General features: G+C 41.3%; 1 protein-coding gene across 1 annotated transcript; it reads right to left on the reverse strand.

The window, feature by feature from the left end:
• Positions 1 to 1583: 1583 nt before the first annotated feature.
• Positions 1584 to 45824, reverse strand: sgpp1b (sphingosine-1-phosphate phosphatase 1b). The gene is made up of 3 exons (XM_028565565.1): positions 44646 to 45824; positions 25576 to 25665; positions 1584 to 2292 (listed from the first exon to the last, which is right to left on the reverse strand). The coding sequence occupies exons 1-3, from the start codon at positions 45522 to 45524 to the stop codon at positions 1741 to 1743; spliced, it is 1521 nt and encodes a 506-aa protein (XP_028421366.1). The 5' UTR covers positions 45525 to 45824; the 3' UTR covers positions 1584 to 1740.
• Positions 45825 to 67737: the final 21913 nt, after the last annotated feature.

A 67737-nucleotide genomic window follows, 5' to 3' on the forward strand; every position in this document is an offset into this window, starting at 1 on the left:
AAGTGGGCAGATTCCCGACATCCCATAAAAAAAAAAAATGTGACAAACTTCTCTGTACATTTCCCAAACAAAAGTGACGTTTGGATCAGTCAGTAGGTGCTCTTTTGCTTTTTCTCCAGCCAGGAAAAACAACCAATCAGAGCAGAGCAGAGTGGGGGGAGCCCTTTAGGAAAACTACTGTACACGTGCGATCAAACACCTCCAAAAAAGATTTCTGATTCCTGACACACGTCGGTCTGTTTCAGTCTGACAAAGTTCAAGAACTTTAAAGCACAGGTGTGTCCACTCTTGGGGAGAAACAGGCAGAAGAGAAACCTATCTCCCCCAGGATAAACTCGGGAATACCGAAGTATAAAATGGTATTGCTTTGAGAGGGGAGACAGACCAGAGGGAGATCAAATATTAATATTAAGAAGCCTCCTGACAAAGAACCACACAGTGTTTGAACACTGAACCAAGAGGGGTGATCTGCAACCATTTGGCCAATCAATGAATCTTTTCATTGAGTTGCTGCTTTTCTCATCATGGTAACTGAACATTTGTCATTATTTTCTGCCATTTTTTAAGGATGAATGGATGATGAAAAATAACCATTAGTTGCTGCCCTACACAACACACTGTGTCAAGCACTCGCCTATTAACCCTTAATACAGCACCTTAGTGCTTGTTTGTACAGCATTTTGGTCAGCTTAAACTTTGTTTAAATGTGCTCTAGAAATAAACTTTACTTACTTTACAAGAAACAGGGTTTAGAGAGCAATTCTCAACAAAGTAAAGAGAAGTACATAATCCTTGTTTTGTCCTTCGGGTCACTGGGACCCGAAGGACAAGGATTTTATAGAGAAACCTGCAAGGGTGGCTCTATAGAGAAACCTGTAGGGGGGGGGGCTCTATAGAGAAACTTGTAGGGAGAAACCTGTAGGGGGGGCTCTATAGAGAAACCTGTAGGGGGGGGGCTCTATAGAGAAACCTGTAGGGGGGCTCTATAGAGAAACCTGCCAGCAAAAAGTGAGAAAACGGAAAATAAATGGCCAAAACAGCATAGCGCCCCTTTAAACAAGTTACTCAACACTTTTCAGCCGGTAAAAGATTGACAGCGTTTTGGGAACTCACGTTGCCTTCAAGTGCACAATCTCCTCTGAACATGTTGCGTTTAAATGATGGAAAAAATGTCAGTCTTCCAAAGACTTACTTGTGTGGTTCTTTGTCTGAACTCCCAATAATAATAATAATAATAATAATAATAATAATAACAGCATTAATGAAAAGTAAAAAGTAAGACACAGGTCAATGATCAGTAGCGATCAGTGGTGTTTTATGTCTTTCAGAGGCCACTGTTTCCTTTGAATGAAGCTGAAGGAGGAGGAGTGGATGTGTGGCTCTGAGCCTGCCTGTCCTGGGACCAGGTGGAGCCATTGCATTTGATTTTAAATAACTCTATAAGAACAGAAGAGAGAGATATCACTGAACTGATAACAGTCGAGGCCAAATTGACCAGATCTCCCGGCCGCTCCCTCCTGGTTTATCCCTCCTAAACCCAACCTGAGCCAACGATGGAAGGGGGAGACTGAAAAACTGAGAACATGTCAGCATCCAGATCAGCTTTCAGGCTTTAATTCGCATTAGTCCCAAACGCAGAGGACTGACGAAAGGAGTTCTGGATGGAAAAATCTGACGGATAACAGCATCGGGTAGGTTCCCGTCGCCGTTTCCCAGCCAGCGCCTTGACTGAAGGTCCAGTCAGGAGAGCTTAATGTAGCTGAAGAGAAACGGGACCAGGAAGAGCACGTTGAAGCCCACCACCCCGTAGACAATGTAGCGGTAGGGCAGCTCCACCTCCATGTGCTGCCGGGCCTTCCTCACGTCGGTGCTGGGCACCCCGAACACCCGGCACACCAGCGGGATGGTGACGGCCTTCATCAGCGCCCGCGTGGCCATCAGCACCAGTACGCCCAGGACCAGCCGCAGCGTGCCCGCGCCCACCAGGCCAGCGCTGAGGCCGGGCAGGGCGAAGGGCAGTTGCTCCGGGGCGGGGTCGGGCATCAGACCCAGGTAGTGGTTGACGTGGGAGGCCAGGGCCACGCCGGCGCCCGTGCCCAGGATCTGAGCCGTGTCGCCTCGTGAGGTGCTCCAGGTGTCCAGGGTGAAGGAGAAGAGGCCCAGGCCCAGATGGAGGCAGACGATGATGAGCGGAGCGTAGCGGCAGGTCAGGTTGAAGCCGTCGATCAGGTCCAACAGCGGCAGGAAGACGAGCAGGATCAGGCTGCTGTACAGGACGCCGGCTATGACGTCCTGGAGGGAAAAACAAAACAGAAGGTTACGGTATATACTGCATCTGGCGCCATGGACCTTTTTCACAGCAGACATGTTGACTTGTCATAGTAGGAAAAGCACAGCTGAGATTGATCACCTTAACGATGGCTCAGTTCCATCAAGTGTCCCAGTAAGCTGTTTCAGTGAGTCAGCATGAACAATACCAGGGTCTCTCCTAAGTGGAATGCAGCCATCAGTAATGGTTTAATACCAGGGTCTCTCCTAAGTGGAATTAGGGCTGAACGATTAATTGCATTTGCAATAATATCGCGATATGTTAAAACGCGATTTCCTAATCGCAAAGGCTGCGATTTGGTCTTGATTTGATGACTCGCGAGAGCAAATCAGTCTGCACTCCGCAGAGAACGCATCAACTTAGCACGCTAACGCTACACTGTACCTTGAGCTGATCTCTGTCATTCAAACAATTCTGACTTGAAGTTTAAATCTTTTACAGCTATTTTAATAAAATGAAGGGTTTTGCTCGGGCTCGAGTCCATACATGCAGTTAATGGATACAGGCACGCAGAACTGAAGGCTCGGTTGGCAACGAGCTAGCTCTGATTAGCGGTTAGCTCCGGTTAGCAGTTAGCTCCGTTATAAAGATATGGGTGGAGGAGCTGCCACTGAGAGGGGTAACAACCAGACTGATAAATGACGTTCGGGGAGCTTTCACAGCAGCGTGGCCGCGGGGTTTCAACGGTGTTATTAGTACAGTTAATCCCACGGCAAGACCAGCAGTAACGATAGCCTCTCTGAGCTAGTGCTGTGTTGACGGTGTCATGCACACGGCACGCAACTTCACGAGGGGGAGGGGCTGGAGGCAGCTCCTCTCTGTGCACTGTAAAAAAAAAAAAAAAAAAAATATATATATATATATATATATATATATATATATATATATATATATATATATGTGTTTTTACTTATTTAACTGTCTAGTGTGTAATTGTGTGTTGTTCATACTATACAATGATTTGTTTATCTTTGTTGAATAATACAGAAGACAAAGAGCTTAAAAAAATAATTGAATATCGAATCGTAATCGCAATATTTGGGGAAAAAAAATCGCAATTAGATTATTTTCAAAAATCATTCAGCCCTAAGTGGAATGCAGCCATCAGTAATGGTTTAATACCAGGGTCTCTCCTAAGTGGAATGCAGCCATCAGTAATGGTTTAATACCAGGGTCTCTCCTAAGTGGAATGCAGCCATCAGTAATGGTTTAATACCAGGGTCTCTCCTAAGTGGAATGCAGCCATCAGTAATGGGTTTGGATACACCTCTCCTAATATGACATGTCAACATGTCTGCTGTGAAAAAGATCTAGTATCCAGACTGAACTAAGGGTGCAGAATACATGAGTGCAACGTAACTGTACGTACACACCACGGCTGACTTGAGCTTCAAAGAAGCTCTTGCCGTCTGTCGAGGATGCTTGTCAAAAAGTACGGGGAAGCTTTCTGACGCTTTGGCAGCATTCAATGTTCGATCATGTTCAACACATAAATGAAGAAAAAACACAAGCAGCCACTGCACGGCCAGTACACTGACACCAGAAACCTTTTATAAATGACATATATAATGACAGAATGTGTATTGTTTGTTGGTCACAGCGGTGTCTGTTAGCAGTTAGCTCGCTCGTTAGCCGCTGAACCACAGCAGAATGCAGCCGCCAGCTGTTGATCCGTGCAGGACTTCACCATGAGAGGACTGTTTAGAGACCATGAGACTGTTCACTGTGAGAGGACTGTTTAGAGACCATGAGACTGTTAGAGACCATGAGACTGTTCACTGTGAGAGGACTGTTTAGAGACCATGAGACTGTTTAGAGACCATGAGACTGTTTAGAGACCATGAGAGGACTGTTTAGAGACCATGAGACTGTTCACTGTGAGAGGACTGTTTAGAGACCATGAGACTGTTAGAGACCATGAGACTGTTCACTGTGAGAGGACTGTTTAGAGACCATGAGACTGTTTAGAGACCATGAGACTGTTCACTGTGAGAGGACTGTTTAGAGACCATGAGACTGTTAGAGACCATGAGACTGTTAGAGACCATGAGACTGTTTAGAGACCATGAGACTGTTTAGAGACCATGAGACTGTTCACTGTGAGAGGACTGTTTAGAGACCATGAGACTGTTAGAGACCATGAGACTGTTCACTGTGAGAGGACTGTTTAGAGACCATGAGACTGTTTAGAGACCATGAGACTGTTTAGAGACCATGAGACTGTTAGAGACCATGAGACTGTTTAGAGACCATGAGACTGTTAGAGACCATGAGACTGTTAGAGACCATGAGACTGTTTAGAGACCATGAGACTGTTTAGAGACCATGAGACTGTTTAGAGACCATGAGACTGTTTAGAGACCATGAGACTGTTAGAGACCATGAGACTGTTTAGAGACCATGAGACTGTTTAGAGACCATGAGACTGTTTAGAGACCATGAGACTGTTTAGAGACCATGAGACTGTTCACTGTGAGAGGACTGTTTAGAGACCATGAGACTGTTAGAGACCATGAGACTGTTTAGAGACCATGAGAGGACTGTTTAGAGACCATGAGAGGACTGTTTAGAGACCATGAGACTGTTCACTGTGAGAGGACTGTTTAGAAACGAGGTGACCGGTGGCAGGTAACGTTAACTGGTTCCTATACGCAAACAACCTCATATCATAAATGATAGGAAACCCAGCAACGGCCATTATGAGCTTTTCCTCCATTTTTTTGGAACTAATGTTTTGGTAGGAACCAAAGTTTACATCGTATGTTCCTTCAGAATTAGCCAGCGTGAAGGACGTCTATATTCCGATTGGTTGCTGGCCTTTGCCGCTGCTTGCCGCTGAACCGCGTCATAGCTCATTACCATAAAGTTGACATACTTTCAACTTTCTGATTGGCGCTCTGGACGCTCAAAACGCAACGCCGACAGATTTGCCGTTCCTTGCAGCTGAGAGAAGCCAGCTTCCGTTGAAAATGAATGACTTGCGGTAGCTTTAGAAGCTCAAGTCGATGGCGGTGTGTACGTACAGTAAGAGTCAACATACTACCAGAGCAGGGTTCAACAATAAGGGTTGCCCCCCCGATGGCCCCGTCGCAAGTAAAACGCAACGTTGGGCAAGTAAATAAATCAACACACTGGCCCGTTTGAGTATCATCGTATGAATGATTTGATTTTGAGTGTTCAATTATATTTATAGTGTTAAATCACAACAGGAGTTATCTCAGGACACTTCACAGATAGAGTAGAGATAGAGACCACGCTATCATTTACAAAGACCCAACAATTTCCCAAATGTGTGCAAATTACGCAGACAGGAAATCAGCGAGCTCGACGTGGCAGTGAACTCTGGACTGCCACACAAAGCTGATCCCAGTGGTTTATTATTGACCTGAGCAGAAAACTGACAGCTGGCTTCCTGCTCCAGCGTTACTTAAACTGGATGTGGGGATTTAACCTCTCGCACAGCTGACCAACAACTTCTGCTGAGCCACTCACAACTAGTTCTGAATCGAATGACTCAGAGAACAAAACTGTTGCGTGGTCAGCATCTTCATTTCTTTTTTTTTTTTTTTTTTTGAGACAATCTGAAATAAATTAAATGCTCTCAATTCCTGCAATCATCAGCTGTGAAAACTAAAATCTGAAAACAAACACTGGCAAGAACAGTTCATTTTCATCATCTATCCAGGGTATATACACAGAAATCCTGGAGGTAAATTCACTACCTTTTAATACCATTTTTAATATCTTCTCAATATTTTTTAAAACCAACACGCCTTTGAGTTACAGGTTTATACGGCAACACGTTTCTAAGTACAATAAATACAGTAGTGCAAAGTGCAAACTGATGCCCATGATGACGCGTGTGTGTGCACATGTGGTCTCAATGTGTCAGAGTCTGAGTCTGAGGTTGGACAGGGTACTACCAGATAGAATGTCCTTAGCCAGCAGTCTGATGGCTGCTGGGTAGAAACTGTTTTGAAAGAGCTTTCTATTCGCTCTTATGCTCTCTGGTCGATGGGGTCTCAGCACAAAACCAGAGCTTCTCCGACGTTATTGTTCATATTTTGGCACAATCAATGTTTCTGACCGTAGTAATAGTGACTGAAAGTGTGATGTGAGATGCTAAAAAGAATCTACACGCCGGTTTCAGGTAACGTTACTTTTTAACGTTCAACAGCCCCACCCCCGCTGCTGAAAACCATTCTAGAGGAAACACTGAGTTAGGAGTACATAGTAGAGTTTTTCAGAACATGTTCAAATAAATTATTTACGTAAAAGCAATGACACTTCCACACTGTTAAGAGAATGCACAAAACCACCATGAACACTGAGACCGCTAACACATGTCATTAATCAATCTGAATAACCTATTCACTTCTACTGTTCCTATACAATATTTTCTTACCATGCTGAGATGCCACCTGCCAACTGCTTGCCCTGGAGGAATGTTTGCACTATAGCCTACTCTTGATCTGTGTGATGCACCACTCAGGATCTCTGTTCATGTGTGTGGGATACAAACAACTTTTAAACAAAGCAGAGCTGCTGCTGGCTAACAGATGTCTTTGGAATCGGCTTGATGTGGGTCTGGCTTGTCAGGCTAAAATAGGCTATCACCCGATGCGGGATAGGATATAATATCACACAAACTTTACAAGATCAACTTAAATAGACATAAAACAAATGGATAACTCATAGTTTGCAAAAAAAATATTCAAAAAATGTATACCTCGTAAAATGACGATTAATACCTTTTAATACCTTTTAATGGCCTTCATTTTTACTAATTTGATTTACTACCTTTTAATACTTTTTAAAACCCCACCCTGTCTATCACTACGTTTACAATCATTTCAAGTCTTTTGTTTTTTTACAACATATTTTACTGATCGAACTAGGGGTGGGAATCACCAGAAGCCTCACAATACGATATCATCACGCTACTGATGTCACGATACAATATTATTGTGATTTTAAACATATTGCTATATTCTGCGATATATTGCAAGTAGAGATGCACCGATTACAACTTTCTAGGCCGATTCCGATTTTCTTTGAGTTAGGCCGGCCGATACCGATTTTAGCCGATTATGATTAAATTTTTTCTAACCACTTTACAGCACACGCAAAAATATATTTTCCATCTTTTCTTTAATAGAACATTTTGCACAGAACATAGAACATTTTTTGAACAGATAATGATCACTATAAAATAGAACTATAGAAATTACTCCTGGTGTGGGAAATTCACACACATCTAAAGTGCAATGTTAGAACCATTTCCTTCTTTTCACATCCAATATCTAACAAAAAGAAAATGTGATTTGGGTTTTTGGTGTGGTCCCTCCACGCCCTAGCCTAGAAATCTAGACCACCCTAGTGGCAGCAAATTTATTTTGCAGCCAGGGGGGGTCTAGGCACTCTCGTTAGCTTGCGAGCTGGCAAAAAAAAATTTTGGTCAGGCCAATCACATCGTGTATAGAGTGGGTGGGCGGGGCTTATGGCTGCTGCTGCTGGGAACAGCGGTCTTCTGGAAGATTTGGAGTTCAGCTTTTCTTTGAGAAAAGAACGGCACAGAAATCATTCTTAAAAAAGGAAGATGTGTTCGGAGTTTTACCAACCGGATACGGCAAAAGTTTAATCTATCAACTAGCTTTGCTACCTTCTTCGTTGCTCTGCCTGGTTGTAGCGCTATCCTATTGCGTGCAGAGGGAATTTGAAAGACTGTGCTGCAAAGACTTTGTAGGGACGTTCATTATGTGTGTACACAGTAAATAAACACTTAATAGGACCTCATCCAGCTGACTTTGGTGTGTTCAGTATTTACTTTGCTGACAGCAGGAATATAAACAGTGTCTACTTTCCCTGGATGAGAAATCAATGAGGGTTACTGTAAATTTACACCACTCTCCATCCAAGCCAACCCTTGGAGCATTTCAGCTGCTTGCATGGCAGGTTAGCCCACTTGGACGGACACACTGGAAGGTCCGGTTACAGTTTAAATATCTATTCAGCTGGGTGTGTGGTACACAGAAGCCCTGATCTCACAGTCGCCCATTAACCCGTGCTGAACTACCAGTGCTAGAGCCACAGAGCTGCCGTCACATGCAGCCTGACTGACAGTACAAGGACACATTTTACTGTCCAAAGCATTTAAAGGTGTCTCATCAGCCAGATAAACAGCAGGTTTAAAGGTGACTCAGCAGCCAGATAACCAGCAGGTTTAAAGGTGACTCAGCAACCAGATAACCAGCAGGTTTAAAGGTGTCTCAGCAGCCAGATAACCAGCAGGTTTAAAGGTGTCTCAGCAGCCAGATAACCAGCAGGTTTAAAGGTGTCTCAGCAGTAGGGTTGGGTACCGAAACTCGGTGCCAATAGGGAACCGGTGCCGACGTAAACGGTAGTAATGAGACCGAATAAGAACAAAAGTTTCGGTGCCTCATTTCGGTGCTCGACTTTACACTACACCTGACAGCATGTAACGTTAGCCTACCTTTAGCTAGCAGCTTGATTAATCACGGTTAAAATGCTGACAGCTAACGTTAAACAGTGTAAAGTGTGACTGTATTTCACTGTGGAGGACTTCAACAGCGGGATGGAACAGTCTGCTCTGCAGCGCAGCAGCTGCCGTTGTCGCAATTCATAGATATACAGTATGTTTATATGGTCGGAATTAAACAACACAGACGGTGCGTTCACTTGCAGCTGCCATTGTCGGAATTAAACAACACAGATTCACTTAAAACAGGTAGCCTCGTGGTGCATTCACAGTAATTGTAAAATACCCTTTTCCCATCTGGGGTTCAACAGCAATTTACTGGTGAAATAAGTTATTGTTATTGTTATAGTTATTACATTATTATTAAATCTTTAATTTTGACCATGGCCTTAGCAATAAACAAGTCACTGACTGTTGTTTACTACCCTTATTTTTTTTTTTTTTTTTTTTTTTAACTTTATTGAAAAGTACCGGTTCAGGCACCGTTTAGGCACCGTTTTAAAAGTATTGATTTAGAACCGTAATTGAAAAAAAAAAAAAAACGATACCCAACCCTACTCAGCAGCCAGATAACCAGCAGGAAACCGCTCCCAGGTTTTACTGTGATTTATCACCTTACTGCTGCAAACTTTAATCAGCTCTCTCTATTTTAATCAAGCACGCACGCACGCGTGAGTGGAGTGGATCTACTAATTAACCCTATATGTGACTCTTGCCTGCTGTTCAGTGACTGAATGGATTCTTCCATCAGCATCCAATAAATGATTGTACAAGTTCAATCCGTGCACCAGTTGTGGTCAGAAAGCGGCTGCAACTAATGATTATTTTCATTTACTGATTTATGTGTCCATTATTTTCTTATTTGATCTATATAATGTCAGAAAATAGGGAAAAAGTACAAACCCAAAATATTTTCCATTGCTTATAGAAAACAAGTACATGAAGGCTTGTGATTTCTTTGTCTACAAAAATGACTGAAATGATTCATCTATGGCCAATTATTTCAGTCAACAACTTTATGATTTATACAGCTCAAACAACAAATGTGCATCGGAGGGCTTTAGAATGTGTTTACCATACAAAACCTCCGTATTTTTACTGTCCTCTATCCTAATGCATATGAATTTTAAAAGGAGAAAGAGTTTAGGGAAATAACAGGAAACAAATGGATTTCTGGGGGGTTTAAAGATAAGAAAGAGGCTGAAGTGAACGTTGCTAGCTAGTTTACAGCTAACATCTGTAAGTCGGTACTCTGGATGTTTGGGTGAATAAACCAGTGGTCAAATTTGCACAAATGACACATAATGAAAGTCTGCTTTGCTTTCTATCTGAACACAGCTTTAGACCCTTGAGTTAAAAAAATAATAAAAATAAAACATTAAACGTGTGTCAGTGTCAAATCATGGTTTTACCCAGAAAAGTTGTTTAGCCCGGTAGCAAGGGTTGTTTTTTCAACAACGGTCCAGCTTTGGCCAATTTCAGACTGATGGCAGAATTAAAGGTCCTATGACATGCTGCTTTTTGGATGCTTTTAGGCCTTAGTGGTCCCCTAATACTGTATCTGAAGTCTCTTTTATATAGACCTTAGTGGTCCCCTAATACTGTATCTGAAGTCTCTTTTATATAGGCCTTAGTGGTCCCTAATACTGTATCTGAAGTCTCTTTTATATAGACCTTAGTGGTCCCCTAATACTGTATCTGAAGTCTCTTTTATATAGACCTTAGTGGTCCCCTAATACTGTATCTGAAGTCTCTTTTATATAGGCCTTAGTGGTCCCCTAATACTGTATCTGAAATTTCTTTCCCGAAATTCAGCCTTGGTGCAGAATTACAGCCACTAGAGCCAGTCCCACAATGAGCTTTCCTTAGGATGTGCCATTTCTGTGTCTGTAGCTATTGAGGAGGAGAGGGGGTGGGGGCAAGGTGGAGGGTGGGGGCGTGGCCTTGACCAACTTCCACTTTGCTCGTTTGAAAGCCATGATGTCTCTCTCTCTCTCATGGGCGGGCCAAATTCTCTGGGAGGGCAAAGCAGAGAAAGGGGAGGTAATCTTGCTCCTTATGACCTCATAAGGAGAAGATTCCTGATTGGCCCATCTGAGTTTTCATTTTCTCAAAGACGGAGCAGGATACCCAGGGCTCGGTTTACACCTATCACCATTTCTAGCCACTGGGGGACCATAGGCAGGCTGGGGGAACGTGTATGTTAAAAAAAACCCTCATAAAATGACATTTTCATGCCATGGGACCTTTAAAGCTTTAGTGCGTAACTTTTTGATATTAATAAACATCAGTTACATTCAATCCAGACCAAATGAGTTGCTACAAAGCTAATTAACCTTTGTGTTGACTTCGGGTCACATTGACCCGGGGGGGGAGGGGGGCTTGTATCCTGTGGATGCGCAGACCGGTTCGCTGTCATTATTTAGAATTCCTCATGGGGGAGACAGAAACTACGCACTATAGCTTTAATGTAGAGCCCAACAGTTTTTGTGAGAATAAAAAAATCATGGATTGGAATAAAAAAAAAAGCTAAAGGACAGATTCCTTAGGGCCCTACATTAAGTCACTGCTAAAAGCTAACTGGAAATTTAATAAATAGGACTACGTCTTAGTTCCCACCGAGCTGCCCCATTGTAACTGTATTTTAAAAAACGACTAAAGAAATACATAAAAAAAATTATTCCCAATGGCTTAGGCCTGGTGGGGGGCAACTTAAGCTCAGTGGGCCACCAGGCTTGCAATACACTGGGAGAAAGCCTGCATGTTGCTGCAGTCCTCACCCAACAAATCCTTAAATCAAGGATAAACACCAGAGACGTGAGTGAAAGTGCTCAGTGAGCAGTCTGGTAAAAGGTTTGCAGATGTCAGAACCGCTTTTTTTGCCTCCGAGCTCTTCCTGCAGAACAAAGAGGGAGGAAGTGTTTCCATTGGGCGTGATGATTTCCAGAAGACATGATGTGCCCGGCAGGCCTGGCAGAGCAGTGCACTAATGGCTCACCATGTGTCAGAGCTCCACTCCCTGAAACACAACAGTCCCTGACAGGGGCCCGACTGTACAGCCTCCAGAACAGACATCAGGCTTTTTTAATCAGCTGGAAATGAGCTCTGTGCATGTTGACCTACAGATTTGATCCATCCCATATTACTGGAGTTCTGAGGTCTCAACCCAAATTCAGTTCATGTTGTGGTTAAAGAAAACATGAAGCTGCTGTCTGTGGTGTTCCTGTCATAACTCTCTCAAATCTGAACACAGACATGATTTCCATTTTATAAACTTCCATAAATCTGCATAGAAGCACAGAAAAGGGACTCCTCCTAACTTCAGTATAAAAGTAATCCAGTAATAGTTGTACGTACATCCCTGAGTTCACTACAAACAGAAACTGCTAACAGTCTTAAGAGGGAGTCAGTGCTATGTTCCCCAAGATTATGTTTTCAAATTAGGCCCTATGTTCCCACATTTCTAAGATTATGTTTTCAAATTAGGCCCTATGTTCCCACATTTCTAAGATTATTTTTTTTCAAATTAGGCCCTATGTTCTCACAGCTCTATGTTCCCACATTTCTAAGATTTCCCTTCAATTTAAGCCCTATCCTCCCACAACATTTTTCAGGGTTAGGGTTAGGATTAAGGGCATAAAATCTGATACAAATGTATGAAAAAGGAACTGTGGGAACATAGGTCCTAATTTTGAAAAAAATCTTAGAATTGTGGAAACAGGGCTATGGGAACATAGGCACGCTCCCCTTAAAATTATGGGACTCATGTTGTAGCTTACAGCATAACTCACTGAATCCATAGCAAAATTATATTTCCTGTGTACATTGCCCAAAGCATAATGGGAACTGTAGTTTAATATATACACAGTAAGACAATGGTAAGACAAAGACTAATAGCGGTGTCTAAATCAATTACAAATATTGCTGTTGCAGTATGAATATTTTTGACATTACTACGGTTTAGAATGTCCCATTCATTAACATGGTTTGTTATATTCATGTTAGACTAACACTCTCCTGTATTCATTCAAACATTGACATTCGACCTATGTTGAAACCCTGTGGACATACAGACAATGGGCCTCATTCACCAACCGTTCTTATGAAGAAATGTGTTCTTAAACCCTTCTTAGGAACTTTGTACGAAGATTCTGGCATTCACTAATGTTTTCTTAACTTGGATTTGTTCTTAGCTAAGAACAAAATCTACGAACACTGAAAAGCACTCTTACGCACATTTGAGTGATGACAATTTGCTCCAAATGATTGCTTACTGCATTTTATTTAATTCTACAGTCGTTCACAATGATAGTATTGTACTGTAATGTATTTCTGATCATTTGTTGAAAAATAAATCATATTATGCAAAAAAAAACACTAACACTGCAATTTACATCAGCAATTAAACGTTATTTGGTGATTGATCGCTATTCATAGGCCCAAAATGCAGTGGTAGAATGTAACAAAGTACAAATTTGTCCTAACTGTACTTAAGGACATTTTTCACGTATCTGTACTTTACTTAAGTAGACTCAATAGTGCATAACCTACTTTTGACTTTTACTTTGTTACATTTTGCAGCAATATCTATACTTTCTACTCCACTACATTTCTACAATGTTCCGTTACATTTTCTCATCAGTTTCCCCCCCGCCAAAACGTCTTCCTGACCGTCACACGTTTGTCTCACCAGTAAAGTTTGGTTGCCATAGATACTGTATATATGGGTTGCCATAGATACTGTATATATGGGGCACCGCTGATCCAAGCCGGCTCTGTTGCTGCAGAGCCCGGGCGCAGCGCCGCTGACCCTCGGTAATACAGCCTCCGGTAAAAATGAAAATAAAACGTTTGTTTTTATTATTCCCGTTTTTAAATCAAAGTTGCTATATCTGTTTCTCTCCACAACGTCGTTTACTCCTCCGCCAGGCTGCGTAAGTCGTGTTCATATCTTATTTATTTGGCTGGACCTCTTCACATCTCCCCATTTGCGCTGTTTCACACACGTTATTTGCTTACTTGCATGGTTAAAGAAAATAAAATACATCCATGAATAAAACCAACCGCAATCCGATTCTAACAACACATTTCCGTTTTATTCTGGTTAGGATAGGAACTTTTTTTAAAGCCAGGCCTTGTTTGTGGTAGTGGACACCTTCTACTTTTACTAAAATAAATATGTCTCTTGTTATTTGTACTTTTATTTAAGTACAGAGATTCAGTACTTCCTCCACTGCGGCTCCGACAATCTCCAAAAACCTGTCTCCCAGGAGGTGCACAGGAAGTGTCATGTCCTTATATGGGAATTTGCGGGCGTTTTCTTATGCTAATTAGGAACAACTGGCACGCGCTTTCAGTTACAAAGACGTGGGATTCATCAATCCTAAGAACACAGGTACGAACAAATCTGCTGTTAAAGAACACGTCATGAATCCGACGTAGACTTTTCTTAGGAACCTTCTTAAGAACATATTTAAGAGAAAACTGAATGAGGCCCAAACTTTTTAAAATCATTTTATAGTTCAAAGTTAAAGCCCAGCAGCTAAAACTGATATACACACTTTAAAGTCTAGCAGAGATTGCACATTTTCCAAAGATCCCAAATATGTCTGAATACAGGGATGTTTCCCAGTTGATGTAATGATGCTGGGATAATAAATAGCATCTGTGAACATTTCGCCCATTAGGAGAAGTTTAACTGAAGCATTGGTAAAAGTTGATCCAGATTACTTAGGGAAACATTTTGAGGAGAGATCAGAGTCTAAGGGATTGTTAAGATTTTACAGATGAACTGACGTCGCGAGTTACTGGTGGAAAGTAAATTGGACATTATTTACATTCTCATTAGAGTGAGGAAAACCCTGAAGAAGAGCAGCTGGAGTTTCTGGGTTTTAGACGCACGATTTTATCCTGACAGTGGTCACATTCAGGCTTTGGGAGACATGCAGGAACAGGAGGAGGATGAGGAAGATGAGGAGGAGGCAGAAAAGCTGAGTGAGAGGAAGAAGACATGTAGAGTACAAACTAACAGGAAGAAATAGTGAAGTCCTACTTTGTAGGAGGGAAACAGGTGGTTAAATGGTTCCTCGCTGTAAACCAACAAGTAAACAGACAAACAATGTTTAGTGATTGTCATCCTGTGATGTAGAACGGCCACAGTTTAAAAATACTCCATTCCCGCATGTTAAATAACGTACTCAGGGTTGTCCCTGCCATTGTAAGTCTTAGGTGCAGCACCCAAGCAGTTTTTGGCAGCACCTAAGCTGAATGAATGTAAAATGTGCCAAAAAAAACGTTGAAGCCAAACAAACTAAAAGACTTCTCTCAGATCTAATGATTGTAGTTCTTCAGCAAGTTTTGTCTTTAAGCTGTTTGAGTGTTGTTCATTTATTATCTGCTCTAGCTTTTTCAACACTTCAGACTAGGGGTGGGTGATATAGACCCTTTGCAAACACGTGACCACGACCACGTGACGACGCCATGACGGACGGCAGAAACACCCAAAGCACAAGCTAAACAGTGTAGTAGACGAGCGGAAAGTTTCATTAGTTTCAAATAAATAACACTAAATAAAATGTAATAATAATAATACTATCTTCTTCTTTATGGCTTCTTCAGACATGGTTTAAATTCATCCACCCTGGTCCCTGTCTCGATCCTGCCGGTAGCTAGCTAGCTTGCCCCGCTAGCCGTTAGCCGCCGTCCGGTGAGTATTCAGCCAGGCTTCTGTGATAATCATCTCAATAACAATCCATGGAGCGGCGGTGGTGTGGCTATGTCTTCCAGTTACTGAAGGCTACCTTTAGCTTGCGCTTGGAGCAGCAAGTTCATCTGCCTGTTTCCCCTCTGTCTGTCTCGTTCTTTCCAACTCTTGTGAGGCTAGTTCTTCGTCTGTATACTCGGATTCGAATAAATAAAGACGACCATATAAAGGCCAAAAGGCTCTTCCGTGTGTTGTATTTCTGCAATATTCGCCATAGTTATGTTACTCCAAGCTTCTTCCCTTGTAAACAAATCTGCCCTTCACTCTTCACACACTACGCTCCGATCGGCACACTGTTTATCTTTTCTTGCTACAACTAGCAGCTACTACTGCACTATGTTTTTTTTTAGGGGGCAATACACTTCAATACGTGACATGACCTGTCCTCTGGAGGACATAGCCACACCACCGTGGATTGTTATTGGGATGATTATCACAGAAGCCTGTCTGAATACACTCACAGGACGGCAGCTAGCACCTAACGGCTATCAGCTAGCTGCAGGCATGTACCGTTGTTCACTGGCTGAGCCGATGCAACTTTCTAATGGATGCCTGAACGCATCCCAGCTCTGGGGAATAATTAATCACACGTTAATCCATGCAGTAAATCACGGAGTGTCTATGATCAGTATTAACCACACATAATGTAACATCTAGCCATCGTCCTATCTCTGATTATATTCGCTGTTGACCGGTGGATATTTCGAAAGCTAGCTGGTCGGCTAACCGGGGTAGGAGCTCCGCAGACCCGCATTCAATTTAGTTGTTTGGCCCTTTTGAAGCTAGTTTCCGTGCCATGTCATCTTTAATTTAACCAATATTTGTTGTATGCGTGTTAAGTTAAATGATCAAGGGAACGGCTTACTTTTTGGGATATGTAGGTCAGTGAATAACCGATGATAGTTATGTGGGACCTGTTAGCAGGAACAGCTGGTTAGCACGGCAGCTAGCTGGGTGAGGACGTTTTATTATTATTATTTATCAGTCATTTAAAACAGGCAATACATACACATGCTTGTGTTGGTGAGGATTACTCTGCAGATTGTGTATGTGAGAACAAGAACAGCGAACCATACACAGTATATAAGCAGCGAACACGCTCTCGTTTGACTTGCCGTCCGTCTACAGAATAGCTCTTCCGCCGTCCGTCATGGCGTTCATAATTCGCGGGAGTAGAGTGTGACGTCACGTGCAAAGGGTCTATATATCGTTTACGATAATATCGTCATTGTTGTGTTAACGATGTGCAAATTGAAAAACAGCACACTGCCATCTACGTAGCCCCTGATGCTAACGTTAGCACATGTTTGGCTCACTGCTAACCATAGTGAACAAACTGCAGCGCGATCACCTTTTACAAGGCATCCTTTAAGTCTGTATTCTCCAGCTTTTTTCCAGCATGTAGATTGTGTTACTAGAGGGAAGAACACACTAGACCATGTATACTCTAACATCAAGAAAGCACACAGAACTGCTCCTCTCCCTCACCTGGGCCAGTCAGATCACATAAACTAATCCTGATCCCAGCATAAATCTCGGTCAGAAGGACGATACAGCCAAGTAGGACTATCAGAACCTGTCCTGACACTGCCCTGTCCCAGCTCCAGGACTGCTTCCAGTAAGGACATGGTTGTGTGCAATATGTTACAGAACAGAACCCTTTGTTTATTGTTATGATTTCATCTTGCTTGTATGCTGCACAATTTACATTACAGTAGAGGTGAACAACTGAATGTATACTCAGAGTTCAATGTTCCTACACTAGTTCAATTAGTATTTTGTCTTTGAATTGTTTTTACTTGAATACTTAAATTTAAAGAATTATTTTAAAGAAAATAAATAAGAACTGTTTTCATTCAACATTGTGCCCATTATCATCATCAGTGATTAAGTAACTCAGACTTTTAAAAACTAATTTTTAAAAGATATCGTCTAATTATTGTTATGGTCAAAATCAGAAAAAAATATTGAGATATTTTTTGTCCATATCGCCCACCCCTACTTCAGACACAGATAGATGTATATATATATATATATATATATATATATATATATACTGACAATAATGGTCAAAATGTATGTCAAATTGCATATTTCTTTTATTTAAAAATATAACAGAGACTTCTTAACCCCTCCGCCAAAACTGTGCACCTAAGTCTTCCCCAAACCAAGGGCAAACACTGGTAGTTTGATATGTTAGAGCCAGATTGACCGGTTTATCGCACTTTCAGACAACATCCCCCATAGCTGTACTCTCCAGTTACAGTATTTATAATTTATTATGGTTTTTTGCACTCTTTTGTATAGTATCTAAGTTTGTTTTTGTCTTATTTTATTTTAATTTATTTAGCTTGTATACTCTCTATTTTAGCCGGTGTGGATTTCTTTGCATTCAACTCCTTTTACTCTTTACTTGACTCAAGAAGCCTGCACAAGAATTCTCATGTGCCTGGACTGTTTGGTGTATGAACAAATGGCAAATAAAAATCTTGAATCTTGAAAAACTACTTTTGTAGTAAACTTCAATATTCCGCACATTGATAGCTATGTTGTAATTCTGATTGAACATTAGGCTCTAAATGACATTCAGTCTCCTTTTAAACTGCTGTGTGGACAAAATTTGTCCATCGGTTTCCTTTAAACTGAAAGGGTCGAAAAGGAGTAAGGAGTATTGCTTGATTTGCTAAAGTCTATGATGGCTAAAGCCGTCTACACATGATAGGTGGCAAAACCACTTTGCGCTGGCCATTCCTGCTCTGATTTGCCGCTTTGCGCTGCGCTCAAAGTTCAAATTATTTCAATTTTGACCTAGTTGTCGCTGACCTTTCGAAAGCGCAACCAATGGCATAACAGCATGTCGTTACCTAGCAACAGGAAATAGCTTCCTTGCCACCCTTGATGACGAATACCTGCGCTGCGCTTTGCTCTGCGAGCAAATTGCGTATCATGTGTAGGCTGCTTTAGGATTTTGTTACTGACTTTTGTAGGCCCTTTTGTAGACCAAACTGCATGTGAGAAGACATGCAATAATTTGCATAATAATAATTTTTTGGATAAAATAAAAGCATGTCAATAAACTAGACATGTCTGGCCCTTGGTGTGATTCTCTTTTTCCAGCGTGGCCCTTAGGGGACGTCCACACAGAGACGCTTTTTGATGCAAACGCACATGTTTTGCATCATTTGGGCCGGTCGTCCAAACGAATCCTGTAAACGCACATTTTTGAAACCTGGTCCCAGGGTGAAAAATTCGAGCACGGCTCCCTTTTGGCTGCATATGTGTGAATCGATGATGTTATCGCCACACCCCTCAACCTCATAGCCCGCACTAGCTAGTTGACGGCCACAGACACAATTGCGGTCAAGCTAACCGTATCCCATCATGGTCAAACCAGCTCACTTCATCTAAATAGTTTGTCTCTGCTCCCTGACACTTCCCTCTGCTCTGCCGATCCTGGATTCTACACAAGATATATTGCTAACGTTATGTAGCTAGCTAACGTTAAACATCGCTAAAGTAGTTGACCACTCCAGCAGGGACGTAACGTTAGCTGTTATGGTTAGCTGTTTATAAAGTGGAAGTAGACAACTTATCAACTAGCTAGCTAATCTGTCTGCTTATCAACTCCTTGAACGGATTATAGCAACTTTTAGCACAGCTTATTGTAAAAAGGCTACCGCAAAAAGAACGTGTAGCTGGATTATCAAAAAGACATTGGATCATTGATTTTTGTTTGACTGCGGATGTTAGCTGGCGCGCTAACGTTAGCTCTGCTAGCTAGCGCGCTGCAATCATGTCCGATGGCAGACAGAACTGCAAAATAAAAAGCAATCCAACAGCACATTATACAGTGTAAACAAAGACACATTTTCTTGCGTGTGTTTTCTTCCTTTATAAAATGAGCAGTGGTGAAAGTTATTATAGTCTACTCATGTTATGAACGGAAGTGGAAGTGAAGAATATGCTCTTCTTCGCCATTCATGGTGAATTTCTGTAGCAGAGACAGCGCCACCTATAGGCCTGCAATATGAAGTCGCGTGTTGAGTCTTTTACAAATGGATCCGTTTGGGCGCACTTTTTTTTTTCTTTTTTTTGTTACACGGTTCCAGGGAAGACGGGGGGAAAAAAAGATTGTTTTGGTACGTGTGGACGTGGCCTTAGTGAAGTGGAGTTTGACACCCCTGCCTTAAATGAACAAGGTCTGACTCAGAAAGGGTAGACCTTATTTATCTGAGAAGACAGCAGGAATCGGTTTCTGTCGAGATGGTCACAGAGACAGAGTTCTGGTGAGTATGTAAAGCGACGTGAGCCGGCAGATGTGCATGTGGTTGCTGAGGTGGAGGTCTTGGCCACGACACCACCTGCGGGCAGCCACAAAAAGCCCTTAAAGAGAGTCTCTGATGTGGAGTTAGCTTCTAAAGTTGGTCTGGGAGGACAGCCAGCATACTGGAACTTGTCCCGCAGCGGCATCCACCAGTCCTTCTGACACAGCTGTGACCACCAAGACTGTTGCCCGGGGCGACAGACAGCCCCGACCCCAAAAGTGCTCCAGGACTGACATCATTTCCCAGTGAGGTAAATAACCCCCAAACTAGGTTAAAGCTGTAGTGTGTAGTTTCTGCCGGCAAGTAATGACAACAAAACTGTCGACGCGTCCACATGATACAAGTCTTCCATGATCGTGCACCCCCCTGACCCCTCCTCCACACAGTTAGGTAGCCAAGGAGGACACAAAAGATTAAAAAACATGGACTCCTCTTTCTGTGTGTGAAAGTAACCAGACGCCCCAATCTTGTGAACATAGTCTTACTGAGAAATCCAGAGAGAGTTGTGTGGAGCTGATAGTCTTAATTAGCTTGGTAGCAACTCATTTGGAAACGGCTAGTACTATTTCTGGAAAATCAATGGAGAAACTTTTTATTGATCAAAATATCTCCGCATATACATATAGTCTAATACCAGTTTGACAAGATCATTGTAACTCAAGGTCCAATTACATCTCATCGAGACTGTGAAGTGTGGTTGAAAGCTCTGTTGAAAGCTGATAAGTGGACCTTGAGGATTATGTTGTCAAATACTCACAATACTTTCTAGTTTAATAAAAGAAATCTTTCCCTAGATGTTACACTGTGGTTGTATTTTGCAGATGCTGTCCAGGGTTCAAATCTCACTCAAGCCAACATGCATGTCGGTTGAAAAAGACAAAGGGATTTTTTTACATGTAAGCTCTTTAATATGCACTGCAGCAAGCACACTCAAATGTTCTACAGATACTTGTACTTTATCCATTGATTTTTTGTTATTGGTGACCTCTTGACAACCCATTCATAGTGTCTCACAACCCATGGGTGGGCTGCCACCCAGACTTTGAGAGGTACTGTAATGCAGGAGAAAACACACCCATTCAGTGGTTTATGTTTTTCATGATTCTACCTGTACTGCACAGCAGTGATGTCATCCAGCAAAAGCCCTGCTGGCAGTAAGAATTGGGAAATTCTACTGGTTATTGTCTTTACCACTTAGATCTGCACTGAGCAGAGATAGATGCGGGCCTGAACATGTTGAGGACATGATGCATATTCCAGTAGCCGTGTGGTAAAAAGGTAGTACAAGTAGAAGCTGGAGAGGCTTGGATCAAAACCCAAACAAAAGACAATAAGGCTTGGATACCCGACCGGAGCCCGACGGGCCGGGTCGGGTTCGGACAGATATTTAGAAATTATGGTCGGGTTCGGATCGGGCTTGGTCACATCAGCGCGATAAGGCATTTGTTGTAAAATGGTGCTGCGGCTCCTTTAAGAGAGCTCAGCATGTGCGTGTGTGTGTGTGTGTGTGTGTGTGTGTGTGTGTGTGTGTGTGTGTGTGTGTGTGTGTGTGTGGAAAGTGGGCAGAAGAGAGATAGAGAAAGAGGAAGCAGACGTGGTGTAGATGTGACCAGAGCAGAGTTGGTGGAATAAGTTTAAGTTTTGTACACAGTGTGTGCGGTGTCAGACTGAAAGCCAAGCTCATTCATTGCAGAGCGTCTCAAGAAACGGCCTTGGCAAGTCCGTCCAAGATAAGGGGGCCGAAAGATTACATTTGTTTGGGCTACACAAATGGCTGCTCTAATTTAACAGTCATACTATTGTTCATCCGGTAAACTGGTCAATTTTTCATTCCAAATCAGTGACCTTCTTCATGATGGTATCCGAGCCACGGGTCATTACCATGTTGTATTCCATCACGCGATTAATAATCCCAGTTTGCAAACTGATCGCTTTTTCAACAGCTTCAGTCAGGCCAGGCAGCTTCCTTGGGCTTTGGACAGCTACCAGAGTTTTTTTAATTTCTCGATAAACCAGTGCGAAGCATCCTCCAATCAGCAGCAGTCCAGTTATCATGGTTCCGAATAGGTAGATATCCTCAACGTCGTCCACGGAGAGAGCAGAGAGATACACGACAGCCGTCCACCGTATACCCCGCAGCAAATGTTCCGTCAGGACGTGCTGGCTCACCCGTACCAGTGCTCCTCCTCGAGAATACAGTGTCAATTGCGCTGAGAGACCAGTTAATCAGTTCCATAATTTGGGTTTCGTAGAGCCTGAGCCTTGCAGGGAAAGTCTCTAAAAAGTTAACAGCAGACAACACAAAACAAGATAGCAAGCAGGGTAGGCCTGGGAGGGAGAGGGAGAGAAAGCAACCGCCTTCGCTGAGAGCAGAAAGAAAATTGATTTCTAATTAAACTATTAATTGGTCCCTTAATCTTTACAGTCTTTATCGTTTGTTTACATGGAGTCTGGTGGAGTTTGGTGAAGGTGATTTTGGGGCTGTTTCATGTTAAACTAAAAGGATTTAACTCTTTAACTAAAAGGTCTATCTATCTCTGTAGGGATCCTTTCCATAATTTTGTCAGACACTTAGAATAATAATCTGAACCGTCAGCGCCAGAAACAGTGCGCTATTGCCTATTAACATTACCTGTGCAACCTTGTTCTGCGCTCAATACATGGCTATCACTTAAGACACAAAAACAGGAAAATAGGGTCCATGTTGAAAAAAAACAGTAGTTACCCTTTTAAATAGGGGTGGGGGGAAAAATCGATACAGCATAGTATCGCGATATTTCTCGTGGCAATACTGTATCGATACACAGGCGCCAAGTATCGATCTTTTATTATTTAAATTGCACATCAGAATTTAACTTTTTGGTAGTATAATAATAAAATCAATTGCTTATTCAGTCCACCAGATGGCGCTGTTTGTTTTCTGGTGAGGTCAGCGGGGTGACTGTCAGCGTGCAGGCGGATGTAGATAAAATAAACATGGCAGCGTCAGAGAAAGAAATCAGAAATGCACCATCTGCGTTTAAATCAAGTGTTTGGACTTTTTCTGATTTTTTAACAAGGAGGGGACAACTGAGATGGACATGAGACATGGGATTTGCAAGGAGTGTCGATGCAAATAAAATACTCAGGGAATACCACAAACATGAGGGCTCATCTCACACGCCACCATCCAGAGTTAGCGTTAGCCGAGGGACGGTAAAGCTAATGCTAAACCAGCTCCATGAAAAACCAACCAACACTGGACACACTTAGCTTGACAAAGCTACCTCCCAATTCAGAGCGAGCTAAGAAAATAACTCAAGCCATCGCCTACTTCATGTGCAAAGACCTGCGTCCATACAACGTTGTGGAAAATGAAGGATTTTGTCACTTGCTAAAAAAACACGGAACCAAGGTACGTGACTCCGTCGCTACCGTTTTTTTGTACTCATTTTAATTGTAAAAATACCTGTAGTAGCACAGCAGTGCATACCTGTTGGTATTACAGTCTAGTCCACCTTAATTAAAAATGCAAACAGTTCAGTTTGCCAGGTGTATACAACATTTATAACATATTCATTAAAGTGCTGGTTAGTTAGTCAGCTTGACAGTCACATTTTACAGCAATAAAATTCATGTGAGATGAACAAACAGATGTTGACAAAGTTTTCCTTTGGGGACATAATAATGAAGTTGGAAAAAAGGTAATAAATTGCAATATATTGCAGAATATCGCAATATGTTTAAAATCGCAATAATATCGTATCGTGACCTAAGTATCGTGATAATATCGTATCGTGGTACCTCTGGTGATTCCCACCCCTACTTTTAAATCAATGTGTGGACAGGTTTCCTGTTTCACACTATGCCGGCTAGTCACACCACACAAATAACACAACAAAGACTGGCAGTTTAGAAAATGTTAAAGTCCGCCTCCACTTGAAAATGTGGTTTACTTCTCTCGGATGTTGGAGCTTCACTGTGCAGAATGATGTACAGTACGTGCAGAGTCTGTTTTTACATGCATCTGCTCAAGAGGGAAATTGTCACTGAGCTCACCCAAAATCTGAGTTTAACAAGCTTGATAATGTGAAATCACAAATAGTTTGGAGCCAATCGTGGTCCAAGAGCAGTATGCAATTTACACTGTGATGTGGAAACCTGAAACCTCCGGGTGACGTATTTGCAGATTCTGTTTTTTTTTTTTTTAATGAACGAGAAGATGTAATCTCGAGTTTTTGATTCAGGTTATTTAAATAATAAACTTTTTTTGTGGAAAAACCATATCAGACAATAATAAAAAAAAACATATCAGACAATAATAATATATATAACAATAATATTTTAAAAACTTATCAGACTCTAAATGAAGTGCTATAATCTGGTTAACTGCACCTATGTTGTATTCAATGCAGATTCAAATAAGACTCAAGCAAAACATAAATCACAATCAAGCAGCCCAACAACAAGTTAAAGATTCACTGAGGGTCCTTTAAATGTAAACGTTTTTAGACCTTACTTTTGGATTTAATCTCAATATTGTGACTGTTGTTCTGTTCCATTTATATAAATAATCTTGGGAAAGGACACTAAGTGGACGCTGTTGAGATCATTTGGACACATGAAACAATCCACAGGTCAAAAATGAGCTTTAAGGCTCAACTATCACAACATGTACAATGACTCTGCACATTCACTATCAGTTTGACCTAGTTCATCAACCTGTTGACAGATCACTAAACTGAGATAATCTATAAAAATGGAGAGTGCTATCGAGCAAAGCCGTGCTGATCTGAGAAAGTGATCAGAGGCCACAGGTACGTATCTACTGTATGTGTCCATCTTTACAGTAAAGTTTTACAAACCTTTTTTTTGTGAAACTGTCAAACTCACCTGGAAAATGACCACTTTATTTTCCCACGCAGTTTTTTTGGTGGTTGTTCTGTGTGTTACGTCTACAGTTACACAGGTGATTGTGTTGCTGACATCAGAGCCAGCTCCGCTCTGGGATACTGATTCCCACATGTCAGCTATCATGTTCAGACGGACACAATGTCGACAAACTGGCACTGAAGGTGACAAGGTTGACACCATCTGTGCCTGTGTGTGTGTGTGTGTGTGTGTGTGTGTGTGTGTGTGTGTGTGTGTGTGTGTGAGGGTGTTCCTCACCATTATAAGGTGTAGGTGCGGCACCCAAGCCGTTTTGTGCGCCACCTAAGCCAAATTAATGTAACTAAAGACCTTTCTCAGATCTAGTGTTTGTAGCTGGATTTCTCTAGCAAGTTTAGACTTTAAACTTTTTGAGTGTGCTAGCTTTTCCAACGTTTTAGACACACATATGGTAATAATAACGGTCCAAAATGATGCAAAAAAGATACACAAAAGTACCACAGAAAGACGCCAAATGACCACAGAGACCCCAAAAAAAAAATATAAAAAATAGACCACACTACTACAAAAGAGATGCAAAAACCCCAAAAGAGACAAAATGTATAGGGAAATAGATTTTTTATAAATTGAAAAACGTCCCATTTTCTTGAGAAAGGACGCCTAAACCCCCTACCAAATACCCGTACCTAAGTCTTCCACAAAGCTAGGGAAAACACGTGTGTGTGTGTGTGTGTGTGTGTGTGTGTGTGTGTGTGTGTGTGTGTGTGTGTGTGTGTGTGTGTGTACCTACCAGGACTGAGTGCATTCCCATGTAGATCCGGCTGACACAGACCAGCAGACACCAGCAGAGAGCCAAGCAGAAGCCCAGTGTGAATGGGTACTGTGGAGGTGAAAGGAGACACTTTAACACAACAGTTTGCAGCATTACAAAACAAAATGGCAATGGCCTATGATGAATATCCTTTCTGATTAACTTATAAATCCATAAAATGTTAGTTATTTTATTATGGGAAAAAAACACAGTTATTGGAGCCCTAGGTGATGTTTTAATATTGCTTTTGTTTGACCATCAGCCAAAAACAAAACCAAAAAGGTATTGAATTCAATTACAACGATACAAATAAATCTTCATATTTGAGAAGTTGTAACCGACGCAATGATGAAAAAAATACACGTTTTTTAACGTTGAAGAAAAATCTGTTTTGCAAATGTTTTGTGAAGGAAAGACATGCATTTAACACGTTTGTTAGACCTCAGGGATTCACACAATGAGTTCTGGTAATGAGGAGACTATAGTCTCTCAAAATCTGACGAAAATCTTTTAAACTGACCTTTGTTGATCTGAAATGAAGACAGATTCAGGAACTGCATGGCCTATTTCTCGCTTAAAATGTTTTCAGAAACACATTTCGGTGAACTATTTTAGTACAATATGAGATCGTATTCTGAACGGCCGCCATGACAGTCTGGTTTGAATTTCCGGAGAAAACAAACCCATGTGACACGTTCGTTCAATCAGCTGCCGGTTTTCATTTCTTGGGCAACATTACAGATTAGCGCCACCTGCTGTTATAGAAACGTATTACGTCTCGTCTCCTCTCGTCTTTTTGGTCTGCTCTGTGGCAGTTTTTTGGACCTCGGGGACGCGACTGATCATATCGACGGGTTTTCGAGTTTTCTGTCAATGGTCGGCCGTCGGCTATATGGGTCTACACCATTAGGCATAAAGTGCTAAATGTTGTTAACATATTATAACCAGGGCTTTAAATCAACACCTGCCAAACCCGCCATATGTCAAAAATGAACTGTGGCGGGTGACATTGTAAAGTTACTAGCCAATTTGGCCGGTGATGAATGAAGCAAATAACACTGCATCTGTCTGAATCGGCCGGCTGCAGAGACGATGCGACGGGTCAGTGTTGCCACATTAGTCTGTCCTCTGCCAAGAAATTTGGGCGTTTTTTTTTCGTGTGTTTGGCTTGGAAACGTAATTAATGTGTAGTAACCACAGATGATTCTGTGCACTACTGTATCCCTGCCGTAGAACTGAATGAGATCGGCTGACTGTGGTATCATATATCCCTAATCACAGGTCCATTTATAACAAATAGTTTCAATATTAGTCTTTCCTAACCACTGTTATTGTTGATTGCTAAAGTTAGCTAAATTAGCATAGTCATAATTACAGACGTTACCCCGATAAATCCAGTCTTGTGCTGATGCTCTGACAAGCAGAAGCCCCCGCTGTCTATGTCCTGATAACCATTTGGAAAAGTTTGATATTTTAGTGAACTCACAAACAGAAGAATCAGTCTCTCGTTCATTGATTTACACGGCGCGTCGCTCACATATGGAAAAGGTAAGTCTCGCTTTGCCAGGCCCTCCTCCAAAGCGCTCTGGAGAAGGGTCTGGCTAGTCCACACTGCATTCTGGGATGGGAGGAAAACGTGCTCTGGTTTACTGGCATTTCTTTAAACCAATCACAATTGTCTTGGGCGGAGAAAAGCCGCAGCTCCTCAGAAAAAATAGTCTCAGGAAGGAATTTGTTTTGGTGGAACATGTGTACGTTTAAAAGTAGTTTTAGTCGTGCAACAGAAAACTCAGATTGGACAGATAGTCTAGCTAGCTGTCTGGATTTACCCTGCAGAGATCTGAGGAGCAGTTAACAATAGTCCTCACAAATCCACCGGAGGTTAGAACGCCAACACAAAGGAAGAGGAAGGGGACGGACATCCAGCCAAAAATGAGGGACATCCAGAGGAATTTCTGGCTGCAACAGAGCAATCCCGGAAGTTGAACGTCAAGGATATAGACTAGGAAAAGTTCAACACAATTCATCTCTTGCAGCGGGCGGAGGTGTGCGTGTGACGAGCACGAACGCAACAGTTTCACGGGATTGTGCCCACTTGTCGCGTCGCCTGTCAAACTGCCCGCACCCCCCTACCTGCCCGCTCAACTCTCATTGAAAATACAATATGATGTGAGGTCCTCATAAATATTTCAACAATCTGCAGATTCCTTATCAAATGTACTTGTCAGGAGGTAATAAAGGCAGAGTTTTTCCCTCATGTGACTCAGATTCCATGTGTTTCCTAATCAGTGTGAGAGTTACAGTTCCTCAGTTTGGATGCGGGTCACATGAATGCAGGGTTTTCCCTGCCGTTAGAAGGTTTAGATGCAGCACCCGAGCCGTTTTGGGCAGCACCTTAGCTAAATGACTTTTCTAAAAATCTAATAATGGCAGTTTGTCCCCAGTGGACTCCTTTAGCAGGTTTTGTCTTTAATCTTTTGAGAGTGTTATTTATTATCTGCTCAAGCTTTTCCAACGTTTTAGACACAGATATAGTGATAATAATGGTCCAAAACGACGTGAAAGAGACTCCAAACTAGCTCAAAGAGACACAAAGGGACTACAAAGAGACGCTAAGTGACCACAGAGACCCAAAACAACCCCAAAAGGTAACAAAAATGTCCAAAAAGAGACAAAACACGACTACAAAGAGACACAATCCCGTGAAGAGACACACAATGTATTTTTTTTTAAATGTAAAAACGTAACGTTTTCTTGAGGAAGGACGCCTAAACCCCCCGACGCCAAATACGCACACCAAAGTCTTCCACAACTGAGAGCTGAAACAAAGCTACGTTTGGCATTTAGGCCTAAGCTTAAAAAAAATCACTTAAAAAAAAAAGAAAATGAGTGACAGTTGAGCAGGGAGAAAGCGACGACAGATGAAAGCTGCTGAGGTCTGCACGCTTGTTAAAAGCCTTTTGTTCCCTTCATTGTTGTTGAGACAGCTCAGATTTCCCCTCACAGACTAGAATGATATGACAAGCCCCATCTAGCAGTCCCACAGCCCCAGCCTGCAGGGGAAATGTTGCGTCAGTTTGATGGTGCTGGTGGTTAAAACTACTAACAGCTGTTTGATGCCAATAAGGACAAGACCTTGTCACATTTAACCTACAGTATATCTATGTCACTAAGTTAAACTACACATTAGGACTCAACCATTTGGGGAAAAAAGTCAAATTGCCATTTTCCTGCCAGATATTGTGATTACGATTCGATTTGCATTTTTTTTAAGTTACATGATGCACCTTCTATGATCATGTTAAAGTAATAAAAAAAACATGAAAAATCCACTGACAACTTCGATTTGAAAACTATTAATCCTTCAGCCCTACTACACGTTATAGTAGAACTATGAGAAAAATATTTGCAAAATGTAACAATGCAATATTTATCAAAGCATGTTAACTAAATATTCAAAGCCATACGGTAAAAAGTTAAACCTACATTGTGTCAAATGGATTTTAATATGAATATATGACCATAATATATGTTTCAGATCTCACTGTGAGACTGATCCAAATGATTAAGACGCAAGAAAGTTTTATTTTATCACAAAATGTTGAAACAATAAATGCTAATATTGAATTGTTGTCCAACCTGTGGCCTCATCCGAACATGTTGCCAAGTTTTTTACACAGTACAGATACATATTTCAAATATAAAAATGTGAGACAGTTGCGTTCAGATCAGCTTTTTTGACCCCCAATCAGATTTTTTAAATATTGAATTTCTGCCGATGCAGAGTCCCTGATCTGATTTTTGTATTTGCTCAGATAATATGGTTGCACCCCATTTTTGGTTTACAAAAGTAACTAAGTAAACAAAGTAACTACAATATGTCTTAAGCTTAATACATTTAATTTAGCGTCTTTTCTCTCAACACCAAAACAGTTGTCTTTAAGATCCCAGCAAACCCCCATCCAAAAAATAAACCGTCTCAAGGTCCCCGCTGGACAACGACAACTTAACTCAATCTAAAGTCAATCTTTATTTTCTCTGATGTCTCCAGGGAATAACGGCCTGTAAGCGCGCTTTCCTGGTGGAATCATGGACGAAGTGTGGCAAATTACAGTAATCCAATTCTGTTAAAAAAGGGTGACTGAGAAAGATGGACCTTTTTACTTGTTGCCAAGGGCTGGCAAGCTATGAGATACTCTAGACAGACACTTGTGAGTGGCCACGGTAGACCGCGGTCTGGCGGTGTGTCTGTGGTGCTGGGCGGGTGTGATTAAAGGAGGCCATCACTACAAGCTGATGTACATGATCGGAGTAACCCCCGATCAGTTAGAAAAATAAATGCCAAAATCAGCTCTGATTGGACATCCCTAATCAAATGTACTACGTTTTTGCAAGTAAGAGTGTGCGGGAATTTCTTTGCAAGTTTTTAACACCAATAGTAATTGGTAAAGGAATTTGGCTTTTTCAAAGAACTTATGAGCTTTACCATTGAGGTGTGCAAAACCACAAAGACAATAATGTTTCAGCTACACTACAGGAATTATATTAAATACATAAATCCCTTTGAACCTCTCCATTTGCACCTTATGAACCCTGCTGTCCTTGTATGCTGTACTTGTAGCGAGTGTCAGCCTGTACTAAAAAGACCATAACACGGATGTTTATTGGCCATTTTACAACCTTCATTAGCCTGATGGATAAAAAGATAGAAAGTTGTTTTACTGCCAGCTGCAGCTGCTTAGCTCCAGCATCTGAGTAGGTTACTGGACAAATGTATTTCTGGTCACACAGAGATAAGCTTTGTTCCAAAGAATGCCTGCGCTGTTGGTGAAGTACACAAACTAAGCACAGCTCAGATTTACCTGCATTTATCCAAAGGCATGTGCTGGGCTTAATGGAAAAGTACATACTAATCTGGCAAATAATTGAGCCACACTTTCTGCCCAAAACTTGCTAGAGTGCTAGTACAGATTGGTACATTTATCTTTTGTGACATTGTTTAATTCTTTCCATGCAGGCTCACACAGCTCAAGTAACATTCTACAAAAGGTTTGGTTTTTAAGGACTGTCCTATTTGTTTTGTCTTTAACTGACTGACAAGGCAACAAAGAAATAAAAACTCAGAGGCCACATACAGGGCTTGACATTAACTTTTTGAGGCACTTGTCCTTTGGACAAGTACATTTACGTTTCACTTGTCCATGTATAAAAGTCACTTGTCCAGGTAAAGATTCATCATTTTATAAAAGAAATTGTGTTTTGCTAATGCAGAATTTGAACAAACCATTGAAAGCATCCAAACACTATCAACATTACAACAGTAGAAACAAACGTGCCCCAACAATAGATTTCCCCTTCAACAAGAAAAAAGGATCTCCAGACTCCATAATACAAAGTAATATGTTGCACGCCGGTGTGCAGAAGTTAATATATTGAGATTCTAATTCAATATTTTAAAGTTTGTCATTACTTTCAGATTCCTAGTCAATATTCTAAGTTACTTAGTCAATATATTGAGATACTAAGTCGATACTTTGAGATATTGAGTCAATATATTGAGATTGTAAGTCAATATTTTAAATGTTCTTATTGGTTTGAGATTCTTTGTCAATATTCTGAGTTACTAAGTCAATATATTGAGATACTAAGTCAATATTTTGAGTTAAATCAATATAGTGAGATATTAAGTCAATATATTTAGATACTAAGTCAATATTTTGAGATAAGTCAATATATTTAGATACTAAGTCAATATTTTGAGATAAGTCAATATATTTAGATACTAAGTCAATATTTTGAGATAAATCAATATATTGAGATACTGAACAATATAGTGAGATATTAAGTCAATATTGAGATACTAAGTCAATATTTTGAGATAAATTAATATATTGAGATACTAAGCCAATATATTGAGATTCTAAGTCAATATTTAACATTTTCTCATTACTTTGAGATTCTTAGTTTATATTCTGAGATACTAAATCATTATTTTGACCAGAGGTAGTAGTGACTTGAACTTCTACTATATCTAAAATAATTTTGTAGACATAACAATGGAATTTGCCACTAAATGTTGGTGTTAACTTTTTTTATACAATTTCACAAATTTCTACCCGGCAGAGGCTGATTTACCGAAAGGATCCTTTTAAAAAGGTGTAGCTACTTTACAGTTGATTATTACCTGATATTTAATCTGCATATTTTTTTAATTATTTTTGTTCAAAAAGGAGCAAAAAAAACGACATTATAGAACGGCTTGTTTATTGCTAAGGAAAAATTAAATGATTTATTAAAAATGTAACAACAGTAACTTATAAAAATAACTTATTTCACCAGTAAGTTCCTGTTAAACGACAAAAATAACCACTGGATAGGAAAAAGAGTATTTTACAACAACTTTGAATGCAGCACGACGCTGGTGGGGCGAATTTCAAGTGAACGCAACATCTGTGTTTTTCCGACAACAGCAGCGGCACACTGTCATATGTTCTTCTCCAGTGAAATACAGACACACTTTTACACAGTTTTACACTAGCTAGCACGGACCACTGATTAGCTTTCAACACTAGTATTCGGGGCACAAGCAAAGTAAAAACAAATCTTTATATTTATACCACTAAAAAGGCTCAAAATAGCACCACACTTCAACAGTAGCATAATGAGGGTCCCTACATGTTAACCGAAGCATTGAGAACTTTGTAAGTGTACAGACAGTTTATTAAAAAGATAGTTTAGAAAGACAGTAGCTCCCAAGACGGCGGCTGCCTGTATACAAGAATGTGACAGTCTTTATAATCTATAAGGGGAGTTGGCCCAAGCTAAATTTTCCACATTGTGGAACAATAAAGTTTATCTTATCTTATCTTATCTGATCTTATCTTATCTAAAATGAGGTCAGTGCAGGCCAGGGGGAGGTTTTGGTTGAGAAACGGGCATCTTGCTGTGTGTGGATTAGCTGTGAAGGTGTCCATGTGCATAACAAAGCATGTCCCACGGCCGGGTTGGCATGCCCCCTTAGGCCCAGTGCCTGTGACCATGGCGGTGCTGCAGCGGTCGTTTTATGGACATGGTGGGTTTTTTTTGTGGCTTGTGGTTCTTTGCACACTGCTTATTGGCCGTTAGCCTCAGCAAAGGGTTTCCTCTGTGCTCCCTCACGTGACATAGAATGTACATACATACACACACCCAAACCACACAGCTCCCAGGGTGTGCTGCGTTTTACTTTCAACACTGCCAAGATGTAAACTAATCGTGTTCGACGCTATGCACAAACCAAAGTTGTGTGAATATCTGTCTTATGTTGGAAGTTCTTAATACTGCAGAAAAAGACTGGGCCCAGACCTAATTGCTTTTAATCTTTTACCATATGCTTAATTTGATAATTAGAAAATGAAACATTTGCACACATTTGTAGCTCTGAATGTCAACAAGAGAAAAACATCATCAAAATCGTAAATACTGCAACAAACTCTATTTCTTCTTTTGAATGAAACAGCAGAGATCTTAGGTTGACATTTATCTACAATTTGAATGAAAACACAATGTCACACTCAGGGTTGCAGTTAGGAAATTCTATACTGTTAAACTTATTTATGCTCACAGGAAAAGCTGTACTGTTCCCACCTAGATGTTCCAGCTCAAGGGAGGAAGTCTCACTCAAATCCTGTTTACCATAATGTTTTCTGTTCTGGCTCAACTGGGCGATGTAATGATAATTTATATGACACATTGTGCTAAAACTACCTATTGATGCCTTATCTTTCTGGTCTGACTTTTCAGTCCAGCAACTCTTAAACTCCATTTCCACCTGGATTTAACATCTGTCCTGAGTGATCCGGTCACAAGTGGACAGCTCTAAATACTAAGAGTTTGAGTCTTCACCTGGCACCAGAATGTGTCTCCAAATGTGTCCTGAGTGACCATTTGTTATCGGATCTCACTTCCCCACTCTATATGCAAATAAACACGGACATCATGACCGTTTGCATATAGGCTAGTGTGTGTGTGTGTGTGTGTGTGTGTGTGTGTGTGTGTGTGTGTGCGCATGTGTGCGTGTGTGTTGCTCACATACCTAAATCATACAGTAGAAATATGCAATGACTAATGAAAAAGTGCGGTCTACAGTCTGTCTTGTGTGCCGAAAGGCGTACCTTTTCTCTGCATGACACGATGGCGGCCTTATTATGTGTGTAACTTACATTTTATGAAACTGAAAATAAAGATGTCTACCAGCGGTCACTGGGTCCTTTCCAGGAGAGAAAGACATTTTTAAAAGTGTTCAACATTTAGTAACTTTGTAGCTTCTAACTGAATCTCTCACTGCTGAAGAGCCAACATTTGCTGACTTTGCTGATCATACCAAAAGCTTTTAAATAAATAAAAAAATAACGGTGGAATTTTATTGTGAAGAATTTATAGGAAATAAAAAGTCAGCCGTTTTACAGCCGCTCCTTTGACCATCTCCGTAGGCTTCTAAATAGCAACAGCAGACATTGCGATGTAAGAACAGGAACGTCTGTAGCAATTTCCTACATATTCGTGAATGTGGTCTGAGTGATCGGGTCTCAATGTGTCCTAGGTGCATTCACACCTGTACTTAAAGCTTTCCACTTGTGATCGGATCACTCAGGTCTGAATGGGGCCTTACATTCCTGTGTCTCCTTTCCATTTTTCTTTCATCCCTCTGCTGGTCTCACTCCTGTCCTCAGCTCTACCTCTCATACTCCCCTCTTATCTGCCTCTGCAGTATTTTTTCCTCCTTCTTCCCCCTCACCTTTCTGTATTAATCCCCTCTTCTCTCATTGCCCTCTAGTCTCATCTTATCTCCTCTCATCTGCATCTTTTCTCTTCTTCCTCCCTCTCTTTTGCGTTCTCTCTCCTCCTTACCTCTCCTTAAACTACCCTTTTCTGTTCTGTCCTTCGTCCCCTCCCTTATTCCACTCTTACCAATATCTTCCAGAGACACATCTGGCTGTAGTTAATGTCTGAGCTGGTGTCTCATTTATAAAACTGAGCGTAGGATCCTTACTATAAGTGTACGTGCGCCCAAAAGCCCAAATAGGCGTACGCCGGAAAAAGGTCAGATTTATAAAACCGTGTGTACGCACACCTGTAAGCAATGTTCCCTTTATAAATCACAGATTGACTACAAGCGTGCGTACGTGGATCAGCCTCTTATCCCGCCCTGTACACGCCCATTTTTAACCATAAATAGTCAATGTAAAGCACCTTGTGAATGCTGATCAGTATGTTAATGACCCTGGCAGTTGTTCTTTCGTTACACCGAATCATGCCGAATTATGACGACTGGCAGAGAAAACAAACTTGCTTGAATTGCTGCGAATTGAATTTTAATTTCGGCCTGTTGTCGCACAGCGTATGGAAACCTGATCTATAGACTACCATTATTAATGAAATCTTTCAAAACTGCAGGCATTACGGTACTCGGGGACAGCTTCGATATACCAGACGTATATAATAAGATTTAACAGAACTATAAATTATATCCAAAGAAGCCTTAGTGATGAAGTTGAAGATTATATATAATATTTATTTAAAAAAACACTTAGCTGTCTGACATTTCCCTCTTGAAACAGCCGGTTTCACCCAGAGTGGCGAGGACCTGTATTTGGACCGGGATGGCACGGTTCCGGCGCATTGCCCGACCCAATTCAGTACAGAGATCCAAGAGCGTAGCTATATTACTATTACAGCTATATTAGGGAATTTAAATCGGCATATGAGCCAGTCATTGTCATGGTCTCTGAAGTCTCTTTCTCTCCTGATTCTTCCATTGTTGTCCTCCTGCAGGGCCAGCAGGGCCATCATGCAGCATTACGCACGGGTTCACCGCAGTATTTTGTGATTGTTAACACCTTGCTAAAATCACAGCATCAACTAGTGGTATCCACCCCGAGATACAATTTGAAGACGAAATAAAGTGAAATAGGCAAACACACTTTTCTTCATGCAGGTTTTGTTATGAACAGTATTAAAGTTTGGACTGAGGACATTAAGTGTAACGATTGTGCAAGAGCTTAACGGCTGTATTTCCAGACTTTGACATTTGATGATATATGCACAGTTTTAAAGACAGATATTTAGTTATTTACACTGTGTTCTGGCATTATCTAATGGTAGGGTATTTGATGCTATCTTGTTTTCCATGCAGTCGGGCCATCTCCTCCTCCTGCGCTCCGTAGCGGACAATGTGACGGCTTGATTTAAGATTTGAGTTGGAGGTGTTTATGGAACAATTATCACTCAGTACAAGCGCAAATAACACTGCTGGATTTAATCTTCATATGGTGTGAAGAAACAGAGGCATTAATACTTAAACATATTAAGAGTAATTGTTATTCCCACATGTACTTTCTGCAGTCTGACTTCAGTTCACATCCTCACCATCTGCGTCGCCAATTCCTATTTTGCCTCCAAAATGTGCGTACACACGTGGGTCAGAGTTTGCGTGGAGGACCGCACATTCTCCCGTCAAGTTTGTTTTTTATAAGTCACAACCTTTGTGTGGGAAGTGGCGTACACACATTTTCAGCCTTGTTTTGTGCGTACGCCACGTTTAGAAATGAGACCCCTGGAGGAGGGCGGTGGGATGGGACCGTCTCACTGTGGCCCATCTGAATCCAAACATTCCTGCTTTGCTGAGACGAGTCAGCTGAGGCAGGGAAACAGCAGGAAAGCTCACAACCAGCAGGGGATGTAAAGGACAAACCCTGCCATCTACTCTCAATGAATCCTGGTTCCAGTTAGTTATTCTGTAATCTAGATCCCCCAAAAAACTGACAACTGCTTGGTACATATGCACCAGAAAGACAGATAAAGACCCTGTTCAGCCCCCCCATCCCCTTGTTGTAATATGTTAATACAGAAATAAGTTCTAATTTGCAAAGACAAGGGGGTGATTGAGAGAAATGCTACTACCACTTAATGTTCTAACGTCAACCAAATCACCGGGCTATTTTTGTAGAATGCAAGAACAAACCCATTTGGAAACATTTTACCTATGCTGTTGGAATATCTTGTATCGGTTATTATCCTGATCCATTGGGTTTAGAACTTTAAATTCTGTTGTTGCATGTGATTTTTTTGGAAATAAGAATTGAACTGATGAATCCGACAAAACTTCTGACTTTGCTCGAGCGCACAGAGTTGAACTTGAAGTCCTGAGTCAAGTTCCAAGTGCTAAACTTTGTTTTGAGTCCTAAACAAGTCATTATTTGTCAGTCTGCTGGTGTGCCGGACCAAACACACCTCTCCATCCTGCTCAAGGTTTTCCAGTCACTACCTTCTAACTTTGAGTTGGAGTTTAAACATTTTGCCTACATCTTGGGGGAAAAAAATAACACATGACCTGGTGTATTATTGAAACTGTGACAAGGACAACAATTTCAAAATCATTAAACCATTACCCAACATCAAACAGCAGACACCAGAGCAAGTCACAGACAAACCACAGCTCTTAATGAAGCATGAGTGGCAGGAGAGGAGCAATGGTGACCACAATAACGGAAACACCACCACTACAGCATGTGTGCACAGCATGACCATAAACCAAAATCTTTCTCATCTAAAACTTGAAATTGGTAGCCTAGAAATCTAGACGCCCCCTAGCGGCAGTAAATGTAATTTGCAGCCAGGGTCAGTCTAGCAACTCTCCGCTGACTTGCGAGCTGGAAAAACCAAACTCTAGTCAGGCCAATCACATCATGTATAGAGTTGGTGTGCGGGCTTAACATAATGACGGCAGAGTTACGACGGTTCCGCGTGAATTCCCTGCTACTTGAAAACAAAGAAGATGGCTGCTGCTGCTGGCGAACAGCGGTCTCTGGAATCGGCTTTGCGACTCTGGAAGACTTTATGTCTTGAGTTCAGCTTTTCTTTGGGAAAAGAACAAAGAACGGCACTGAAGTCATTCTTAAAAAAGGAAGATGTGTTCAGAGTTTTGCCGACCGGATACGGCAAAAGTTTAATCTATCAACTAGCGTTGCTCTGCCTGGTTGTAGCGCTATCCTATTGTGTGCAGAGGGAATTTGAAAGACAACCGTTTATCCCACCGCTCGGATTGAGCTCTGCCAATGATTCCCAGACCCAACATCTGGATGTGGGTCTGGCTTGTCAGGTTATGAAATTGGTCCATATTTTTCCAATACAGCAGGATAATAATGGCTTGAAGTTGGAAGTTACAACAGGGAACATTTTATTAAGTTATTAGTGAAGACAGATGGCTTAAAAGGAGGATATAATCTATCTCTATTTGTACTCGGAAGTCGGATTTTCCAAGGCCAAAGTCGGAAACATGCCCTCTGACCTCGGATTTCCGAGCTCAGAACTCAGACAGCCTCGCAGTACCCCAAGCTAAAAATCCAACATGGCTGCCCCGTGCATCAACAGTAGTAAAAGCTGTAGTAACATAGTTATTAGCAATTCTGTCTTATTTGTGTCTCACTAAATCAGTTGTACACACAGTCCTGTCCAGCTTCTATCTGCAGACACTGTTTGCACAAAAAACTGCCTAATGCATTGTTATCAACAGGTATTGCTAACAATGGCTAACCTGGCTAGAGCTAACCCCACAATAAAAAAATCTGACTTGTTAAATGGAACGCATTCAACTCGTGTGTGATGTTATTCCCAGCTCCGGCTTCAGAGTACCGATGGTAAATAGAACACTTCTGGACCAACGCAGATGTAAGGTGCAGTTTTCAGTCTTCATTGCAGGTATCTGCATATTGAATTTAAGACTATTTTAAATGCAAAGGCAAAGTGAAACAATGATATGTAAGACCAAAATAAATGTGAGAGCATCAGGCTCAAAAAATGAGTCTTATCTGGTGTTCCACACAAGCAATTCAGCAGTTTGTATTTTAAGACCTTGAATAGACATTGTTTTGTTCAAAGTGTTTGGGTATTGGACATGGCTTTTCTGAAATGCCATGCGTGTTTTCAAACTCAGGTTGACGGGTAGAGAAAGACCTGTGAGGAGATATGAGAGAGCTACAGACACTAAATCAGTCTTATCTTGTTGGAGCCCCACACTCGGAGGTCAGGGTCCGGCTCTCTTATCTCCTGCTCCGGCAGACGGATGGGGAGGCAGAGAGTCGTAAATCAATCCCACCCCTGCTCTTGCCTGCTCTGATTCAGACAACACAATACAAGGGTCCCACACAGTTTTCAATCAAAACACAGGGCTTTCTTAACCTAGGGTTAATGGCTGTTTAACATAAAACACAAAACGTTGGAAAAGCTAGAGCAGATAATAAACATACTGACACTTCAATCACTAGATCTGACAAAAAGTCTTTTAGTTCCATTCATTCTGCTTAGGTGCAGCCCAAAACGGTTTGGGTGCTGCACCTAAACCTTGTAATGGCGGTGAAAACCTCTGGAACATGACAGGGCATTGTGGGAATAGTACTTAACAAGAAGTGGTAATCAGTGCAGTCTCTGGCCTACAACTACAGGTAATTGTTGCAGAGGAGTCATCAAATCAGCAAGGAAAATGTTCTTTTCGTTGCTGGAGCGGTTGCTTCAACATTTTAAGTACAGTTTCGTCATTTCACCAGTGTGAACGTACAACATACTCAAAACATGGCTAGAATTAGTATTTTGTACGCCGTAGCGATACATGACTTGCTTAAGACAGACCCAGTGCCCAAGGTGACATGTTCAAATTGTTAATTTTGTACAACAAGCCGTCCAAAACTCACATATTTTTTGCAAGAAAAACGAAAATAGTTATAGATGAATTTTCTCCCTATCGATAAATCGACCCACTGCTTCAGAGATCTGCCATGAAGTGTAAGGAGCACAATGAGCATCCACACGCTGGACAAATGGACTTCCTGATCACGTCCCTCACAGTGTGGATGCACAGTGAGACAATGGAAGTGGACTACACAGCCTTTCTGTTGGCTTTAACAGGCTGGACACAATTGAGTGTTGTTCCTGCTGACTGATTAGGAGGAGATGCAGAAATCAACTTCAGAGAATGCCTGTTAAAAAAAAATCCTGTGTGCATGTTATTCCAATGATTTTGATTTTAATCAGTTTTTTTAACTCTTAAGTTGAGGAAGTGGTGAAAGTTTGCTTGTATTTGTTAGCATGCTAATCAGGACTTATTGAGCTGTTAACATGCTAATTTGCTGAATGTTTCCCTCTAAATGTCCCCATTTTAAAGTCCAACAAGTGTTAGAATTTAGCTTTAAGTAAAGCTGAGTCAAATCAAAAACTATTGTCTTATTCGATTAATCTGTCGTCTATTTTCACTGTTAATCATTTTTTGGCCTATAAAATGTAAAAAAAATAGTGAAAAATGTCCATCATAATTACCCAAAGCCCAAGTTGACGTATTTCAAAGTGCTTGTTTTGTCTGACCAAAAGTCAAAAACCCAAAGATATTCAGACTACTATCATAGAAGACTAAGAAACATTGCAAACACATTTGACAAGCAAGAACTGATCTGGCCTCTACATTTTGTATCCATCTTTTGTGCTGTGTATCACTGTAGCATCACAGGACTGTCAGTTGGCTGTAGAACTGCAGACTTTTAGCCTTGTTGTAAACACAATGAGCTTGATTTCACAGCAGTACAAGCATTAAAGAGTCAACAAATGTGCTCATACAGCTCAACAGCTGTGGCTGTTGGCTTCGTTCACTGTATCCACTGGGTCAACCGCACATAAATTGGTAAAGATGCAGCCTCAGAGGGCAGTGATCCTGTATCAAGAGTTGCCACATGGCTCAACAATATACTGTGCTGTGAGATGCTGGTGGGTATGCAGAGACAAATGCTGGGAAATGTGGCATAGGAAACAGCAGTATTTAAATGGCATTTATTTTTTTGTGTTGTAGTTTGTTTATATTCAGTTATTACAGGGGCCTGTTTCACAAAAGCAGAATATATAAATCCAGGATAACTGATAAAGCGAGGATTGACCTATAGTCTAATCTGTGCATCCTGGCTTGGTGCGTTTCACGAAGGCCAAGCCAGGCTGAGGAGGAGCGACTTGGTCGAGCCAGGCTGAGGAGGAGCGACTAGGTCGAGTCAGGCTGAAGAGGAGAGACTAGGTCGAGCCAGGCTGAGGAGGAGAGACTAGGTCGAGTCAGGCTGAGGAGGAGAGACTAGGTCGAGTCAGGCTGAGGAGGAGAGACTAGGTCGAGCCAGGCTGAGGAGGAGCGACTAGGTCGAGTCAGGCTGAGGAGGAGAGACTAGGTCGAGCCAGGCTGAGGAGGAGAGACTAGGTCGAGTCAGGCTGAGGAGGAGAGACTAGGTCGAGCCAGGCTGAGGAGGAGCGACTAGGTCGAGTCAGGCTGAGGAGGAGAGACTAGGTCGAGCCAGGCTGAGGAGGAGAGACTAGGAGCTGAGGAGGAGAGACTAGGAGCTGAGGAGGAGAGACTAGGAGCTGAGGAGGAGAGACTAGGAGCTGAGGAGGAGAGACTAGGAGCTGAGGAGGAGAGACTAGGAGCTGAGGAGGAGAGACTAGGTCGAGTCAGGCTGAACTAATTCAGATAGATGCGCGTCCACGGATTTCCTCAAAAGACCGCGAGGTCGAGCACAGATTTACTGATGCCAAAATGGAGAACACGCATTGTACATAGGCTACTTTATACAGAGTGAGCAGCAGCTTCTTGTGGAAGTATGATGACGTGAAACACATTATTTGAATAAAAAGAAAATAACACGGCCGCTGTAACGAAACAGCGAGAGAAAGCAGCAGACGATCACGGACCGACTGAATGCATAAGCAGCCTAAATATAAACATTAACTGACCACTGCATGGAAACCATCATAATCCTACCATTCAATGATTAGGTTACTAATCATTTGCACAAATTAACAATTGTACTCTTTGCCTTAAAGGTAAGCAGAAGATAACTCAGGAAATTTACCATGAAGATCCATTTTCTATAACGCTAGAATATGAAGCGTAAATATCTCTTTCACTCTGTTCCTCCCTCTCTCTCATTGGCTAAAATATTAATTTCCTGAGTCATATTAACTTCCACTACTCGCTTTTAATGCAAAGTGTACAGGTGTTCGTTTTTGCAAATGACAAGTGACACATTGAATGGTTTCATTTAAGAGCAGTAGTTCATAAATGTATATTTTTAGACTATCATTTAGTCGGTCCGCTATTATCTGTCGCGTTTTTTTATTTTTTATAGAGGACGAGTTTCCTTCTCTACATATTATATGCCTTGCTCCCTGGTATATATGGACACAGAAAATAAAGACACTGAAGAAATTGCACTGTAAAATCTAGAAACTATAAAGATAATAAAGTGATAAATTCCATGCACACTATAAACATGAATGGAGCAGAGTATATTCATCAGTTATTTCCCCCCAGGCAAAATATAAGGTCAAAAACCATGAAGGTGTCCTCTCCCTGTTGTTACATGAATGTACAGTAGCCTACATCACTAGATAGTTACTGATCCAGTGAACTAAGTCTATAATTTGGGAGGATTGTACAATAAGAATATGTTCTTAAAATTATACAATCCTCCCAAATTATAGTCCCAGTTTACTGGACAACACAAATTGTGTGCTAAGAATGCCAAATACAATGCACATGGAAGCAGAACAAACATGATCCTTATTGTTAAAGAATAAAAAAAGAAATTATAAACTAAAATAATTTAAGGTGCATTGGGGAACTATAGAAATGTACAGCATTGTATGTATTGCCCTTAGTAACAGACTTCAATTAAAACTCATTTGAAATGTTATCAGCCTTTTCTAATTATCTCAACAACTTCCATAATATATTCATCAAACTTCTTACAACAATATGAACAGCAGTCTTCATACAGCAATATAACAGTAACAATGACAAATTTATAAATTATAAAAAAAAATAATGGTCACAACTTTAAATAATAACAGTACTCAAATGAACAGCAATATGCACCTGTTGTATTTTAATCCAGGCTGATAAGAAAAGGGTAAAACCACTGCTGAGTGAACAGAAAAGGTTCCAGGATTAAATAAATCCTGGCTGTTAGCCTGGTCAGGACCAGGCTAGCTGCACAGAATAAATCTCCATGGTGATTTATGTGCCTCTGCTTTCGTGAAACTGAGTCAAGGCTAAATTCATCCAGGATAACCAGGAAATCCCAGCTTAATCCCTTATCTTGGTTTTGTGAAACAGGCCCCAGGAACTGAATTGCCAGTGACGTTTAATGTTCAAAATATACAAATTTTTTTCTAGACTTGGTTGCCAGTTTATTCATGGGTACCAAAGACGTCACTTCAGGCATTCCCGCTGCCATTTTTGTGTCAGAAACAGCAATAGAGCTACATAGACCTAGGCTACAGATACGCAAGTTTTTAGATACAGGCATGGTAACAACGCATCTAAATGAGACAGAAAGACATCGGATATTGGTTGTGATTCATATGTATTACCTCCAACAGTTTTTTGTCCCTTAAAAGGGTAACTACCGTTTTTCCAAGCAATTTTCCTGTTTTTTGTGTCTAAGTGACTGATGGGAACAACAATCTTTGACAGTGGTCCAGTATTGAGTGAGATCGCTACAGTCAGCAGTGGTGAAACAAGCACAATGTAAGTTAATTGTCCAGCTTGTATTTACCTTCACAAAAGTGCTCGTTTTGCCACTGACAGCCAAAACTATAGTTGTGATGGTTGGAAAAGTGGAACGATGACCCAAAACGGCGTTTCATATTTTAATTTTGTTTCTGGCGACTTTGAATGAAATCTATTTTATGATGTTAAAATCACTGTTTATTTACATGGAGTCTGGAGGCTTTAGTGAACGCAATTTTACAGATGTATGTATTTTATGTTTGAAAAAAGGATCTTACTCTTCAACAGAAAGGTCGACCTCTTTAGAAATCTTTTCCATAATGTTGACAGACACTTAGAATATTAATCTGAGCCTGTCAGTATCAAAACGAGCACTTTCGTGAAGGTAAATACCAGCTGCACAATTGCCCTATTAACTTACATTGTAGCTTGTTTGGCCTCTACACCACTGCAGGCTGTAGGTGGTGCCAGAGGAGCTGGATTTTATTTTGTTTTAATGACCTGCTTCATGTAGTTCTACTGGAACATAGGGTCAGTTTCAGCAAATATGACAGAAAGTTAGTTTCATAAGACTTACCTACTGCACCTTTAATACTGAACCAATGTCAAAGATTGTTGTTCCCATCAGTCACTTTGACACAAAATAATAGGAACACAGGGTCCAGGTTGAAAACAAAAACAGTAGTTACCCTTTAAAATCTGCAAAGCGTCTGCCCCAACTTACTTTTCCCTACATTTACATTTACCTTTTAACGTTACATAATCCATCCCTACACAAGAACAGATGCCTATCAATACGCTGTTGCAGGATAGGTAAACGACACCAAAGTATGGCCCTAGAACGAAAAAATATTATGTGTGATAATAGGACATCAAGCATGTTTACAAAATGTTGTGACGTCAGGTGGTCCCTGTGAATTACTTATGTTAAAAAAAATACTAAATATTAAATTACTTATAATGTTATATGTTATAATGTTTGTTGATACTGTTTTAGAGAGGTGCTGATTCAACTTTATGGACTTTTGGAGACTTTAGTTTGAGATGCTGTTGAAATAACTAAAAGGTGTTTCTATGTTCCATATATCCTCTTCAGTGTCTTTGACCCAACTGTTTGAGTAGAGGGCTCCTTCCCAAAAATGTTTGTCTATTGTGTGTCTGTAAAAGTGGCAATGGGCCAATATATATATATATATAGTGTTTTTACTCAAGAACTAGACTCACCCTGCTGCTCTATAACGCTCATGCATTTACTGGCTTGCTGAAGTGGGCGTGTGTGATCATCCCAGTGTTGATCAGCAGTTGATGCTAGTGTTTTTGAATATGCAAATAAAGGAACCTGTTCTGAAACATAACAAGAGGAACTTTCTCAGTTTGAGGATATAGCTTCGCCAACTTCCCTTTCTCTGCTGCTGCATTTCAAATTCCAGTTCTTTTTTGTAACACTTTGACGACATGTGATATGGTTATACTGTACCTCCCAGCGGCCGTAGGTCATGAAGAACAGGGAGAAGGGGATGGCGGTGCCCGACATGGCGTGTGTGGACGGCATGCTGTACTCAGAGTTGTAAAACATCTCCACTTTGACCACAGGTGGAGAAGCGGGCCGGGACCACCCGATCACATCCTTGGTGCACTGCCCCAGGTACATGACCCAGACCCACACCATGATCAGCCTCCTGCCCACAAAGGCGTCCACGTTCCACACGACGAAGGGGAAGAAGGTGATGTAAAAGAGCTCGTTTCCCAGCTCGGTTCCGAAAGTGAACATGTAGTACAAGAACCGGTTCTCGATGAGGAACTCCTGCCCGGCGTCGCCCGTTAGAGAGTTTTTGCGTAGGGGTTTCACTGTGCTGCTCTCCTCTGTTTCGGTTGCCTCTGAATAGTCCGGCCGGACCCCGCTGTGAGCGCCCAGACCCGCGGCGGTGGCCCCGGCGAGGCTACGGCCGTTACTGCCCACACCAACCGTTTCTCCCTTGGCGGTCGAAGCGGACACAAGTGCCCCGTTCTGGGGAGCATTTTCACTCTCCTCTCCTCTGTTTTTCGGAACATTTGAATCTGTGATCCTCTTTCGAACACCCAGTGCTGCCGTTTGTACTTTCTCCCCTTCCCCAGCTCCGATAACGGCCAAGTTTTCACTCTCATTTTCTTCGGTGATGTGATGATGGCAAGCACCGTTGTTGTGCGAGAAAGTCCGGTCTGCTTCCTTGCTGCTGCTGGTGGTGGTAACGTTACTACCAGCACAGAAGGTTCTCGAAAATGAGCCGCGTACTCCACAAAAGCGCTGAAAGCGGGCGACAAGGTGGGGGTCTTGCAGATAGCGGTACAGTTCTACAAAACGGTTAATTTTCTCCATGTTTACTCCGGTTCACTCACCCCCCACACGGCTGAAAGAAATAACACGGACTCCGCTACTTTCCCCCAGTGGACGATGAACGCTAGCTGCTCTCTGCTAACGTTAGCTAGTTATCCCGTGTATCCTGGCAGAGAGAACTCTAAATAATTGTTAAACTACAACAAGTTATAACGGCGGGTAGTATTATTTAAAAAAATAAAAGAAATTATGTTTCCGGTAAGACGATAACGGACAAACCGAACGGATCGGTTCTTGTTCGACAGCGTCCAGATGCGTTCAGTGACACGCTATCCCCGCTGTAGTATCCTGCATCTGACAGATCTACAGAGCACGCAGGGGAGCGAGCCTTCACTGGTGCCTTCTTGTTCTGTCGGAAATTAGGAACTCTTTACTCACTTAAAACCAAACGGACACAGATTCCGGTCTATATATTACTTTCATAGTCTGACCTGTTTAACAAATGATATCAAACTCTAAAATTAAGAGAAGTTTCCTGACTTAAATCAGGAAATATTGTATCAAAGAATAAGTGAACAAGTCCAAGACCTAAACCTGACTAAATGGAATAGATACACATAAAATGCTGTATAATGTAAACCTTTCGAGGTGAGCTGCATCAGAGAGACTTGGGCTCATGACCTCAGTATTTGGAAAAGCTATAGCCCTGCATGTACACTGTATTCAAACTTCCTTCCGTTTACTTCTTCCTTAGTGGTGACTTTGAAGTTCAATGTTTATTATGATGGGCTATTAAAAAACACATTTTATTATCAAAGCTACATTTGTAGGCTTTGTTTGAAAACTGTGGACTTTTTGTTTTTATCCTAAACTTTTGAATGCGAAGACGCAAGAAAACAACGAAATGTAAACAAAAATATAAACATGGTATAATAACAATATCGTACGGTAAAGAATGAAGACTATTGTTTGACAAATCGACATTATTATCAACATTTAGTTGTTTTTTTAATCTATCTGGCTACTTAACTGAGCATTTAGGAATCGAGCCTCTAAATTTTGAGTTTGGTAGGAACACTTGAAGGCAATAGTTGCGTCGCGCACGCTCATAGATGTGTTCAAGACGTCACGATGTAACGTGACCGCGCTTAGCGTATCATTCTATGTAGCCTACACTTTTTATATTAAAGGTCCCATATGGTGACACTTAAACTTATATTTGTACCGTTTATATGTGTCTATTAAACATTAATTTAATAGTGTTACCCCAAAAAAAGAGTTGGGTTGATTTTCCCAAACTTTTCTGAGAGCCCTTTTTCTCCCCTCCCACACACACTTGGATTCCCTGCTGGATGGAATGTTCAGCCCACAACTAAAGAGCAGAACACTCTGATTGGCTAAGCACAGATAAACATAGAACGCTCTGATTGGCTAAGCACAGATAAACATAGAATGCGGCCTGGAATCAGAATCCTACTATGAACATGGCAGCGGGATCTGCAAGACCTCCCCAGTTAGAGTCTGAATACTCAAGTTCAGAGGATTCCGGCGAAGAGGACCAATTCATTTCTTTTAAAGAGGTCAGCAGGACGTTTCAGAGTGGTAAGTTGATTGTGTTTTTATTTTAGTATGTAAGGCTTTAGACAAAGTCAGCTAACGTTAGACAAGTGTGTCTTGAGTGATGTGGCTAAGGCTAACGTTGTATGGTGGCTGTGTATTTTGGGCTCTTTTGGGTTTTAAACCTTTGAAAGTCACAGAAACCACTTAGAGTGAATGATGTGTTTTCATGTTATTCTCATCATACAGTCGCTGTTACCTGACACACGCCCACCTACTCTTATCCCCGGCTCTCTGTGCACTGGCGGCAGTGGTGTCAGCAGCATGAAGGTCCCCTGGGACCGCCGGTAGACCATATAGTACGACCTTATTTGTGGTTTCATAAAATGTACCAGAATTTACGAATATGAAAGAAATTACTACAGATATTAATGTTCTTACCTCGGTCTTCGCAATGTTGTTCATATGTAATGTTCAAACATAACGTTCATATACATTCTCCAGTCAGTACTAAATATTTGAAAACACCCAGATCAAGTATTAAAGTGATTTTTTGTTTACAAATGCAATCAAATTGTTTTCATTGAATTAAACCAATTGACATACTTTTCCTGTTTCATGCTTCAGTTGATGTTTAATGTTACTACAGGTGCACATGTGGACATTGTGAGCGGATGCCGCCCGAGGTTGAATTCCTGTTTTACAACACCAAGACGTGTGAGGGCCACAGCAGAGAAGCAATTGGCAACAGAAGCATATAAATGTTCAATTCAATTTTATTTAAAGAGACCCAACAATTACCCCAAGAGCAAGCATTTGGTGTGACAGTGGCGAGGAAAAACTTCCTTTTTAACAGGCAGAAAGCTGGGACAGAAGCTCCTGTTCAGTAGTGATATGAACTGTAGTAGAAGTAGTCTGATAATAACAAGAACCTGAGCTCTGACTGGCTCAGCGCTGAGATCCTCTGGAATGGTGATCTTCTGCAGCTCTTCAGTAAAAGGTGCTGGGTCAGGGACAACACATAGCCTGTGGAATGAAAGAATTATGTTTTAATTTATTTATTTATTAACATGTAATGTTTAATAGCAATTTACTAAATGTATGTGTGACCCGGTGTGTTGTACAAGACAGAAAAATATTAGCCCCCGTTTTAATAATTGAACTGATTAGAACCCAAGGACTCAAAACATAAATAAACTATTTTATTACTTCTGTGTATCTCTGTCTGGTCACAGGCTCATTTGAGTCCATGTGTTTGAATGGGTGAGGTTGTTCCTGCTAAGCTCAGCATGTCAGCAGAGGGCGCTCCAGGCTTTACAATACACTGGGCATTAGTAGCTAATGCTGACAGTAGAATCAATCGCCAGTACGTGATGAACGAGTTTAAGTGTGTACGCTACAGAGAGTGATCCTGACCTAAACTGTATCTGTATTTTTACAGAAATAAATGTTTAATGTAAAATCATTTTAACATATGAATTAATTATTTTGCAGAGAGAAACTTTCATCAACAAGAAAGGAAGAGATAATAATAGAAATATGACAATAGCAATACAACGCAAGATTTGGCATTAACGAGGTAACTTCAGGTTCAACCCAGGGTTTAGTGTATCACGACGGTGGATCACTCGTTATGAAAGATATAGATTTTCAGCGGAGGTAATTACGTACAGGGCTATTTGTCGGCTTCTTGAGCCATGTGTTGCGGTTTTAATTATATTGTTATATAATTTATTTGCTCTCACGATATCTTACCACTGTTGGGGTTGCAACTAAAATAATAGTTTAAAGCAGTTTATGGAAAGCACAGTGTAATTATGGTCAGATCTTGGTCCTGACTGAGTGATATTAATAAGCGTTGTGATTTGCGTGTTTACAGAATCTGCTTTTTTTTGTCAGCTGTCCTCCTGTTTTAGGAAGCAGTGACTGTATTGTGTTTTGCCTGTAAAATAGTGTCTGTGTTCTTCATATTTATGTAGAATTATAGTTTGCTCTTCTGATGTAAAATATGCGGCTCTGGTAGATGTTTGTGATTGTACCTGCTCTACATGAAGTGCCCTGAGAAAACCTCTGTTATGATTTGACACTATCAATAAAATAAAATTGAATTAATGTTGCATGTTGTTGTGATAATTTACTTACGGAATGTTGGCTCAATTTTCCTTCCTTTAAGGCTGTATCCCCATTTCTTCGCTTTAGGGAAGGCCAGTTTAAAGGCAGGATCTCCCAGAGCTCTTGTTGACTGTGGCCGGTTGGCATTCTCATTGAAGTGGGATGCTGAGAGATAGAGTCTGCAACAACAACAATGCAAATGATGTAATGGGTGTGTATTTTATTACTCCAATACATTGTACAAAGAAAGAGAAGTCTACACACTGTGCTAAGCTACCTGAGCAAATGGCACAGATCAAAACTCATTTTTGTAGTTTTTTAAATAATAGATAGGTCAGATAGTATGTAGACTGTTGCTCATTTGAAATAGCAGTAATAACAAACATGATACATAAATACATATCATGTAGTGCGTAGGACAATATATCGGTATACACTCTCTAAGATCAATGTCATATGTCTGCCCACATTATGTACTGTCTGATAAGGTTCCCATATTTGTTTCCTCTTTTTTTCTTCTCCTCTTTCAACTGCAATGGGAATATACTGTAAGGTCCATAGATATATAATTTGGGAATAACTATTACCAGTAATCATTCAAATGATTACGGTACTTTTGACTTATCAGCTTATAAATACAAATGTAAATAAAATACAACAACAGGTAAACTAACATTTACAAAAATTCAATTTCACAAACCTCTGCTTCTGACGCGAGTCTTAGGAGTGTCCTTGGATAGTTGGGTTCCAACAGATCTTTTAGGAAGGGGGTCAGTCTGGCAGCCAATACTCCGGGAGGTATTGGCCTGGGAAACAGGTCTAATGGCTCCCTAAGAATACATTCACATATGTTAGGAAATATATATATATATATATATATATATATATATATATATATATATATATATATATATATATATATGATAAGGTAGTGTCCTCTATCTACTATAACATAAATGACAAATAAAGGCACTTGGATGAGGCAAATAACACTAAACAGTGGCAGTGCAAACAGTGCAGTATAAGAAGATATTTAACAAGTTAGATGCAATACAGATATATGTGAATATAATAAATAATAGGTAACTACCTAGGTTAAATCACATGTAGAGCTTATAACATATATTGCAAAGACAGAAGGGAGAGAGAAAGAAAAATCAAAAGGGTTGGCAAGCAGGGGACGCATTGCACACAATCGGTCATGTATATCAATAAGGTAATAATTTATTTATATCGTTTATAACATAGTATTAATGTACTTTCTTGCCAGATTCCCTCACCAAGAAAATACTGTATATCAGACGCTGCAAATGGCTAGCCGTGGCGCGTCCTGTCTAAAAGCAGGGTGGAGCAAAAAAAGCTGCTGGCGCCTCACGGGGACTTGGGGGCGCTTTTGCCCCTAAAAAACGGACTTGAACCCGGCGAGAGCACCAACAATATCTTTAGTTTCCTCCTGCCCCTTGATTAACAAACAAACTATAATAGTAGACGACATCACTGTTGTTTGCTGTAGCAAACGTTACTATACAGTTAACTTAGCTACAGCAATAACGTTAGTTAGTTCAGTAGCAAACTAGGTTATATAGTAATAATGTGCACCCCCCCCCCCACACACACACACACACAGGGATAAACGTATGTTAGCTAGTGGTGACACAACCAGCTAGCTAACCAGCCAGCTAACCAACCATTAGGAAAAACGAAATTATCAACTCTGTTAGTAATCTACGTTATGAAATAGTTTTCTACTCACCGTTTCAATGCTTGGGAGAGGGTCCTGAATAGTGGGAATGGATCCTTTCATCAACAGTAGTTTTGATACGACATCATATAGCCCCTGATTCAGCAGAACTGCGGTGAGAAATGTGCAGTTCAGTAGCTAGCTAGCTACATACAGTAGCTACATACAGTAGCTAGCTAGCTGAAAAGCCTGACTCGGGACAGGTTGAGGCAAGTCTCCAAAAATAAAATCCATCCACCTGTCAGCGACATCTTTTTCTGTTGGAAGGCGGTGCAGTGATGTATTTCATACTCCCACCCTGGAATTATGCATTTCTCATGGCCCGTTTTCTGGGAAGACACGACTCCTGCATCTTCTCGGATTCTTCTCAGCAGCACGAAGCGAAAGTTAGAAAAGGGGGCGGGTCTACGTCGATTTTGGAACACGACACCCATTGGTTACCCGGTTTCTACGTAGTAAATACATCAAATTCTAACTGGCCCGTTTAGCTGGGAGGCGGTCTAGTTCTGTGGGGGGTGGACAAATGGCGGCAGTGAGCGATTTCACGTTTTCACAGCTTTTACTTTACACCCCCGAGCCTATATGACACACAGAATCCCATAAAAACCCATTTTCACCATATGGGACCTTTAATATAAACAAACACACGTTTGAAAACATACTAAATAAAGTAGATAGATTTTACTACTTATACTGCTACACAATGCATAACAACCACAACACATAAAAACATTGTCACCTCACATACTTTATTTGATAATCAATCACCTGAAAAAAAAAGTCTACTTGCCCTTTTTCAAAATAGTTTATCTTAAATATGGAATATACATTTTCATCAAAATATAAATTATTGTTTTAAAATATCAAGCTTCTCTTTAGTAGTTGCCTGCAGTTTGTTGTTGTTTTCCATTGTAGTGATTGTTATCAAGATTAAACACTCAAAACACATAAAAGAGACACTGAAAAAGGATGAATCATTAATCACCGTTGTCATTCAGCAGATTAGTCAGCTTTATAAACCACACTGAATAATAAAATATCTTCTGATGACTTAGCAAAACTCAGTCTCTGTGACAACATTGCACCTGCTGCTACAACAAGGGGCTCGTTTCAGAAAGCAGAGGCCTGTACTACGAAGCAAGATTTGGCGTTAGCGAGGTAACTAAACCCAGGGTTTTGTGACCACGACTGTGGATCACTTGTTAGCCTACTGGGCTAAATCGCCGTGGTAACTTATGCTGAACACCTAACCTGGTCGGGAGCAGGTTAAGTTGGAGATTAGAGATCAACCGGTGTAAAGGCAGTGACACACCAACCCGATTATCGTCCGTCGGACGGTCTGGTGAGGTCGGTGACCCGATACCCGTTTGGTGTGTTCCATGCCGGCGTCAGTCGGAGGAGCCGTCGGCTTTAATTTGGGCCCATTTGACTTGTTGAATCGGCCAGTGGGCAGTCGGACTCAATGACCAATTACCGGAAATGACGAGCGGGATGAGCGTGACGAACACCTGACAAAACGAACCCCTGACAAAAATCTGACAAAAATCTTTAACAGGGATCTTTGTCGATCTGAAATGCAGAAAGAGTCAGCAGCTGCACAGCCTGTTTCTCCCTTAAAATGTTTTCAGAAACACGTTTCGGTGAACTATTTTCATAAAATACAAGATCGTATTCTGAATGAGCCACCATTAGTCTGGTTTGAAATTTGGTAGAAGCCAGACCCACGTGACGCATTCGTCCAATCAGCTATCCAATTAATTGTTTGGGTGACAATACAGATTAGCACCGCCTGCTGTTACTGAGACGTATTACGTCAAGCACACCTGAAGAACGTACGCTCAAGTCTGCATCGCTTCGGTGGGTTCCGAGGCACTTTTTGGACCAACTCGGGATGACTGATCAGTCCGACGGCTTTTCTGCCAACGGTCGGTCGTCGGGTTGTTGTGTCAGGGCCTTTAAAGCTCCGCCTACTGACCAATCAATTCTTGATTGATAATGGCGTCACCGTTCCTAGAAGATCCGGTGGAGCTCAGTGCGCGGAGAGAGAGAGAGAGAGAGAGAGGTGTGCTCAGAAAAGTTAAAACATTTAGAGACCAACAACCCCGTTAACATTCCCTGAAGGGTATTTTTATGAAAGATATAGATTTTCAGCAGAAGAAATTACATATAAGCTATTTATCAGCTTCTTGAACCGTGTGTTGCCAGTGCGCACATCAGTTTGAATTATGTTTTTATATATTTTATTTGCTCTAACGATCGCTTCCCACTGCCAATGTTGCAACTGAAATAAAAGGCTAAAGCAATGACAGTTTATGGAAAGCACAAGTATAATTATGGTCAGATCTTGGTCCTGACTGATGGGGAAATGATATTAATAAGAGTTGTGATGTATGCATTTACAGCGTCTGCTATTTTTTTGCCAGCTTTCTTTCCTGTTTTAGGAAGCAGCGACTGTATTGCGTTTTGCCTGTAAAACCGTGTCTGTGTTCTTCATATTTATGTAGAATTATAGTTTACTCTGCTTATGTAAAATATGCGGCTCTGGTAGATGTTTTCGATTGGTTGTGCTGTGAAAACCCCGCCTCTTTTATGTGAACGCGCGCGTCGCTGATTGGGAAACCCTGATGGTTGATTGAACTAGTTGATAACCAGCGTCGTGACACAGCTTATGTGGGACCGCGGTTGTTAGGGTTAGTGAAGCCGGGGAACTGATATAAATCCAGGGCATGTTGATCTGGAGTCGTAGTACAGGTTTAGTGAAAACTCTGAGGGAAACTCTGGGTTTTCTGATTCAGAAAGGGAGGTTAATCAAACCTCAGAAAGAGAGGGAACTTAAAGGTGCTGTAGGTAGGATTGTGAAGATCCAGGACTTTGCCAAAGATTTTAACATCGACAACTTCTCAGTCCCTTCCCCCTTTCCGCCAAAGCCCAAAACTGTCTCCTAAGCCCCTCCCACAAGGGAGAATATGACAGAAAGTTAGTTTTATAAGTCTGTCCTAATGCACCTTTAACCTCAGAGTCAGTTACCATGGTAACAGAGCCATTGAACCTAACCTGGTCAGGAGCAGGTTTTCTTCTCTCAGTCTCCTCCCTCTGATACAGCACTCTTTCATTTCCTCATTCATTCATTCAGTCTTTTAGACCAGTTTGTTATCTGCATGAATAAAAAAGCAGGGTTGGTTTATTAACTGTGTTAGGCAGACTATAAAACGTTTTTTTTCTGAAAACATTTTCCTTTTCCTTTTGTCGAGGATCCCGTTGATGAAGAAGCTGTATTACTTCTCAGGGAGTTAAACATACGTCTGGAGATGATATTGAGATCCAGATACTAGCCTATACCTATTTGAGCGGTATCATTTTTCTTCCCAGTCTATCAGTTATGTAGCCTACATAACCTTATCCATCCTCGTATCACTAACGTCACCCATCATGGACATGCTCTACATCCCAGCACATTATTTGTGTCACATTATGTTTTTTTGCAAATTTTCTTTACAACATTGGTGATGCGGAGCATATTAGTAAAGCCACTGTAGCAAAGCACCGTCAAAAGAGTGAGCCAGATCGCTCTGAAACCTTTTTTAAACGTTTTTGTAGTGTTCCCTGGACACAAACCAGTGAGAGCCATTAAAAAGAATTAAATAGTTCTGTTAATGACATGGTGCTGTAGCCTCAGAATGGGATTAGTAGTAGCTTACTTTTTCACCCACAGGATTGCACCTAAATGAAATGATAGGTGTAGCCTACTACCATTCCAGTTTCCACCAGTAATATTTTAGGTTACCTGTGATTAAATATGAAATTAATACACTATATTACAGCTTACGCATTGACCTGAGCAGCAATTTTCTCCCACACGAATTCTTGCTATTTTGCAGCAGCAGCCGTGTTGCTTCTTTTTTTTAACAAAATATATATTCAAACTCGCTGCATGTGCGCATGAGTAGTTCCAGTTCCAGAGGGATAAAGTATACCGACCAGTTTGTTTGTGATTGTTACCATGATGAATCGTAGTATCAACGCTCCATTCATGCTGCCTTTTTACAGTGGTGGTGCACGCGCTTAACTCTGAGTGAACCAACTCTAATCAGCTATTCATAAACCGAAAACTCAAGAGTTTCCATCTCAGGATAAATCAACTCAGAGATCAGGGTAAGACTCAGAGTTTGGTAAACCACCTTCCTGAAACGGGCCCCTGGGTTAGACTCAGAGTTTGGTAAACCTTCTTCCTGAAACAAGCCCAAGGACTGATAGTAAAAAATATGGAATATAATATCAATCTTAAAGACATTCTGCGCTCTGAAATTCAGCTTCAAAACACCATGGGGCTGAAAATTGATCACGTACAAATTATTTGGTAGCAGACAAAAAAGTAGTTTTTTACTTCTTAGAGCTCAAGAGAATGAGAAGAGATGCCAGTTTCCTTTTTTTAAAAACCCAAAACATGACTTCTATCAGCTAAAAAGGGAAAACAAATAAGAAAGATTATTCCCCTTTTCTGTAACACTTAACTTTAACCCCCTCCTATTTAGTATTACAAACACTTTATAAACCTTCAATAAATGGGTTAAAACACAGTTGTACACAGATATACGGGCACTTTAAGTATTTCTTAATGTATAGTATTTGTTGACAATTGTAACTTCTCCTATGAAGACATCTTATAGTATTATATCTGTATTTTAAAAATATTGTCAATCATTTGAATACAGCAGCCTCCATTTATGGGTGCCTACAGGAGGAGTTAGGTTAATAAACACATATCTGCATACAACTAAATTATAATGTGTTACAAACCATTCATGTACTGCTTATAAATGCTAAACAAGGGGACTTAAAGTAAAACGTTACCATCTTTTCTTTTCATCCACTTGCATTATAAGATCTGAACACATCAGCCACTTTAAAGGGCTTCAAGAGGAATTATTTCACCAGCAGAGGGCGGCAAAGTAATGCAAAACACAGGACATCAAATACAGAGAAAACAACTGTCTTCCCCTACAGGCAGTAAATGCATCTCTCAGAGAAGGGAGTACCATGAGATAGCATGACGATTCACACAGTCCAGGGAATGTTACACACAGAATATTTCATAAATCACACAGTAGCATAAAAAGATAACAGAAGCATAACAGCCCGTATTCATATTCTCCACGCAAGCCAAGGTGCATCAAAAAAGTAGCCTGCAGTCTGTAAATCCCTGAATAGGCTCACGGTTCACATGAGCAACAATAATAAGAATCAGTTACACAACATCAACAGCCTGCTTTGAGTCTCTCACATTTGCATGTATGATAAAATGGCAGTGATGCTGCGACAGAGTTTGACATCAACAATCAGAGACCGACCCACGTTGATCCCGAAGCAGAAGGAGAAAAGAGTTGTTGTTTTTTTCTCAAATCCACTGCTGCCTCTTAGCAAAGTGAAGAGAGGAGGTGACATCCTGGCAAACGAACAAAACAAACCCCCACGGCACATTTTCCTTTTAAAGGTTGTACGTGGGGAAAACGACGCCAGCTTTCCTCCTGGCGATTATGAACAAACAGTACAAGTCCACATGCCCGTATCATGAACTTACCCTGCATTTCTAAAAGCTTTGAAAAGAGGCAGCAGGTTGTGGACAGTCAGCCGTTGTCATCCAGGTTGTAGAGAAGGACCTGGTGGTTGGGCGCGAGGCCCGGGCAGGTACCCAGGCTGTACAGGGCTGATGGGTAACAGGGCACCAGCCGGTAATGCTGCAGCTCCTCCAGGCCAAACGCCGGTGAGCAGCAGTCCATCACCAGCACCTTCAACCTCTTCCTGTCCGGGTACAACAGCTTCCGCTGCCCCCTCTCTCCAATCACCGCCTCTTCTTCTCCTACTTCTTCTTCCTCTTCTTCTACATCATCTTCTTCCTCCTCCTCCTCCTCCTCCTCTTCGGCCTCCAGCTCCTCCTCCTCATGGTGGATCTTCCTCAGCAGGTTGTTGATGAGGACGGAGCGCCGGAGGTAGGCCTCGGGGTCCTCCAGGAACCTCAGCTTCTCCAGGGACAGCTTCAGGATGCAGCTGCGGTCCTCCTGCAGTATCAGGTGCTGCACACAACAAACACAAAGGCCGTTAAAGGTACAGTAAGTGATGTTAATTCAATACACTTACTAACACAAACAGAAAGGAGTGCACAAGCCACAAAACACTACTCCAGCCCATTGGCAACGGGCGGCGACAGTTGATGGTGGGGCTCAGCATGTCAATGTGCCAACCGGCCAGTAGTTATCATGCATTCCATTTGTCCTCGGAAGTCAGAATTTCCGAGGTCAAAGTCAGAAATGCCCCCTGACCTCGGATTTCCGAACTTGGACCACCACGAGTAACCACGAGTTTAACCATCATCTTAAGCACTTTAGAAGGAGGATATCAGCGTACATTTTTAGCTCATTCATGTACATAAAAGTCTCAGGGTCAATGCTAAAACATTCATGTGCTTCGTGTCAGATGTGTGAACATGCCCTTAGACCTCAGAGCGTTCAAAAGGTTATTCAGTCATGTCCACAACATTTCTAATTCTCTTTTCTGTTTCTCCAAAAGGAGAACCAGCCATTCAAGAGAGCAAAACCGTTGCTGTTACAGAATTGTTGTGTTTTTATTGTGATTAACATGACGTCATCTTGTTAATCTTAATATCTGATCTGGATATCATTATGAAGTGAATTCTGACATGAACATAAACGTATCATCTGCATAGAAGCGGAGAAAGCGTGGAGTCGTATTATCGACTCCTGTGTATGTAGTCATTGAAAGCGGAAGGACAACATATAAAGAGTAAAACAAATGTAATGGGAAACAAGCATCGCTCAAGTTGAAGGTGAGGGTCAGGGATGGAAACATGAAGCAGAAAGGCGAGAGGAAATAATGAGAACACAGAAATAGGTAAAAACCTGCACACAATGCAAAAATCAATAAACACTGAGATGGGTCATGGTCTCTCAACACGTAGCAAAATCAAATTACACGATCGGCTTAGTGGTGAAAAGAAAATGGACGATAAGAGGGACAGAAGAGGTTCATACTTTTTGAAAATATCCACGTAGGCCTCCGTGTAAATCCTCCTCCTCCGCATATTTCCTCTTGAAGTAAGCAACTTTCGACGTTGTTGAATGGTTTGGTCTCTCTTACAGGAAAGGGGCTGCTGTAGGCAACAAACAAAAGATTAAACTACAAATCTAATAGAGGGAATGCTGGGAAACTGATTTTCACCCTACACCACCATTCGAAGGGACTAAAGTCGATGTTTTTTAATATGAAATGCTGAGTTTCAAAACATTAACAGTGAGCTTGGAGAAAATTTGAGGACACGCACACTTTTAGAGTGTGTCTTACAGTTTTTTTTGCAAAACTAATGTACTATATAGTATGTATTCCATTTTACATTGAATCAACTCAGGAAGCTAATGAGTAAACAATCAATCAAATTATATAATTAGATGGCTAATACTGATACCTATATTTCTGGATTAATGGTGCTGAGGAACAATCATTTATTTACCAAAATTTTTATTATTTTTCTTTTGTTATATTTCACCTCCTCTTTATACGCCTCTGAAACGACATCTAGATTGTTAAGTGTGAAAGTTAACTCTTGACCTTTAAAACAGTAGCTTGACACAGAAAATATAAAAAATTCAGAGTTCTACCTCTGAATCGCAAACCCAAAATGTCAAACTATTCCTTTAAAATGTTAAAGATTCTGTCATCCAGCAGTATTAAGTAATATTAAGTAAAGAGGTATAAATATATAATAAACCAGAGTATGGTTTACACCTTATCTAGGCAAGTTCCTTTATCATTTCAAAGGGCTAATTTTGAAGCTGCAAAGAAAACTCCTGCACACTGTCTAACTAAAAAAAAAAAAAGATAACGTTTAATAGTAGGCTACGTTTCGGTACTAGGCTAAGTAAAATGTCATAGTTTAAAACAGCTTGTTGCACTGCCCACAAGTGGCCAAAGAAATTTAAATGATCACAGACAGGTTCAACGTTACGTGCAAAGTCGTGTAAAGTCAATGGCCCTCATTTATGAAACGTGCGTACGACCAAAAACAGGCGTACGACGGGCGTACGCGATTCCTACACAAAGCTCGGCATTTATCAATTTGGACGTGAGCGTAGGCTGCGATCAAATCTCACGTCTGGTCTGAACTCGTGTACGCAAGTTTCTGCGTCAGCGTGGCCTTGCAGTGCAGCATGTAATCAGTTTAACAAGAGAAGGAGAAGTCATCAGTTGATCACTTATCAGCAATGGCAGATCTGGCTCTTTTAGAAGACTTCTATGAGCCGGTACAATAGTGCACACGTACGCACACGTGCCACGGTGGAGCGCTCCATCGGATTGTTTAAGGGCAGATGGCTCGCATCAGTGGGGGGTGGACCCTATACATGGCAGAAAAAGTCTGCAACATTGTTTTAGCCTGGGGGGTTCTGCACAACATCTCGCGGGGAAACTGGGTGCCATAAATGTAGCGATGGAGCCAGATGAGCCGATGCCCAGAGAGCAGTGTCCAGAACAGCCCCCACTCAAGGAGACAGGATATTATTATCCCTCGCTTTTAAAAGGTAGCCTATAGTCTTATGTTTGGCAATGATATTCATAGGCTACAGGAAACATGACGATGCACAACATTTTTATTTATTATTCAGGTTTTCATTTCTATGTCGTGAACGATTAATTTCTGCCACTGACCGAGTTATTTCGGCTTGTTTTCCCAGCCCCTCTGCTGTCAGGAGACGGGGTCGAGGTGGTGGTCCAGCACGGGGGGGCGGAGGACACGCGCTCTCCCTCAGCTGTTGTCTCGTTATGACTAATGAAAAAAACACGAGTAAAATAACACTGCATAAACTCCGCTACCGTGTGTTTATTTAAATATAGGTACACCATGTAGGCCTAAGAGATTACAATATAAGCCTGTCTATTACTATTAGGACTATAGAAAATGTGTCAAGGATGTATAAATGAAATAGGCTAAACTTCAGCTGGAGTCCGATTTACTACGGCAACACTGTTGACCACATCAGTGATCTCTTTCCATCCCGCATTCTTTCTACAGCCTTTAATACCAGTTTTCAGGCTGCCAAATAGTACACACGTTAGTGCAAATGAACCAGAGATATCAGGGTTTCAATCTCCACCTCTGAAAAGTTCCGCTTCTCAGCCGGATTACGTCTCACCATGTCGTAAATTGTAGGGGCGAGGCCTCAAAACCCAGAATATATTGGGGCGTGATATTTAAATGACGATCGTTTCCAGCCGCCGTATTTATCAATGTAAGACCATTCTTACGCTCGGATTGGTGTGATACGAACTTTTCATGAATCCCACGTGAAGCCTGTCGTAAGATGATTTCTGCGCTCATATCTGCGCTAGGTTGATAAATGAGGGCCACTGGGTGTAAATGAGGAAACGGATCGGATTACCTGCTGCTGATGTTCCACAGCCGGCACTCAGCTCTCTGAATCAGTGAGTGGATCTGAGCCTCCACATCGCCCTCAGACTCCTGCAGGGAAGGCACAGGTGAGGAGGAGGAAGAGGAGGAGGAAGAGGATGATAGAAAGACAGCACCAAAACATCTGAGCATGAAACTACACGTCTGCCAGAGCAGCCAACCTAACTTGGATTTTCTTTAACTTGAATTTATTTTCTGGATCCATAATCACATTAAGTGCAACCTGGATACATTAATGTCCCACTTTTATTTAAAGTAGGACATTTGAAATACATTTTATTTACAACTAATGGTCTCTGACAAAAGTGCTGACATGTTTTGGTGTTAGGGCTTCTCAGAGTTTACACGCAGCAGACAGCATCTCTGTTTGTGAAGGAACATCTAATCATCACCTGTACACCAGCCACGGGAAAAGGTAGGCTAAAAGATGAAATCAAATGAAAATAAAGATCAATGGAATAAATATCCTGATTTGACCCTTAAATGTTGTGTTTATCATATCTTTGCATAATATTTATAAAGCTGCCTTTTCCAAAAATCTGCTGTCCCTAGAAGCTCATTTCAATTCAAGAAAGAGGAAGAGGAGGATAGATAAGAGGACGGCGTGTGTGTGTGTGTGTGTGTGTGTGTGTGTGTGTGTGTGTGTGTGTGTGTGTTTGTTATTTCAAACGTCAAAAATCAATCATAAACACAGAGTGGGAGGCTTTATCGTTGCGAAAACATTCACGCCGGCTCCCCTGAAGCTGCTGCAGTGACTCACACAGTTTTTAACATCTGACTGCAGCCCAAATTCTTAATCTGTGGGAGAATGATGCTATGATGCATGAGCAGAGAGAGAGGCTGCGTGGGAAGTGTGTGTGTGTGTGTGTGTGTGTGTGTGTGTGTGCGCGCATGTAGCAAATATTTCCACTTAAAGCAGAAGGCTGTGTGCACAAGAGGTTGTGTCTCCTCCCTTAAAACCACCTTGCATTACATTAAGATTGGTGGAAAATGTGCGTAAACTAACAAAACTAACAGGATGTTGATTTCAGAGTCTTTTACTTCACAGTTTATCACCAAAACATCAACTTTTTGCCTTGTGATGGTGCATTAATTTTGTTATCTATTCTATTATATTACCTAAAGATCATCTTATTAAGCCATACAGGAACACTTAATCCTTCAGTTTATTTTAAAGATTCAAGACCATCTCATTTAGAGTGCTGCCATATTCACTGGACATCATCAAGGTTTTTTTTTTTTAAGTTTAGATAAAATATTAATACAAAAATAAAAAAAATTATGGAGAGTTAGAGACCATTATTATCTTTATGTCGAATTTACATTTTATTTGGTCTAATTCTAATTCCTTTTCTCCTTTTTATTGTGTTTGTATATGTTTTATCCTGTTTTATCCTATTCCTCCAGCAGCTAATGCAGTTTAGAAAGCTTCTGTTTTAAATACCAAACTAACGGTACCACCTATAAACGCGTTAAATGTCCGTTAAAGCTTCCTACCTTTGAAAATGTCTGTCCAGCAGCGGGTCAGTAAATCCCAGTGACGCCCTCTCTTCCTGCTGATATGCTCTGCTCCTGGTCGCCACATCTACCGTCCTCCTTACACCGATTCAGCGACGCTGCAGCTCGGCCTGAAGTCACAGCCTCCCTCGGTTCCTGCAGACACACACACAGACAGCTCCAGCTCCTCCGGGGTGAGACGCTCGCTGCTCTCCAGCCTCCTAAAATATCCCGTTCGCAGCGACAGGAGACGACACACACCGCTCTCCGCGAGCCCTCATTGGCCCTCGCGGAGGCAGATGTTTCCTGTTGCTAGGAGACTGAGTAAGCACGGCGATGACGCTCCAGCATCACTCCTCATCTTCCCGCATCCAACGCTGCACGCTGTGTGTTCTCCTTTACCAACACAGAGCCCCACTGAGGCACACACAAATAGGCTACTGTTCACAAAAAAAGAGGCTGTGCAGGTTTCCATGCAGGCTACTTCATTGACTGCAAATTTTCTTTACAATAAAATGATAGAAAGTGTTAAACATTTATTTATTTATTTTAATCTCAATATCCTGCTATTTAGGGCCCAAGCACCGATAACATTGGTCAGCAAAGGCGGCCCTATTGGAATTGACAGGATAATTGTTATTCTGCAAAGTTAATACTTTTTTGACCGTTTCGGTACAGGACTTTTGGAACGGTACACAAAATGCAATCTTTAACATAAATGATTAGGCTTGTTTTGCGTGTGGAACATAATTCAATTCCGAGTTCCAACACAAACATATTAACCAAAAGTTTGTTTAGTCTCCGCCCTGCACTTTGAGCACTTATACCCTTTTTTTTTACTGTCTATGCTTACACCAGCCAAGCCTCCCTAGCTAGCTAGCTAGCTAGCGTTATGGCTAATGTAGAGTAGCCAGAGCTTGAAGACCCTCTGTTGTCATTAAGGTCTCCTGTTTGGGAACACTTCGGTTCCCCAGTGAAATACAAAAACGCCAAAAACAAGTGGATAAGACGAAAGTAGTGTGCCGACATTGCTGATTAGTGATCGGGTATGTTGCTGGCAACACGTCAAACTTGCTAACTCAGTTGAAAAGGCACCACGCAGATGTGAATATTGCTGCTACAAGGATACAAACGACTGTAGTGCAAACTAGAGGAGGGATACCCGAACCGAACCGAGCCAGGTTCTTAGAAATGATGTTGGGGTTCGGGTCACATCAGCGAGATAAGGCATTGAACATTTTAAATTTAAAACAGCTTATTGTGTAGGTGCGTGCCTGTGTTAATGTGCACTTGTTGCTCCGTGTGCGCTGATGCCTCATCTGTTGACATTTCCGAATGCCTTCCTACAAAGCGGGCTTTCCACACAAACAAACATATGCGTCATCAGTATGAGAAAAAAAAGAGATTTTAACTGTGTTGGGCTACGGTCGGGCTCGGACACAAATATCTTTATGCCTGTCTGGCTCGGGTCGAGTTCGGTTACTGCTCTGTCGGGCTTGGACAGAAAAATGAGGCCCTATCCGCACTCTAGTGCAAACGCAGCTCAATCCCCTCTGCATATAAACAGACGATTCTGCATGCATGCAGTGGTCTACCATAATTGATTATAACGCAATTATGTCGCTCGTTAATTTTCGGGCCTAAACATTCAAATGAAAAATAACATTCTCAGTAGCCTAACCTGTTTCATCTAGACCTATGATAGACTCTAGTCCAGGGGTGGGCAATTCATTTCCCCAAGGGGCCACATGAGAATCAGGGACTGTTGTGGAGGGCTGGACCAATAGGCTAAACTCAATTCTGCTCAATATTAATTTTATGTCAGGCGAACGTCTCTTTTTTCTCTGGGCATATTAGCGCAGCAGAGTCCACCAAACACTCTTAAATAAACTCCCCTTCAGAAAATGGCTTACTGTTTTTGGTGATTTTGTGGGATATCACAAAGCTGGTCCTGACTGCTGCATCCCATGATGCATTGTTGCGTTTGCAGCTTAACTAGTAAAGCTTCAGATGTCCGTGGCCGCGCTGCATCAGTCAGGTTGGTGTATTTCTCTGCGTGTTTAGTATTGTAGTGGCGATTTAAATTATAATCCTTTAACAAAGTGATCTGTTCTCCACAAACTAAGCACACGGCTTTACCTTGGACTTCAGTAAATAAATACTTAAAGGTCCATGTTTGGTTAAAACTCGGAGCTCTGTATCAACCTTCTCTCTTTCCCATGAGCTGACATTTTTAAGGGATAACAGCTCATTCACGTCCAGGCACTTTTTTGACTTTGGGGAGCCGACTGATCAGGTCGGCCGTCGGGTTGGTGTGTCAGAGCCTTTAACACAGCTGTCACTACCCCATGTGAGTCGAGTGCAGATGTGAGTTGCGCATGCTAACGAGAGACTTCTGTAATGTCAATACAATAAACATGGTTTACTGCTGGCTACAAGTTAGCAATCAAACACAACAAAGGCCATCACTTGGCGTTTTGAGCTAACGTTAGCAATCAAACAATCATAGATAGCTACAACGTTTGAAATTATTTCCATCTTCTGTTATTGTTTGTAATGAGAAAAGTTTATTATTTTATGGATTTCACAAATTTCAGTATGACACCCACCTTGCTTTGGCGTTATACCGTAAACCGTTTAAATCTGAGCATGCATAATAATTATAATTATACATAATAATTATTATGTATATCTATGGTGACAACATCCATGGGTCCGACCATAGACAGTATATAATGGACCAATAGACCCCGTGTCTCTGGACGGAGACCAGTGAAGGCTATTAGAAGCACTTTTCCGGTGATGGCCAGCTTTACTGCGCAGCCTCCAACTGAGAGAATGTGACGTGAGCAACGTGCCTGAAAGTTGTAAGTCTTCTGGTAGCTGTGCCGAGAGAAATCTCAATCATTCCCAATCTTACAGATACGGAGAGTGTAGGTGTATGTAAGGAGATAACATGGGCACAGGCTAATTATTGCTAACTAACATGCTAGTTAACATTAGTAATTAAACCTAAACAGCTCATGTAAGTCGAAACTGCCTGCGAGCTTCTCCTGTACTATACGGTAATTCCTCTACTATGCGACAGTAAGTCACTTGGTTATGACACAATTGTTAGCTTATTTTTACAAAAACGTCTGCTACGGAGCCATAACGTGAGGTACAAGGTAATGGAGCCTTTTATACATTGTTGTGTTTCTTTGGAACTAAACAACGGACAAATAGAGTCTTCAAACATTTCTAATGTAAAGTTATTTGCAGTCAAGTGACGTAAAAAAAAATGTCGGTCAGCGGAATGCTAACAGGAGATGATGGCCAGTTAGCAACAAAATGGCGCCATGATGGCTCGAGTTCTGAAACGAAGCTTACCCCCTTGGGTCCGACACATTGCAGTTCTTCTTCTACTTCTTTTTAATTGCGACTTGAGAAGAAGAAGCTGCATACGTTTGCACAAAAAAACAGTTGCCTTCAAAATAAAAGCAATGCAGTTGTATACCATGCATGTACACTTATTTACATTTGATTGCTAACTTCCCATTGACATCACGCGGGTCGGTCTGTTTACAATTTAATGTAGGCCTAACAACATTTCTGTTTACATATTCTGTTATGTTTTGCACATTCAGGAAATGCCATGTGCTCAGTGCTGTAGTTTTATGTATCCAATTTATTTAGTATTAGAGCATTGCAAAACGTTTGGTTTTTGAAGCTTGAAAAGCTATGAAGTGTGTGTGTGTGTGTGTGTGTGTGTGTGTGTGTGTGTGTGTGTGTGTGTGTGTGTGTGTGTGTGTGTGTGTGTGTGTGTGCTGTGTTCAGACTTTGTTAAATGAAAAAGATTGTATTGTATTGTATTTTTGGATGAAAACATAACCATATGAATATAGAAAACTGTATTATATTGAACTATACAGTATCCTAATGCATTCTGTCAAGTCAAATATCCTATATCGCTTTAATAGAAAAATGTATTTGACGCATCGTGATGCATCAAGATATGGAATTGAATCGAATCGCTGACATGATAATCGTAATCGAATTGAATCGGGAGATCAGTGAAGATCTGTTTGTAACTACAGTGTACATGGTCTGATCTGCCCCAAAGTTGTCATGGTTGACAAGACTCTCAGCCAGAAGACATTAACATGTCAATATTGAGTTATAGTCATGTTGTTGTTATACTTTGACATCATCTTCATAGCGGGTTGACCAAATCCTCCTCCAAAGTGTTTTCTGGAAAGCCTTAAAGGTACAATATGTAACATTTCTGCTTTAAAATGTCTAAAAACGACCATACCTATGTTATATATTTTTATGAGTTGTGTTCTTACACTATCCCAAATGTTTCCACCAAATGTCAAACCCAGAGAAATCTGTTATTTTACTTTCAGACACGGCACGTTTCCTTTAGTCGCCCGTCAGTGACGTCATATAACCTTTCACCCTCCAGTTACTCTTCCGTCAGAACACTGGCACCAAGATGATAGGTTCAGGAGTAATTGTAAATCATACAATGTCACAGAAAAATAATACTTACGTAATACTGCTTTTTTTTGCCATACAGCATCATTTTGTGATTAATTACATCCCACTTTTTATCACAGTAATACAACAGAGACCTTATTTATTTTGAAAGTTCAATATCGATACCAGCTTAACGTTACTACAATGTGCTGGTTGACAAGTAGCTAATGCTTTGTGGGTAACATTATGAGGTTACAACATCGTTCAACACGATAATAAAGTCATTTTTAGTTTTGACCACAGTTAACAGGACTGGGCTAACCCACGAATAACTTCACTAGTAACGTTAACGTTAGCTGTATAGATAGACGATTAATCTAATGCTAATTTAGCCAGCTAGCACACCCCGGTCTGTCTGCCTCACTCCCCCGGCGCAGAGAGACTCAGTCGGGATGACAGCTGACAACAGCCCCGGGACATATAGCTAGCTAGTTACCGTTAGCCCCCAGTCAGCTATCAGCCAGCTACTTTCATTACAGCAACCCCCCCGGCCAGAACTTATCTCCAGTGCCTGGTGCTTACGACGCTAATGGCAGTTTAATTAAACATACTATATCAGACCCAGCACCGAGTCACAACAGCAGCCATCCATAGCGTTAGCTACATCTCTGTAGCGCTACCGGTGTATGTGCTGAAAATCTCCTCCCTGCCGAATTTCTCCCCCCTTCACGTTTAGCTGTCTTTACGGTTAGCTAAATTAACCCAACAAAAGGTGGGTTAAGCACCAAAACGAAAAGTTAAGATTACTGAAAAGTGAAGGGGAGATCATTCCGGGCAGCTGGGAGATGTTCTGCTGCTGCACAACAGGCATTGAACGTCCTGGCTCGCTATCGCGGAGATTCCCCCGACAATCCCCACCCACACCCGTCTCTCAGCCTCGTTTAGTAGCTAGCTAGCGTTACAACAAACCCCGTCCGCCCCGGTGTTGAAACCATCCAAAAGGTGACTATTGCCGCTTTTCCTTTACATGGTACCTACTCGCCTCGCCTCGACTCTACTCGCCTTTTTTGGTTTTCCATTACGAAAAAAAGTACCTGGTACCTGCTAACAGGTACTTTGTTTAGTACTACCTCAGTCGAGGTTCCAAGCGAGCTGAGGCTAACCGAGAAGGTGACGTGAAACCCTGCAGGCTGCTGATTGGTCGGAAAGAATTGTCACTGATCACTGCATTGCTAGCGACAGACGGCATTTTTAAATAGTTTAGCCAGTGGTGTTTTTTTGCTGCCGGAGGCTCCACGCAGAGCTTTCTCCGTAGCATACAAGTGGCCTGATGGTTATACTGGTGTGCTGGTGTGTGTGTCAAGTCGCCATGTGTGTGTGGGGAGCTGGTGAGCGAGGGATCAGTGAGAGAG

The sequence above is a fragment of the Perca flavescens genome, chromosome 20 (genome assembly GCF_004354835.1).
Source record: "Perca flavescens isolate YP-PL-M2 chromosome 20, PFLA_1.0, whole genome shotgun sequence".
NCBI classification, from domain to species: domain Eukaryota; kingdom Metazoa; phylum Chordata; class Actinopteri; order Perciformes; family Percidae; genus Perca; species Perca flavescens.

Excerpts from the sequence above, each read along its gene's own strand:
- sgpp1b (XM_028565565.1), bottom strand. The coding sequence starts at position 45,524 with ATGGAGAAAATTAACCGTTTTGTAGAACTGTACCGCTATCTGCAAGAC. Across the intron at positions 25,666-44,645 it reads TGACCTACGGCCGCTGGGAG|TACCCATTCACACTGGGCTT; the intron begins GTACAGTATAAC and ends TCACCTCCACAG. Across the intron at positions 2,293-25,575 it reads TGGGAATGCACTCAGTCCTG|GACGTCATAGCCGGCGTCCT; the intron begins GTAGGTACACAC and ends TTTTCCCTCCAG.